Consider the following 60948-nt stretch of genomic DNA (forward strand, 5'->3'; position numbering starts at 1 on the left):
CGAACTGATGCTGATACAAAAGTGCAACTTCGGCAGGTGGAGTTGCAGGCTGCTCAAGATCTTTCTAAACAAACAATTCCTAAAACATCCAGTTTGAATGATGACTCTGTGGCAGCTGCTGGTCCATCAAATTTGAATATTGTCTCCAATAACTCTGTTCCGTCAGGTAATGTATCCGAGTCTGCAGTTGTATCGCCTCCTCATTTTGACGTGGCTAAAAATATCCACCTTTAGTAGATAGTTCCACCTTTTCGTGAGAAAGAAATGGAAGCTTACTTTCAAGCTTTTGAACGAATCGCGAGTGCTTTGAAGTGGCCAACTGAAGTTTGGCCATTGATGTTACAGTGTAAACTAACAGGTAAGGCACAAGATGTGTGTGCATCTCTTTTGTTAGAAGAGAGCGTTCAATACGAAGCCGTGAAAAATGCAATTCTGAGGGCGTATGAGTTGGTCCCCGAGCATTATCGACAACGTTTCCGTACCACGAAGAAATCCGCGTCTCAAACTTATGTTGAGTTTGCTCGTGAGAAAGGAATGTTGTTTGACCGCTGGATTAAAGCGTGTAAGGTTACGGATTACACTTCTCTGCGAGAGTTAATGTTGATCGAGGAATTTAAGAACTGCGTTCCAGAGCGCACTGCTTTGTATTTAAATGAACAAAAAGTCAGTACGGTGCAGGAGGCTGCTGTATTAGCAGACGAATGTGCTCTGATGCACAAAATTGTGTTTTTTAAGCGTTCAAGTGATTTTGGAGGTTCAGTACCAAAAGAGAATGAGACGGTCTCTGATGGTAAAAGTAAATGGGTTCCTAATAATCCGAAATTCCGTAAAGAGTGTAGTTATTGTCACAAACTGGGACATGTGATAGCCGAATGTCATAGCCTAAAACGAAAAAATGAGCGACAAGAGTCTGTTCAACCTCGAGGTACCGTTTTGGTCAAAACTGTCTCTTCATCCGGCACTACTTCACTTCTTGATCCCTGTTTCCAGCCTTTTGTGTTTGATGGATTTGTGTCTTTGAATGGCGTCGAAAGTCGTAAACCAGTGTGAATTTTGCGTGACACTGGAGGATCTCAGTCCTTTATACTGTCGAACGTTTTAGATTTTTCTGCGGATTCCGCGTGTGAAACCAGCACGATTGTGCAGGGTATTGAAATGGGGTTTGTAACCGTTCCTCTCCATCGTATATGGGTTACTTCTGAATTGGCATCTGGGTGTTTTGAAGTCGCAGTTCGCCCATCTTTACCTCTGAAAGGTATTGATTTTATAATGGGAAATGATATCGCTGGTGGTAGGGTTATGCCGGTCCTAAAAGTGACTGATGCTCCGTGCAGAGATACGAACTCTGATGTACTTGCTGAAACTTTGCCTGATGTGTTTTCCATAAGTGCTGTTACGACACGAGCACAAGCAAAACGTGACGTTCAAGATACTAACCTTGGTGACTCTTTTTTTCTCTGAAATTCTGGGGAATGATGCAGCTTTAGAATCTTTAGATGATGCTAAAGTGTCGCAGGGTTCACACGTGTACTTTGATTTGGTTGCTGATGCGTCAATTTCACGTGAAGCCTTGATTGATGCGCAGAAAAATGATCAGACCTTACAAAAATGTCGTGCGAGTGCTGAAAACAGTTCATTGTCGCCGCATAATCAACATTTTTATTGGGGTGACGCCGTGCTGATGCGTAAATGGAGCAGTACGTTGAGTGCTGAGCAGGCAGATGATTGGAATGTGGTGCATCAAATTGTGGTTCCCTCGCAATTTCGACAGCATGTATTGAGTTTAGCTCACGATCATCCTTGGTCTGGACATTTGGGAATTAATAAAACCTATAACCGAGTGCTCCAACTTTTCTTCTGGCCAGGATTAAAAACTGATGTCTCAAAGTACTGTAAAACATGCCATATTTGCCAGGTCGGGGGAAAACCTAACCAGGTGGTGCCACCCGCTGCTCTCTGTCCTATTCCTGCAGTGGGAGAGCAGTTTGAGCGCGTTTTGGTAGACTGTGTGGGTCCACTTCCCCGCGCCAAGTCTGGTTATCAATATCTATTAACGATGATGTGTGTGGCTACTCGGTTCCCAGAAGCGATTCCCTTAAGAAGCATAAATGCTAAATCTGTGACGAAAGCGTTAATGAAATTTTTCACGACTTTTGGGCTTCCAAAAACCATTCAAACGGATCAAGGGTCCAATTTTCTATCTCGCGTTTTCCGGAATGTGTTTTATGCTTGACTACGTACCGAAAACAATATCGACATGCCATTCTGATACAGTTCCTGCTGCTAATCCTCATTTACTGTTCAAAAATAGTGTTGGTTCAATGTAGGATTCAGACAGACTATTGTAAACGTGAATAAAGAGTTGAACATGCTGTCTGACCTTATATCTTCCGTATATTCTGTCAACAGATGCTGTTCTTCACGAGTTTCTGTGGTCACTGTCTCTGTGTAAGCGGCCATCAGACACAATGAGAAGCTCATCAGAAAATGGAATATAATGTGTAATGTGTAGGCCTATTTGTATACAGGGTCACCATGGTCCAGTATTTGTATTTTTTCTTTAATGAAAAACATGGTAAGTTTTGCTGAATCCAAGTTTAAATAAAAACTATTGGATTTGTCAATGAAATATGTCTCTTCCTTAGTGATGTTCTTACATTTTATTTATTTTAATGGCCTTGAAAACAAATGCATTCAACTTTGGGAAAATGTGTTAAACTGTATTTAAATAGTAGTACAACTGTATTGAGATTATGTTATTCAAAGTACAGTAGTCAGCATTTGAAGTGGATCAAAAAAGTTAGGACAACTTTGATTAAAGGTTTTGATCCGCTTCAAATGTTGACCGTATTATACAAAGTATAAGTAATAAGAAAGTGTATTGTTATTGACTGCAAAGTGTGTAATGTTTAGTATTTGGAATAAGCCAAAGGTACTGAGCATACAGTATATACTATTACCTGTAAAATAATATATTCAGTGTATATTGCTTGTGTTTTCTGAAGACACTTGTAATTATTTTGTAATGTACTTATATCACAAATAAAGTGTACTTATAACAGAAATAAAGTACTTTATATAAATAATATTTATTTATTTAATGTAAAGTATGACCAAATCAACTTGTAACTAACACATCACCTATGCTGTGATCCAGTTAACCGACTGAGGGAAGTACTTGAAGCACCGGAGTCCAAAATTTGACCATCCAGCGGGGCATTTCATGACTAAATGAACTGCATGCAGTACATAAATGTTAGGACTTTTTTTGTAATATTCACAGTGAAGAATGTTTTTATTTTTTCATTATTATTTTATCTAGCTTATATTATGTTTGTGTGATTATGTGTCTATATTATCTGTACTTTGACACTGTAAATCCCTCATTAATCATTAATATTAGTAAATTGAACACTACATTTCCAAAATGCTTTTAAAATGAAATAGCAAGAGTTTTTACAATTAAATATTTTGGTTACCTTCTGCATTCCCCATGGAGAAGATGATGAAAAGAAGCATTAGACTTGTCAGCATTGCCATGGTGAACCTGAAATGAATCTAGTGGTTCAAGTGGTTTGAGCTACCAGGGAAAGCAGTGATACAGATTAAAACTTGATACAGATTAAGATTCATTTATTATCATTTGTGCACAGACATAGTTTACAATTTACAAAGAAAAACATTCATAATATAACATGAGAAAATGGTATACAAAATGCAACTGTGACAGGCAGAGAGAAATCATGGTCACATGGGTTAACTCAAAATCTCTCAGCAACAGTAGAGAAGTCCATGACCTCCCAATCAAATATGAAAATACTCTTCTTATTTCTCTAACTATAGCCAAGAAAATAATTCTACTAAACTGGAAATCCAAAAATGTTATACATATTAAACACTGGATTAATATTCTTACAGAATACATCACATTATATACATACACCAATAAGAAAACTATGTCCATATTTACAAACATCTGGAACCCATTTCTACAATATATTTAATTCATGAGTTCATGTGCCCATATAATCTTAGTGTAAGTGGTAAACAGATTTGAGTCGCTGTCTTCTATAGAGGGGCTCGGAATGGATATTCTACTCGAGCTCCGATTGCCCCCTTATAACAGGCAAAACTGTACAAAAAAGAGGAGGAGGAGGGATGCCGAAAGAACTAACAACAGGAAGAGGGAAGATGCTGGTTTTATACCTTGGTATTAATTGGAAGATTTCACAGACAGGGCTAAGCTTAAGATAGGACTAGTCCTTACTTCTATTATGATATTTTTTATTTATTTATTTATTAAGATGTCTGTGAAAGTTATTTTAAGTAAAAGGGATAATTCAACTAAAAATGAAATTTACTCACCCTCGATTCTAAACCTGTAAACATTTCTTTGCTGAAGACAAAAGAAGATATTTTGAAGAATGTTTGTAACCAGTTTTCGAGCCCCACTGACTTCCACAGTGGCCTGGAAGTTTCTAGTATGCCACATAAGAAGCTGATTATCTGTTTCAGGTGAGCTAAACTCTGTAGGACAGTGCAGGCCTCCAGGAGCAGGATTGGACACCCCTGGACTCGGTTCTTAGTCACCAAAACTGGCAGAATTAATAATTAGCGAATTACACGCACTGTTTCCTCACACTTGAGTGATTCACAATGTATTTCCATATTTCGTGTTTCTGCAGAAGTCAGTCATGTGGGCAAAATCATGAGGGTGAGCAAATAAAGCTCATTCTTCATTGTTCATTTAAGCAACAGAGCAGAATACCATTAATCTTTAGATACTTAAGTTATGTTTTAACAGCGGGGGGCAAGCACTTTTTCACACAGGGCCATGGGATTTTATTTTCCCTTCATAATAAAAACCTTCATTTAAAAACTGCATGTTTACTTGTGTTATCTTTAATTCGTATTTAAATTAGTTTGATGATCTGAAACAATAAAGTGTGACAAACATGCAAAAAAAATAAAAAATCACTTTTTCACACCACTGTATATATTGACATGGTTTTAAAGCTATTTGATATCCTGTTTGTTGGCCTTAAAACGTCTTAAAAATGCACATATGTACACCAGGGAAATCTAAATTTTCTAGGGGAACATGCCCCCGTACCCCCAAACAAACAACATTTTCTGACCAGGGTAATTATGAAACCCTGTGTATGGCCCGGCTTATATTCTATCTAATGAAATCTGAGGTAAACGTACTATTGTGATCAAAAATCAATGTTGCCAAACGCGATTGAATGTAAAGGTTTGTGTCTCGTTATTCTATTAATAACTATCTAATACTTAAAATCTCAAGGTTAAATCAGAAGATTTTTTGTAAAAATGTTTCTGTAACAGCTGCCAAAAATAGTAAATAGCTCCACTGTAGTTTAAAAAAAAAACATCCCCCCTTCTGTTTTTTCGCAAATATTTTTTTAAACATTGTTTGTACCATATTTGTCACTGTTTTAATTTATTAAAAAAATTATCTGGTAAAATATTTGGATTTCTGTGCACTTCTGTCATTGTAGACAATGCATGACTTTTATTTTGGAGTGACGACATGACGTCATAAGACTGCGCCGTGCTCATGCATCTGCTGTGATTCTGCTGAATAAAGGTTTGTTTTAAGAATTTAAACTGTTTTAATCGACAGAAACAGTTTTAGTAGTTTTACAAGTGATGTGAAATTTTTTTTTTTTTTTTACTATTTAATGTAACATTGTGATTCATTATCTAACTGTAATGAAGGATATTTGTCTGAGTAAAGCTCATTCACTGATGAGAAACGGTAAACCTGCGTATAACCTCCCTATATATCATAAATGAGTTTATCATGAACACGAGTTCAGTCTCAGTGAACTTGAACGACAACAACAAACACTTACAAACTAACTAAACATGTTTTCATCAGTGTAATCATTTAAATATAATCTATAATTAATTAAAATACCAAATGTAGATAATAAATGACTAAATATGAAGTTAATTAATTTGCAGCATTAGTTTTGAGTGTTTGTTTTTGGTCATTGAAGATTTTTAACTCTGTTAATTATTCTCTTCTTACAGATGGCATTTATTAAAGAGGAGACTGAAGACATGAAGATTGAGTTTATTAAAGAGGAAACTGAAGACATGAAGATTGAGTTTAATGAAGAGGAGTCGGAAGAAATAAAGATTGAAGAAACATTCAGTGTGAGTCATGAAGATACTGAGGAACAAACAGGTTGGTTTTATTCTCACAGCTGAACTCAGTCATTTCATCATTATTAAAATGTCCAGCTCTACAGAAATAGAGAATATACAGAATCTTACAGATAATATTACTGAATCCATTCATTCCAGCATAATATCATTCAGGTATAAATTTATTTTTAATTGATCATGAAATGGTTAATTAAGATTTGCACCTGCTGAATGAATTTCCAGTTTCAAATGATTATTAAACAGCAGCACAAACTGTGAAATCAGCAGCTCTTCCGGCGCACTCAGTGTCTGAATTCACTCAGTCGTTTCATTCAAGTGGACTTACTATAGAGCAAGGGTTAGGGTTTGATTTAGGGCTGGTTACTTGTAATTAAAGGGTTAGTTCACCCAAAAATCAAAATTCTGTCATTTATCACTTACCCTCATGCCATTTTACACCCGTAAGACAACATCACTTTCAAATTCAGTGTTTCCATTAAATGTGACCCCAGACCACAAAACCAGTCGCATGGGTATATTTGTAACAATAGCCAACAATACACTGTATGAGTCAAAATGATGCAATATTTAAGGCCTTTGCACACTGAGTCCGAAATTTTCGCATGCGTTTTTTCGTATTCGCATTCCTAAAAATGTCACACACAGAGACCTTGCACACTGAGTCCGATGCATATTAATGAATGCGTTGCGAAAAAAATCGCAAAACAATACAAAATGAACTCTTCAAGCAGCAGTGAGCACGATTAGTTGTCTCCTCTCTTCTTAAAAAGAGAAAAAGAAAGAGGAAATATTGGGTCCTTTCAATCCTGAGATTGCATAGAGAGAAAGGAGAATTCACCTCATCAAGGAGCTGCGGGATTATCCAAGCGTTTCAAATATTACTTTAGTATGTCAGTGGCTCTGTTTGATGCTTTACTACTGGCACAATATGTCTTTATATTCTGTCTCTTTGTATTCCGCACGTTGTTAGTCATTCAGTGCTGCTGTTTTGTGCTTTAGAAGACGTGGATAAACTTGTCAGATGGCATTCTGGATTTTTGCGTTCGCGTACGGTGGCTCTGAATTGTCAAAACGTCTCTCAAAATGCGTGCCACGGATGTGAAAAACGCAGAAAATCGAACCTGATCCAAATATTTTTTTGACTGACGAAAGTTTCGGAGGCAGTGTGCAAACGCGATTGACATAACGTGAGGTTGAATTTATTTTTTAACGTGCTAAAGTTTTGAATGCGAATTTCGGACTCAGTGTGCAATGACCTTAAGTAAATATCATGTTCTATTAAGATATTTTGTCCATTATTTTAGTCCATTGTATTCAAACAAATCATGTATGAGCTCTCTCTCTCTCTCTCTCTCTCTCTCTCTCTCTCTCTCTCTCTCTCTCTCTCGACGCACTGATCATATGTTGTATTTCTGCAGAGACATTTCAGTACATTCAAGGGCGTAGATTTGGTTTCAACATTGGGGGGGTTGAGCGTTGGTATGCTGCCTGTTATTATTTTTTTTAATAAAAAAAAAATCTGCTTTATCTGTAGCGTTGGATAATTTATTTCTTATCTATCTATCTATCTATCTATCTATCTATCTATCTATCTATCATAACTTTATGGAATTTATCTATAACCATTCATCAAATTCTAACATAACGGAGTGATTCTAAAAAGAATGAAATTATGTTAAATATTGAAACCGCCAGTAGGTGGCAGTGATTCGACGTTTTAATGAGTGAGCTACTTAAATCGTTCATTCAGCCAATTCGTTCAAAAGTCAGATTAATTAAGGAAGAAAACAAACACCGATGTGAATACTTTTGTCACTGATAACTATTGAAAAATGAAGTAACAAAACAGACGGCTATTTTGGTACTGGTTACAGTTACACTGATAGTTATGGCTAAATTGCAATGGATTAGACAGATCAAATATATGTGGAGTGTACTTAGCTATTACAATGTTTTCATACCTCCTTCTCAGTACATGCTTTATTCTTTTTAACTTCCCTCTTTGAACAGAAGTTTAATATAGTTGGCTGGGCAATGGTTCTCTTCATTTTTTGGTGCTACCCGTGCTCTCCATTCAAACATTAGAGCTCCACTCGCGTTGTTTTGGTGAAAATGCGATGTGCATTGGTTGGGCATTACCAATCAGTTCAATGGAAGGGGGGTACTTTTTTGATAATTTATTATGACAAACTTATATTCAATTAGAAACAAAATTATTGTTACAAAATAAATGAATTATACATATGTTAGTATAGATCTACTGTGATTTTCATGTTGAAATATTGGGGGGGTTGTAACTGATGGATTTGAATATTGGGGGGGTTACCTCCCCCAATCCCCCCCACAAATTACGCCCCTGAGTACATCCACATTGTTTTCACATACAGGATAATGTTTGGATTTGTCCTGTAAATGTTTCTGTGTACTTCAGTATATATGCAGGTCAAGGTTGGTTTAGGGTTTTTTGCCTTCTTCATGTGGCCCTGTTCAGAATCGTAACACTACAGTATCTCTTTACTGTTGCCACACTGTACACTGTGGATTCTCAAACATTTTTTGCTGTGTTGTTTTGTGGGGGTGCTTTAGTGTATATAAATGTATGGATTATTTAGACTCATAGCATTTGGTTATTTGGTGTTCTTTTGGAGTCTGCAAGTGTCCTCTTGCAGACCTAAATTTACCTTGATAAAAGCTGAAAAATACAGTTTTTTGAGAATCACACTTCAATCTGATGTATGCTTAATTTCCTGATAAGTGTGAGATTAACTGTGATTAATTGCCATTAAAATTTAATCTATTGACAGCCCTAATTTTGATGTTAAATCCACTATTATAAATAATGGTTCTAAACACAGTATTTAGTTCAATTACATCAGAAGTAACTGTAATTAAATTACAGAAAAAATAGGAGTAATGGATAACTTGACATGGTTTAGGGTAAGATTATTGCCCTATCTTTTGGAAAATGCAGTTTTAAATGTAAAAAAAAAATCACTTTTACCAGTAAATGCTCTACTATTTGCTATTTGACTGACTGAAAGACATTTTCACAAGTATTGTTCAGTTGGATTTATATCTAAATATTATGAAATCACAATTATAACAATAAAAGCTACTCTTTGTCAAAGTTTAATACAGTGGGTACGGAAAGTATTCAGACCCGCTTAAATTTTTCACTCTTTGTTATATTGCAGCCATTTGCTAAAATCATTTAAGTTCATTTTTTTCCTCATTAATGTACACACAGCACCCCATATTGACAGAAAAACACGGAATTGTTGACATTTTTGCAGATTTTAAAAAAAAGAAAAACGTCTCGGTTACGTATGTAACCCTCGTTCCCTGAAGGAGGGAATGGAGACGTATGTCAGTAGTGACCGACGAATTGGGATATCGCTAGAGAGCCCCTATCAGCTTCTAGAGAACTAAAACAAGCCAATGAACATTGGCGTGCGATATTTGCATAATGCGCACCGCCCACATCCAGGGGATATAAATAGGAAGCAGATACAACCGCACTCTGTTTTTCGCTGAGGAGACATATGGTGTCCACACTGCAGCGAGGGTACAGAAGCTGTGGTGACGGGACGTACGTCTCCATTCTCTCCTTCAGGGAACGAGGGTTACATACGTAACCGAGACGTTCCCTTTCAGTCGGTCACGTTCAACGTATGTCAGTAGTGACCGATGAATTGGGATCCCAACTAAAACGCCACAGTTACAAAACCCCTTCCAGTGCCCGGCCACCCGTCGCACCCATGGGACGGTGAAGGGGGCGAGCTAACGCTGAGAGAGTCTATTGCTGTTCCGATCTACCCACCAAGTAAACTAGACTACACTGGGGAAGTGAACCCGTAGGGGACGCTGCGGAGGCCACTACCTACCCAGTGGGGAAGGAATTTACATGGAAAACACATATGGACTGGCCCGTGGGGCAGCACACATATGGAGTCCCTGGGATGGCTCCACCTGAGTAGGGAGAGACTCATCTGACAGGTGACAACAGAACTGGCTCTGCTAAGGGAAGACACGGGCTCACCTTAGGGAGTTAGACCGTGGAAAATACACATATGGGACCGCTCACGTAGAGGAGTCACAACATATGGAACTCAGCCATAAGACAACATCAGCGACGGATGTTGGCCTGGTATCAGACACTCCGCAATGTCCGAGCCGAAGGGGGAGGCGGAGGAACTCGACAGGGTTCGCCAAGCTGGGAACACTACTGGAGTCAAAGGATGCACGTATCCGGCCCAGGGGGCGGGAATGGCATTGCAAGCCGACACTTAGAGCGGGTTCAACGCGTCTACTGGCTAGTTGAAGCGAGTACAGAGGAAGAAACCGGCTCTACACGTAAGCTATAAAACCTAGCAAACGTGTTAGGTGTCGCCCAGCCCACAGCTCTACAGATATCTGCTAGCGAGGTGCCTTGAGCCAATGCCCAGGAAGAGGCCACTGCTCTCATGTAGTGAGCTCTCAACCCGAACGGGCACGGCACACCCTGGGAATCGTATGCCAGGGCAATGGCATCCAATATCCAGTGGGCCATCCTGTGCTTGGAGACAGCCTTCCCTTTCTGCTGGCCTCTGTAACAGACAAAGAGCTGATCTGAGGTCCTGAAGTTTTGAGTTCTATCCATGTAAACGCGCAGAGCACGAACTGGACAGAGCGAAGCTAGGGCTGGGTCTGCCTCCTCCAAAGGCAGCACTTGCAGGTTCACTACCTGATCTCTGAAAGGAACCTTGGGCACATATCCAGATCAGGGTCTCAGGATCACGTGAGAATCCCCAGGCCCGAATTACAGGCACGATTCGTTGACCGAAAATGCGTGCAGGTCCCCTACCCTCTAGAGCGAGGCCAATGCAACCGGGAGGATGGTCTTCAGCGACAGTTCTTTTAACTCAACTGATTTCAAAGGCTCGAAGGGATGGCGCCGAAGAGATATAAGAACTAAGGTGAGATCCCAAGAGGGTATGGAGGAAGGGCGAGGAGGATTCAGTCTCCTTGCTCCCCTCAGGAACCTGACGATCAGATCGTGCCTTCCCAGGGACTTCCCATCGACTGCATCGTGATGTGTGGCAATGGCAGCAACATACACCTTTAGGGTGGAGGGAGACAGCCTTCGCTCCAACCCCTCTTGCAGGAAGGAGAGCACGGATCTGACCGAGCAAGATCAGGGGTTCTCTCGGTGAGAAGAACACCATTCAACGAATAGGTTCCACTTCAACGCATAGAGGTTCCTAGTAGAAGGAGCTCTAGTGGAAGTGATAGTGTCTACAACCGCTTGCGGGAGATCACTCAGAACCTCCGCATCCCGTCCAGGGACCACACGTGGAGGTTCCACAGGTCGGGATGCGGGTGCCAAAGGGTGCCCCCTCTCTGAGTCAGAAGATCCTTCCTCAGAGGAATGGGCCAAGGAGGGACTGTCGCGAGGAGCATGAGGTCCGAAAACCAAGTCCGGGTGGGCCAATACGGGGCCACCACCAAGACCTGCTCCTCGTCCTCCCTGACTTTGCACAGAAGCCGTGCAAGAAGGCTCACTTGGGGAAATGCATATTTGCGAAGGCCCCGGGGCCAGCTGTGTGCCAGAGCATCCGTGCCCAGGGTACCTGCGGTCAGGGAATAAAACCACTGTCAATGGGCATTTTCCTGGGAGGCGAACAGATCTATCTGTTCCCCAGGTGGATGGAGTCTCCATTCACCCGCACGTGGAGGCTGCCGTGAGAGCTCGTCGGCTGCACAGTTGAGCACACCTGGGACATGAATGGCACGAAGCGACCTCAGATGCTTGTGACTCCATAACGAGATGGCGGGCGAGTTGCGACATGCGACGGGAGCGTAGACCACCATGCTGTCTGATCGGACTAGAACGTGCTTGCCTGTCAGCAGCTCCTTGAAGCGGCCCAGCGCAAGACGAACTTCCAGCAACTCGAGGCAATTGATATGCCAATGCAGCTGTGGTCCCATCCACAGTCCCGAAGCTGCATGCCCGTTGTAGGTGGCACCCCACCCCAAGGCAGAGGCATCTGTGTGAACCACAGCATGCCTGGACACCTGTTTGAGGAAAACACCAGCCAGCAGGAACAAGGGGTCTGACCATTGGGTGAGAGTGCGGCGGCAATTCTGTGTCACAGGGACACGGAATGTGCCGCGCCGCCACGCCCATCTCGGGACCTGGTCGTGGAGCCAGTGTTGAAGCAGTCTCATATGAAGCAATCCGAGTGGCTTAACTGCGGCTGCGGATGCCATATGCCCCAGGAGCCTCTGAAAAACTTTCAGAGGGACCGCTGTCCTGCGCTTGAGCGAACTCAGGCAGTTCAACACTGACTGGAAGCTATACGGTGTCCGCCAAGCCCTAGTCACCTCATCGTGCGCCTCCGGGAAGAAAGGCATCAGGGCGGGTCGCTGAGGACCAGCGCGACCCGTCCCAAGGTACCAATCATCAAGCCGAGAAGGACCAGGACACGGCGGAGGATTCCACGCGAGCCCGACCTTCTCGGCCGCCCGGGAAAGCACAGCCGTCAACTCAGGATCCGACTCAACAAAGGCTGAAGCCCCGTGGGGCAGCAGCGCAGCCGAGTCGTCCTCTCCCGAGGACTCCTGCTCACCTTCCGATGCCGTGATCGACATCTGATCCTCCGCAGGTGCACCAAAGGACAGCACCGGTCGCTCCGAAGAAGGCCCGGCACGGTGGTAACACCATGGGCTGCGGTGCTGAAGAGGCGGCCGGGGCCCGCGGAGCAGCGCTCGGCGGGGAAGCCCAAACCGTGATCCTCAAGTCACCCTGCCTACACACCGGCGGACCGTCATTCCGACCGGAGCCAGAAAAAACGGCCGCACGGGGTATAGGGGAGGAGACCCCCGCTCCCTGAGAACCAAGGAACGAAAGTCTTGACCTCAGCCCCACAATGTGAACATGATCCATTTACAAATGCTGTTTCAGCGTGCTGAACGCCCAAACACGTGATGCAACAATTGTGCCCATCAGCAGGGACCAGGGAACGACTACATCCAGTAGCGCACAGACGAAATGACATCTTAGATGTTTTTATTAGGCTAACATTATAATATAATATAATATAATATAATATAATATAATATAATATGTAAGTATTTAAACTGATATACAGTATTATATCAGTTTAAATGCTTCCATTTGTTTTAATATATTATATAGTGAAAACAAACTAAAGAACTAAAACGGATCTGATAGCTAAATATTTTTAGTGAACGTTAACCTTTTATAGTTATCTAAACATCCCTGAAACCCACACCACCACACACAAAAATCTATTTAAACTGAGGTATATCACTGATGTATTTTGAGTTTGCAAACTATACCTGTGATGGGTGTGTGATTGTAAATGTCTCAGAGTTTTGTTAGCATTCTGTGCTCATCATCCGTTATTTCCACCACTTTTCATTAAAACATGACGTTTTATTTCACATTTCTTTTCGTTTCGCATTGCCTCCCGTATTGATGTATTTAGTCCGCAAACATGACAGTATTCTTAGCGCGACTGATTTGGCTCAGGGCCAGCCAGCTCACACGCGCTCAATCGTTCTCTTTCTATGGAACCTGAAAACCGCATTCACCGGTTCCAACTCTATAGCGACAATAACTCTATAGCGGTTGTCCAGAGCACTGCAATTATTTCTCATTTTAACTATTACAATCATTTTCTGTTCTCTGCGCAGCAATTATTTTTTCTGCTATATTTTCTTCTACTAAATATTGAGCAAAGGGTCTGAATACTTAGGACCAATGTTCCCTCTAAGCTGCATGCGTGTATTTAGTAGAAGCACCCTTTTGAGCCATGAGTCTTTTTGGGGAAAAATGCAACAAGTTTTTCACACCTGGATTTGGGGATCCTCTGCCATTCCTCCTTGCAGATCCTCTCCAGTTCTGTCAGGTTGGATGGTAAACGTTGGTGGACAGCCATTTTTAGGTCTCTCCAGAGATGCTCAATTGGGTTTAAGTCAGGGCTCTGGCTGGGCCATTCAAGAACAGTCACGGAGTTGGTTGTGAAGCCACTCCTTCGTTATTTTGGCTGTGTGCTTAGGGTCATTGTCTTGTTGGAAGGTAAACCTTCGGCCCAGTCTGAGGTCCTGAGCACTCTGGAGAAGGTTTTCATCCAGGATATCCCTGTACTTGGCTGCATTCATCTTTCCCTCGATTGCAACCAGTCGTCCTGCCTTGCAGCTGAAAAACACCCCCACAGCATGATGCTGCCACCACCGTGCTTCACTGTTGGGACTGTATTGGACAGGTGATGAGCAGTGCCTGGTTTTCTCCACACATACCGCTTAGAATTAAGGCCAAAAAGTTCTATCTTGGTCTCATCAGACCAGAGAATCTTATTTCACAACATCTTGGAGTCCTTCAGGCGGGCTTTCATGTGTCTTTCACTGAGGAGAGGCTTCCGTCGGGCCACTCTGCCATAAAGCCCTGACTGATGGAGGGCTGCAGTTATGGTTGACTTTCTACAACTTTCTCCCATTTGATGGTTACAGATATGTTTATTTCTGTCTTCATGGCATAAATGTTTTACAGTTCTTTACTACTTCTCTAGATATTAGCCATTATTTTTATGAAGAAATAAAATAAAGTTAGAATGAGAAACTAAATTAACTGATTAACTAAATTAACTAAACTGAATTAGCGTCATTTGCTCTAAAATAGATGGATATAAATGATTAATGCAATTAGTTTAAGGGTGAAATACAAAAGAGGTTAATATAGCAACAAAAAAAATTGGGTTTTCTATTTAAATTTGCTTACGTACATTTAATTTGATGCGGATACTAAAATTTCTGGTCTCTATAAAAACAAACACAGTAACTGATATTTTTGATTTGGGCAGATCAGCTCCTCCAACCAATCTGTGGTTCAGTCAGTGAAGCTCCGCCCACTACAGGGAACGACCAGTGAAGCTCCACCCACAGCACTCACATCATCAGTGATTTGCAGTTAATTTGCAGTTAAACTATGAAATGATACATAATGTTCTTTTCTAACAAGCTCAGTAAAGGGAATTTTGAGAAACTTCATACTGATTTTGAACATCAGATCAAACTAAATATTTACATATTTTATATTTGTTTCATATCTGCTTCAAAATTTCCAGGAGTGTTACCAGAATTTAAGCATTTTCAATACAGTTTTCAACATTGCTAATTTTAGGAATAAACTGTAAACATCAAAATGTATGAAGTAAATGAACTTTCCAGAATGGCTGACAGGGTTGTGAGTGTAACTTGAGCAAAATCTCTTCTTACAGTAACTTTGGTAACAGGGTTGATGAATGCAGTCATTCATGTGTGTAAAAACTGAGACAATGGATTGAGATTGTTTTCTTGTCCTCACATGATGCTGTTGAAAGAGCCCAGATGATGTCACTTCCTGTGTGTTTTTGAAAGGAGGAAAATCATGTCAGAAGTAACAGGGTTGAGTGAATCATGTAGGACACTGATAATAACACATTTAAAGATTCAGTCAGTCTAAACTTTGAGCATGAGAACTTTCTACAGACACGGCAACGGTCGAGATATGATGTGATATATTTTTGAAAACACAAATAACAAATAATAATCACTCAAATTTTAAAATATACAATCTACTCCACTTTACTGCACACTTCACTTGATCTTGTGTTTCTGGTGTCCCACATTCACATGTGTATGAAAGGAAGTCAGTGGAAGGAGAAATTTGCTGTGAACGGCCCTTAATAATTACACAGTTTTTAGGAAAATGAATTAAATATCAACCTAAAAGTTGATGTCAAAATATAGCTGTTAATATCACATTAGATAATTTTGTCATTGATCAAATATATTACTCAAAATATTTCTGAGCAATGTTTTCTTTATTTTCTTGATATCATTTATAAATGATTAAGAATTATTTAAGGGAAGGTGGCAGAGCAGCTATTTGGGAAATTCTGTAGCCAGAAGACGTCCATTCAGTGCTGATTGTCTTAATTAAAATCAGTAAATCTTGATGTAAAAACATTAGCTGCTCGTTTAATCTGACTCCAACTTCAAAAGTAAAATTGAGACTAAATTCAAAAATTAAGTGAACTTCACAGGAGCGCTGAAAAGACGTACGCACATTATACCTTCACCAGACCACTGGATTCTGTCGTTGGAACGACAGCTGGTCCTTTATGATTGGAAGATTAATGTTAAAGTTTCAGGGACATATGCAACTAATTTATGCAAATGCATCAAAATGATCGTAATGTTTTGTAGCAGTTGTCTATCACAACAAGTCTCAATTTTATGACCTTTAACTTAATATTTCTCTCTTTATTTTGATTTACTGAAAATGAAATTACTTTTTACTCTTTCATTTCAGAGCTGATAGAAGTGAAGGAGGAGAGTGAAGAACTGAGTGAACTGGAGGAGAAACATCATGACAAACCTGGAGAAAAACCTTTGAGTCGCTCAAAGACTAAAAATACTTTTTTAAAGAAAGGAAGAGCCAAGAAATCTTTCACCTGTACTCAGTGTGAAAAGAGTTTCACTACCAAACATAGTTTTGAACGTCACATGAGGATCCAAACTGGAGAGAAGCCGTTCACATGTGATCAGTGTGGAAAGAGTTTCTCAACCAAACAACATCTTGAGCGTCACATGAGAGTTCACACAGGAGAGAAGCCGTTCACATGTGATCAGTGTGGAAAGAGTTTCTCAAATAAACAACATCTTGAGCTTCACATGAGAGTTCATACAGGAGAGAAGTCATTCACATGTGATCAATGTGGGAAGAGTTTCACACAAAGAGGAAATCTTAAGAGTCATATGAGAGTTCACACTGGAGAGAAGCCACACACATGTGATCAATGTGACAAAACATTTCTCTGGGGATCAAACCTGAAGAGACACCAGCAAGTTCATACAAAGGAGAAGCCACATTCATGTTCTGTGTGTGGAAAGAGTTTTTCACTGCTGTGTAGTTTACAAAGACATGAGAAAATACACACTGGTGTGAGAGAGTATGTGTGCTTTGAGTGTGAGAAGACTTTTACTACAGTAAACCATTTAAAACAGCACCAGAGAATTCACACTGGAGAAAAACCTTACAAGTGTTCACAGTGTGACAATAGATTCAGTCTGTCGTCACATCTGAAAACACATGAGAGGATTCACACTGGAGAAAAACCTTACAAATGTTCATACTGTGACAAGAGATTCAGTCGGTCAACAGATCTGAAAACACACAAGATGATCCACACTGGAGAAAAACCTTACAAGTGTTCACACTGTGACGAGATTCAGTCAGTCAGGAACACTGAAAAGACACAAGAGGATCCACAGCAGAGAGAAGCCGCACACGTGTGATTAGTGTGGAAAGAGTTTCTCTTTTAAAAGTCACCTGAAGATACACATGAAGATCCACGCAGTGAAGAAACCACATCACCACAGTCTGAAATGAAGTTCATTTTTATGTGCTGAACAAAAAAATCTCTTCTGTGTAAGTTAGCCACAGCCAAATCTCTCCTCTCCAGCTATAGTTGGCACCATGGGCGACAAGTTTTATTTATTTATTTATTGCAGTTACAAAATGTCTTTTTGTACCTGCATCAGCAAATTATTCACAAAATAATTCACAAACAAGTTTAGCCCTTTAACGACCCAGTGGTCCGCTGGCGGGACGATAGAGTTTTATAAGGTTAAACAAGTTGTTTTTTTAAATGAGGTGTATGCAATCTAACTAATCGTTTATTATGCTCGCAGTGCATCAGTTAAATGAATTGCAATATTAATTTAATAATAAAAGTGGCATAATAATAACAATAATTTAACAGCCCTGTGTGCCCATCTGCTATACGCCACTGTGAAGGGATAAACGTCGTTCAGGCACGGCATCAAAGCGATTACCTGTTTAATCCAAATCCACATGCGTGGACTGTTCAATAGTCAGTACTGCAATGTCTGAGTCTCTCCAGTCACATGATGTTTCTCATGTGTTTTCAGTCGGCGCTACTACAAAGAAACGTTTACTAGACTGTGGACTAGCTTTGCTCTCTGAGGAGTGGCAGCCTGCAGCTGAATTTTTGTGATCACTGAAGCCCTGGGTATACTTCGGCTGTCCTCGTTTGTGAATTTGACGTTCGTAATTTTCATCATGTGGCAGGCTCGTGGCCAGCCGCACACCCCGTCCGCGTGCAGCCCAAATTTCGTGACCGCGCAGATGGTGCACATGCAACAGTGTAAATGTAAATGTACCTTTTGCTTAGATTTTTAGAATGGCTGTTATTGATCATTAAAACTGACATTTAACAAAATGAAACAGAGTTGTGTTTTATGATTGCAAACTATATGCACATATTGCCTGAACCACATATGTTTAATATTTTTAAAATGTAAATGAAAAGTGGAAGATTTATAGTTCTGTTTATATTTTCTGGTGTTTTCTAGTTTGTTTGGTTGTAAATATACATGCAGTGAAGATAATCATTGACTGCGTTGCCTGAACAACATGCATGGGTATTAATATGTTCATTTTATTGTTGCCTAAAATATACATACAGAGATAACTGGAGTGGCCAGAATATCAAATGTCAAGTGTCCCCAACTAAGCAAGCCAAAGGCGACAGCGGCAAGGAACTCCAACAGGTGACAAACAGGTGGCAAACGTGTTAAAATTGAGAAAAATCCTTGGGAGAAACCAGGCTTAGTCAGGGGGCCAGTTCTCCTCTGGCGAACAGTGCTTTGTTACGATTCAGGTAACTATCATAAGTCCGATAGGATTGCAACATTTAAAGTATTTAATCCAGTTCCATCCAGTTGAGGATCGTATTCATCACACCGGTAGGGACGGTCTGTTGAGGAACTGTGCTACTGGCTGTCGTGTCGATGAGGCCTTCACAATGGATGATCTGGGTCATTCCTGTTATGCAGTGACTTTTACTGTCTCGATTTATTTACTCATAATATTTATAAAATAAGTCACATATTTTTAAGAAATGGCTTAAATTGTATATTTAGGTCTTCTTTATCACTTAAACAGAGATAATAGATTTTTTAAAAACTATTTTGTATTTTACACACCTTTTTATTGATGTATGCATTCAATTTTATCATGTCCTCAGTGCAAAGTAATCAAATTTCACAAGAAATATAAACCATGAAATGATAAAAACCTCAAAATATTTTTAAAATATGTTATAGACTAGGCTAAACTTCCTCTAATCATACATATAAATCATGTGAAAATATATTTTTTCCAATAATTTTCCTCAATTACCGTGTCCCTGAAGTCATCTTCCACCCTGTTAGTATGTACTTTCTCGTCTTCCAAAACTGACTGCAGTAACTTTTTTTTTGTTTTTGAAATGTTATCCTACTTGTCCTACCCTTAAAGTTCCACCCTGTTAGGCTACATTATTTAGAATTTTTGTCCTATCAAAAAATGTAAAAACAAATCTGTCATAGTTATAAAAGTTCTGTTTATCTGTACAAGGTTAGCTAGCTAAATGCTGATCACTCAAAGAGCTATGGCTAACTTAGCTCAAAATTTTGTGAAACTAACAGGGTGGAAATTCTAATAAAATAAATAGTATTATATATATCAAATTCTATACATATGTATATATTATACAAATGATTAATTTCTTAAAATTTTAACATTCAAATTGTAATAATAATATAAAGATACTGAATAATGAAAATAAACTGCACAGTTCTTTATTAAGAACCTTATAAAAGTGGGCTCTATTCAGCACCAAAAAGGATTCTACTATTGTTACAAGCCAAAGACCCTAATTTGGTACTGTTTAGAACAATTTTTCTTAACTTAAAAGTTCTTTTTCAAGTCTAATAAATATTTAAATTGATCACAGTTATACTGTAATGTGAATGTATATAATGTAAAAAATCTAAATTTCATTATTTCCATAGAAACATCAGTACCAGTATTAGTATAATTGATACTGGCCTTCATTTATAAAAAAAGATGCAATTAAACAAATATTTAAAATATACTGTTGTTATTCACAAAAGGGCATTCTCTAGCCATCTGAGCAGAGAATTGTTTTGCCACCATGATTGATTGTGATAAGAAACCACAAAGCTATTTTTTTTGTCCTTCTCCCAAAGGAAATCTGGATTTTTTTATTTTATTTTTTTATTGTTTTGAAACAATATTATATAGGTGCAGTTCCACACATTAAAGATGGCTAACCATGCAGGACAATGACGGAAAGCTCATCCACTGTTAGAACCTGTTAACACTGCTGTTCCACCCTGTTATGCTCCTTTCCACCCTGTTAGACAAGTAATTTTAAATAATAATTTGACAGCAACGTTAAATATTTGGCATACTTTTGTCTTATTTTGTGAGGTGAGGAGCACTAACAGCATATGTTTTTGAGTAAAAAAAATTATTATTTACCATCCTATTGGCAAAAATGGGCACAAAAAAGTACCTGTTCTTAATAATCAAGACCTATTCTATTCATCAATAATTGCTTTGTTATTGTTTCAAGAATAAAAAATACTAAGATGGCAAAAGGAACATATACTATCTAAGAAAAGCTCATTATTGTTTAACATTTACATTATTAACATGTTGTGATGACTATGTATATGTCCCTAACAGGGTGGAATATTTTCATGGCCAGTGTCTGAACAATCTACCTATTATTATTTTTTTGAGTCCCTGAGCTTGACCAATAAGTATTCCTAATAAATAAACATGTCACTGTTTTGGCAGAATGCTAAAAACATGAAAATCATGTACCTTTTTTTCCAACACTTATGAAGCCAAAATGTTACCGCATACCAGGAATGACCCATCTAGGCCCTGTCCCAAATGGTGCACTTCATGTGGACTTTCGGTGTTGTGGACTTAAATTGCGTGTGCTCGCCGAGTCTACGAGTCCGTAGGCCGTCCCATTCAGCATTTTATCGCTCTGAAGTGTGCTCAGCAGCGCCCCCTTTGTACCCTTGAAGCGGTCTTCCGCGAAGCCCACATAGATGCAGGCTCCACACACTTTAACTACCCAGGAATCCTTGCAAAATGCCAATCAGACAACGGATGGGAGGAGATATCTCAAGAGCAAATGATGACATGAGAAGAAAATATTTAAGTGTAGGTATCATTACGATTTTTTTGACCTAGGTGTACATTTTACCAGTTGTTACCTACAGTTTATACAAACATTATGATCATCGACCAGTGGTTGATATCTCAAACATAATAATAGTGCATTGAATAATATGATTGCATTATGATTAATTAAATAAATAGAACTGAAGGTCAGGGCTTTATTGAGTCATATGTAAACCTAGTATTTATATTTCATCTGAAACTCACGCACATGTTTATTATTATGTGTTAAAATTGTAATCTTAGTTCAAATGGAACATTATGTATTATGCATTATTTAAATAAGCATGTATATATTGTCTAATACCCCATAAGCAAAAGCAGGCTGTGTAGTTGACATGGAGATAATATTTTGCAAAACAAAAGAAACCTGTTCTCTATGCTAAATATTATAATATTTGTGTAAGATATTTGTGATATTTATCTAATATAGATGACCCTTCAGTTTATTCGGCTCCGTATGGAGAGGGATTATGCTTTCACAGGCATGAGGAACGCATCTGCTCAAGGGTTTGAGTAAGTGTGAATTGTGTTCATCACTTTTGGAATTGTATTATATTGAACACTGTTTACACATATTTATTTTATATTTAGGGCGATTATTAATGATATGGGACTGCAAGGCCAACTCAATTCCCAGCAAGCAAAAAAAAAAAAAAGGGAAAACCTTAAAAGAAAATATAAGGTATTTTCAATACATAACCTACAAACACAACTATGTAATTGTTACTGATTTGAGGCCAAAATATACAAGTTTAAGCTGTAATATTTACAGAAATTTGTTTTTTCTAGAAACATATTTATTAATATTAATATTATTACTGCTGTAGGATTTGTGCCTGCCCAAGACGGGATCTGGAACAGATGAAGGGGAGGTGACAGCAGCATCATGGCCTTTTTTGAGGCCATGCATTCAGCCATTGACCAAAGACCAAGCGTGCGGCCTGTGGCCACCTTTTCTTCTGGTCCCAGTGCACAACTTTCCCCATCAGATATGGCAGGTCCCTCAAGTGCTGTAGTTGCAGACTGCCTGCAGCCTCCCTCTACCCCATTTTATTCAGAACCAGCAGTGCAGGATGCAGTAAAACCAGGATCATCAGGGGCTGAAGAAAGTGTAGGTCCAGTAGCAGAAGAGATTCCCAGACCATCTGCCAGGCCAAGTGGAGGAAAGGGTAAAAGCCCCACAGAAGGAAAGAGGCGGAGTGAGCTTACTTCACTTGAAATTATAAAGGAAATTGCTGAGAAACAGGACCACCGTCAGGTGGAGTCAGACGCAAGAGAGGAAGAGTGGTTTGCGAGGGCAGAGAATCAGATGGACCAGATGCTGACCATCTTAACCCAATTAGTTCGCCTGGATTCCAGCTGAACTTAGCCCCGCCCACAACATTTCTAGGTCGGGGAGTTCGGTCTGGACTCGATCCGTAGAGGAGTAATTATGCCCGAACAAAAACTGTTTGGACCAATCACATTGTCAGGGCGATGATTGACAGATTATCACCAGAAACGTAATCAGCCACATCATCAAAGAGCGCTTGGGGAGTTTGATTGACAAGCGATCTAACCAATCAGAACGCCGCATCCGCTATTTTGTCCGACAAAGCAGTCATGAGTTAGAAGATTAACATCGGTGGAGTTAAACTTGAAAAATTTTGCATATTGACGTCTTTCCGCGTTTGAAACAACATTCATTCTCATGTTCATTCATGTTTATTTGATGCTATAAATGAACTAGTAGGAAGAGATGATCGGTTCATGAGCCTCTTGAGCTGAGGCGCTACAGCAATCTGTCACGACCATGGTCACAACACATTAAAGAGCCACAAAACGTTTTTTATTGTTTGAATTTTTTTAATAACTACACAGTTTGAAAGCTGGGACTTTGTTTAATATCATAAGTAACCTGCTCTGTCTCGTCTGTCGACGTGTCAGTTTCCACTTTGCTCCGCGATGTATTTTCCACTCTGTGTGGCGTGACAGTGCCACGGCTTGTCGGACAAAGCAACAGTAACTAAGGGAGGGCGGGTCTTTGCGAAAGGTCAATTAGTTTACAACAATGATGGCTGTTGAAGAACTGAGATGTGTAGATTCCGCCATCGCGTCCGTTATAGAAGATATCGACAGCGCATTCATTTTAAAAGAGGAACAGAGGACCGCGATTAAGGCATTTGTCGATGGGAAAGATGTCTGCCGTCCTTCCTAGGGGATTCGGCAAAAGTTTCATTTATCAGCTGGCCCCGATGGTCGCTAAGAAGAGTTCTGTTGACAACTATGAGTAGAATTGAGTATGACCACGTCAGGCTACCAATTAGTAGCTCATGTAGCAAAAAAGTAAATAGGTTTAGCAACGATTTTTGTTGTCACTGTTCTTACGTTTTTTGGTTATAGTATCATTTGAGTCTTATATTGTTTATGCTTTAGAGTGTACTACAGTAAAAGATAAAGATAAAGTACAGATACTTGAACATTTTTTATTTAAGCGCAGTAACAAGAAAAAAATACTGTCTAAAAAAACTTCTAAGTTATTGTTCATGTTACTGTTGTACTGTTTTGTTTTATATTAAATAAACGTTCTTGAGAATTATAATTTGCTTTTATTGTGTCAACTTAATTTTAAAAAAGCAGAACAATATTTATATATATCCTTGGTGAGGTTAGAAACTATTCTACATGTAATGGTACAGACACATTTGTTAACAAAGTAAATGTCCTATTTTCACATTGCAAATGTACAAGAAAACTGCCCGTCTTTTAGCACATTTTGCGGTAAGTTTGGTTTAAAGGTTTGATAGTCCCCTGTTCTATAATCAGTTGTTTGGATGATGATCATTCACAAATAAAAACAGCTATAACTGCATTAGATGCGTAATAACACTGACTGTGTCTCTGAATTGTGTAATTTATTTAGGTTACTTAAAATCAAGGAGTAAAGGGAACTGTATAAAAATTTATTGAAAATTCTTTACAAATATAAGAAACTGTATAAACAACTGCCACCAAGTAAAGGAAAATAAAATTATACAATTTTATACAGTGCATTATATTAAATGTTCTTCAACATGTACAATACAAACTGAGGTAGATGTACACAAAATGTTTTCTTTTTCAACTATTCAAAGTCAATAATCAAAAGACACTTCAAGATAACACAATAATTACAGTAAGTGTAAAACAATTCTTTTTTTCTCAGTCACTGAGTGTCATCAGTTAAAATAAAGTTCTTCAGTTTTGTAAGTTCATTAAAAATAAAAATAAATACTATAAAGAAATTACTTACATGTATACAAAATATTTTCTTTCTCTACAGTACTATTCAAAGGATTTAACGCCATATAAAAATTACAGCTAAAATTAAATAAACTCTCCAACAAGAACATCAAAGAATAGCATCTGTTCTGCTTAATCACAGAGTGTAATCATGCTCCATCAGTGGACGTTGGAACTCCGTGAAGTTGGCACCCCATAAAGCGAAATAATCCCCAAAAATATGTCATTCGTTTGTGCTACGTTTGTGCTGATTTGTGCCGCAAAAACGAACGTTTGTGCTGGTTTGGTGTTTGAGATATTAAGCATTATTTTTTTGGTCGTGTGACGTCATTCTCCACCCCATGTCGTTCAAATCGCTTCAAACCGGTGCCATTCGTTTGTGCTCGATTTGTGCTGGTTTGTGCCGTTAAAACAAACACTGTATCTGTTCTCCTTCCACAGATATAACTAATTTAATTCGGGAGCTGTGACGTCATTCTCCACCCCACTTCGTCTAAATCGCACGAAACTGGTGTCGTTCGTTTGTGCTCGATTTGTGCTGGTTTGTGCCGTTAAAACAAACACTGTAACTGTTTTCCTTCCACAGATATAACGGATATAATTCGCGAGCTGTGACGTCATTCTCCACCCCACTTCGTCTAAATCGCACGAAACTGGTGTCGTTCGTTTGTGCTCGATTTGTGCTGGTTTGTGCCGTTAAAACAAACACTATCTGTTCTCCTTCCACAGATATAACAAATTTAATTCGGGAGCAGTGACGTCATTCTCCACCCCACTTCGTCTAAATCGCACAAAACTGGTGACGTTCGTTTGTGCTCGATTTGTTCTGGTTTGTGCCGTTAAAACAAACACCGTATCTAAGACCTCTTCTTAAATATAACGAAAAAATGTTTTATGAACAGTTAGGCTATGTAGCCTAACTCTCCACACCCCATGCCATCCAAATTGCTCCAACCCGGTATTGTTCGTTTGTGCTCGATTTGTGCCGTTAAAAGAATCCCTAAATGATGACTTTTTGACTTAAAAATAAAAAATAAAATAAAAACCAAATCATTTCCACCCCATGTCTTCTTAAATCTTTACAAAATGGTGCTGTTCGTTTGTGCTCAGTTTGTGCCGTTAAAAAAAAAAAAAGCAACAATGACAATCTTAAATATAAAGTTGGCCTAACGAAAAATGTTTTTTACATTCAGTTTGCTTAAAACCGGTGCCCCCACATGCTCCAAATTTGCTCGAAATCGTTTGTGTCGGTAACAGGTTTCGTTTGTGCTGCTTTGGTTTTTAAAATATAAAAAAAAAAATGTATAGGTCATTTTCAGGTCACTCAGCCCCCCACATGCTCCAAATTTGGCCAAAACTGTCTCATTTGTTTGTGCTGGTTTGTGCCGGCGAAATTTTCGTTTGTGCTGCTTCGGTTTTTAAAATGTAAGACATTGAATTACAGGCATTAACTCACTAGCCTGAATGAAGAATCAGAAAAGCTTAATAGCCTAAATAATCTATTTTAAGTCTTCAAGTAAAAGGTTAAATAAATGTTTACTTTTAGCCTAACTTTACACTTGTAAAATATTTAGCCAAAAACGAAAAAAGATTGAATAAAAAACATCGGACTCTTTTCTCTCATAATATGTAAAAACAAACAAAGAAACAAACAAAAACAAGAATAACAGTTTCATATTTCAAAGAAATATGGAATCATCATAGAAAATACTACTCCCGGTACACAAATCATCATACACAAATCAAACTCAGCATGTCTTGCATGTCCCATCACGCAGTTCATCTGATGTAGGCTACAGCTCTGTATATTAGTTACAATTTTTCTATTTGGTTGTTTCATATATTTCTTGCTACTGTAGCTGTCTCGTGCAGAGCACAACAACACACTTCTCTGTCCGCGGAGGCGCCGGCGCGATCCCTTCCATTGTTTTCTGATATTTTGGGTTTTTCCAATGAAACACAAATTGTTATTTATAAAAAATAAAAAATCTTCTTGTAATAGTGAGTGAAACATGTTGCATCATGGAGGTTTTAAAACCAATTATTTTAAATAAAAATTTCCTCAATGTTGTTTTAGACCACATATAGCCAAAATGAGTATTTTATGGGCCGCCCACACATTCGAAACAAATTTAAATAAAGCATTTTTTTTTTCGACGTAGGCTAATTAATTGAACGAATTACACGTACAGATGCTGCACAACTTTCCGTTTCTGACACGCGCTTGTCACTGAAAAGGAGGAAAGCAGAGACTTAATTTGAAATCACATTGCTCCTAAGTGATTTCAGTGTCATTCAATTCAATCAATGTCTAATATTTATAAACCGAAGCAGCAAATAAAACTTTTATCGGCACAAACAATTGCGACTGTTTGGTGAATGAGCTATAAATGACATACAATTTGATTTGCAGCCTGATTATTATCGAAATATAGTCTAACAGTCAATCTAAACATAAAGTAGTCTAATCTAAACACCTTGGCCTAATTAACTGGTTCCAGCCAAGAAGGGAAAAACAAGGACTCAAAATCATATGAATTAATTTATAAACAACACTAATTTTATCCGTTAACTCGTTCTATTTAATGTAACAATTGCAATTCACTTTATACAGTGTATTTGTTTTTTTTTTCTTCATTATTATTGTTTTATTTAAAGAAAATTGCCTTCGCCTATAGGCTACTTTACATGGACAGTGATTAAAGTCTGTGTTTGTTTGAAAGGTGAATTGCAGTTAGATGATGAAATAATCTGAGCATAAGCAGTTCCACAAGAGGCCTGTTAGTTGCAGCGTTTTATCTTTGTCCGCGGAAGATGCGAATCGATGTGTTCAAATGTTATACACGCGTTCCTCTGGGTTTCTTGATTGCACAATAATTAATAAAAGAATTCCCTTCTCTGACGTGCCAAACAAATTTTAAATTAACCTGTAAATTACCCTGCACACATGACTTTTTTAGTCTCAGTGCATACATCTTTTCCGTATGCAGACCTTTATGCATTGTTTAATGTTTTTGAAGAGCGAAGAAAGACGTTAAACATGTATTTGAAAATTTACCATGCAATGGTATTGTATTTTATTATAATTATTTATTCAAATATCTGTCCCAGTGCTATAGCACAGCATAGAACACGCCTGGTTCCAGAAGTAGTCAGGTAACATGTAGGCCTAAGTGGTTGTGACAATATCTGGCACAAATTTAGTCCATTTAAGAAGGGGTCTTCGTACTTTTCAACGGCACAAACCTGGACAAACGAACAGCACCATTTTGGAACGATTTAAGATGACGGGGAGGAGATTTTTTTTTATTATTAGGCCTATATATATATATATATATATATATATATATATAATATATATATATAATAAAAAAAAAAAAAAAAAAAAGGGGTAATCAATTACAGGGATTCTTTTAACGGCACAAACCGGCACAAACGAACAATACCGTGTTGGAGCAATATGGATGGCATGGGGTGTGGAGAGTTAGGCTACATAACTGTTAATAAAACATTTTTTCGTTATATTTAAGAAGAGGTCTTTGATACGGTGTTTGTTTTAACGGGCAATAAACCAGCACAAATCGAACGAATGGTACCAGTTTGAAGCGATTTGACCGACATGGGGTGGACGTCACAGCTCCCAAATTATATTTGTTATATCTGTGGAAGGAAAACAGATACAGTGTTTGTTTTAACGGCACAAACCAGCACAAATCGAGCACAAACGAACGACACCAGTTTCGTGCGATTTAGACGAAGTGGGGTGGAGAATGACGTCACAGCTCCCGAATTATATTTGTTATATCTGTGGAAGGAAAACAGTTACAGTGTTTGTTTTAACGGCACAAACCAGCACAAATCGAGCACAAACGAACGACACCAGTTTCGTGCGATTTAGACGAAGTGGGGTGGAGAATGACGTCACAGCTCCCGAATTATATTTGTTATATCTGTGGAAGGAAAACAGTTACAGTGTTTGTTTTAGCGGCACAAACCAGCACAAATCGAGAACAAACGAATGGCACCGGTTTGAAGCGATTTGAACGACATGGGGTGGAGAATGACGTCACACGACCAAAAAAATAATGCTTAATATCTCAAACACCAAACCAGCACAAACGTTCGTTTTTGCGGCACAAATCAGCACAAACGTAGCACAAACGAATGACATATTTTTGGGGATTATTTCGCTTTATGGGGTGCCAACTTCACGGAGGTGGACGTTGGACACCAACAGGAGCAGAAACCCGTGCAGCCAGCCTGTCCCTGAACTGGACTCCAGACCTATCCACAAAAACTGCTGCATCAGGAGAAGGTGGGGATGTGGCGTCAGCATCCTCAGGTTCAAGCACATCAGCATGCGTTAAACAGACATTATGTAGGAATGCACATGCAGTCACTACTTCAGTGCAGAAGCCCACTTTCACCTCCAAAGCTGAGAACAATGTTCTCCTCCATCTTGCTTTCATCATTCCAAAAGCTCGCTCAACAATTGTGTGGCCTCGTGAATGGCACCGGTTGAACCTCTCCTGCACTGGTCCTTGTAAGGGCATCTTAAATGGTGTGATGACGCAAATGTGCGTATCAATACATGGATACCCACCATCACCAAAAAGCAAATAACCAGGTGGAGGATACTCAGCATTGTAGTAAAGTGGACTGTTTTTAAAAACACGTGTATCATGAACAGATCCTGGGTAGCCAACAAAAATATTCAGAAAACAACCCGTTGAATCACAAACAGCCTGCATTTGTATGCTATAAAACTGTTTGTAATTAAAATAGTCCTCTTTATTGCATCCTGGCGGCTTGATCCTGATGTGGCAGCCATCAATTGCTCCAGCAGCCTTTTGGAAAGCAGCATGCTGTGCCAGTTGTGCAAATCCATGGTCAACTCCATAAAGTTGGCCTGGGAGAGGATAGCAAATGACCCTGCCTGCTGCCACTACATTCTTTATTTGACGGGCAAATTTATGCACAATTCTGCACACAGTAGATTTTGGAAAAGAAAATGTCCGTGATGTAACTCTGTAGGACAATGCGTGTGCAAGCCAGTACACAAAAACAAGCACTATATTGTCCACAAGGTGGACAGTGAAAATGCAAATTAGATGATGAAAAATCAAATTGCGCATGATAGAAAATAGAAAGTCATGTGTTCATGCCCCTCTCATTGTATTGATGGCAATGAAAGTATGAAAGCTCAAAGAAAAAGAGAAGAGCCGGGACAGCCTTCAACCCACAGGAAATTTCCACAGGTCACACCAAAAAAGGACGACCGGCCAGATAAACAGACGAATTAATCCATGTTGTCACTAACAAAAATACTTAAGGTTTGCATTCAAAGGTGACAACGACCAGGAAATGGTTCACTTCACCAATAAGGACCAGTGGGTGTGTGATCTCAGCGAAAATCTAGCAATGATCAGCGAAATGGTTGTAGAGTGTGACAACTGGGTCCGAGCACCAACCAGCCTCAACATTACACAGCATAAAGTGAGGGATCAAAGGTGCGTGCTGGTAACGCCCTCCCTCACCAACGAGGGAAAGCCCATTGCAACGGCTCACAAAGAGTCACCCTGGTGAAGATGGGATGTCCATGGGGTGAACGAGATGACCCACACACCTGGAAGAAGATGTAGACCAACTAATAGTTTAGGTTTAACAGAAGAATCCATTTGTGTGATGATTTTATTTGATTCAATCAAACTAAAGGGCTGAGTATTGATATAAATCTCATGATTTGATCAGTTACTGATTCATTTAAGATACATGTAAATCGGAAAGAGGAAATTCTTTTAATTAATGCTGTACACTATAGGGAATATTATTGAAGAAATTTGAGAGTTTGAAAAAAAATTCAAATGCAGACATTAGATCTAATGAACTACAGGGAGTGCAGAATTATTAGGCAAGTTGATTTTCTGATCATATTTTTTTTCCAAGCACATTTGACCAATTCCAATCCACATCAATCTTAATAACTACTAATATTGTTTTTAATCATTTATAAGTGATATATAATTGTTCATGAAGGCTGGAAATGAAAAATGCCTTATATTCAGGTGTGCAGAATTATTAGGCAGGTTTTCTTTTGCAGATAAAATGAGCCAAAAAAGAGATTTAACTCAGACTGAAAAGTCAAAAATTATTAAATACTCATGAGAAGGACGCAATACTAATGTAATACTAGAAATTGCAAAGTTAAAGCATGACCATTGGACAGTGAAATGCTCATTGGGTCAGCGGGGTCATACAAAAACAGCTGGAGAAGAAAAGAATCATGTTAACTGCAAAAGAATTAAGAATTAAGGTGAAGAATTAAGTGTGAAACCATCAGGAACCCTTTAGTCTCCAGCGCCACCATTTCCCAGTACTGAAACCTACCTGGAGTCTTCAGAAGTGTGAGGTGTCAGGATCTCAGAGACTTAGGTTAGGTGAAGAATCCTAAAAAATGACCCGCTCTTAATAAGAATCACAAGCTGAAGTGTTATAAAATAAATGAAGACTGGGTTTTTATAGGCCTTATAGACAGACAGCTTGAGAGTGACTCCTGAAGGACCAGCACCACATCCTCTTGAATTTATTTGAAGAATTTATCTTCCAGAATCTGGCAGGAAGGTGTGGGAGTTCACTTTTAGTCCATCTCTTATCCTGAAATGTCCATCTTGCAGAGATGGACTAAATGATCTTCCAAAACTTACTGCCAGATTCTGGAAGATAAATTCTTCCAGAGTTAAATCTCTTTTTTGGCTCATTTTATCTGTAAAAGAAAACCTGCCTAATAATTCTGCACACCTGAATATAGGGCATTCTTCATTTCCAGCATTCATGAACAATTATATATCACTTATAAATGATTAAAAACAATATTAATAGTAGTTATTAAGATTGATGTGGATTGGAATTGGTAAAATGTGCTTGGAAAAAAAATATGATCAGAAAATCAACTTGCCTAATAATTCTGCACTCCCTGTATGTAACATATGTTCCTTCATAAAAAATGTTCATGATCTTTAGCATTAAGTGATACTATTTCAAAGTGATTTCCATAATTTTTTACAGATAATAAATTGTATTATCGTAAATTACATCGGGAGAACAGACCACAAATGTGCATTATATGTTGTCCTTTTTCATACTATTACAGTGGTATGCAAAGAGACAAAATAAAATAATCACAAGGATAGAAAGCAGCAGCTGAAAAGAGCTTTAGCCATAGATATTCTTGTTATAACATGTTACGTTAAAATACCAAGCGTTACGTAATTCTCATGATATCTGAAAATAAAACATGAAAGTAAAATTGACCACTCATTCAGTCATACTGACGGATTTGTAGGGCAACCTTATGATTTGAAACGATTCCTTTGTCTTTTTAAATGGAAGTTCCCCAAACCGGAAGTGCAACCCATAATTCAAAACGCAGTGACTAGTCATCCTGTCGATATGGCGGATAAATGATGTCAGATTCATATTCTCTATAACGTCATAAACTGAGAATATATATGCATGGAGATAGAACAGGTATAGTTTAGAATTTTGCATAATAGGTCCCCTTTAAAGACTTGCAAGATAACTTTTTACACATTTTATACCCATTTTTAGACTCAAATTAACTAATGTTCACATTTTTTATATGAGAACTTTGACCTTTAATGTGTTTCAGTTCTGACACATGAACTCTGCTTTATGTCACTGTTTTGATTTTAATACAAATATTATCTTCTAAAACAGTCTTTGCACTTCTGTGATTGTAGATAATGCAGTGTCGGAACAGGACTTTTATTTTGGAGTGACGACATGACGTCATAAGACTGCGCCACACTCCTGCATCTGCTGTGATTCTGCTGAAGAAAGGTTTGTTTTAAGAATTTAAGCTGTTTTAATCGACAGAAAGTTTTGTAGTTTTAATAATTTTACCAGCGATGTTAAAATAGTTCATTTAGTATTTAATGTAACATTGTGATTATTTATCTAACTGTAATGAATGTTATTTGTGTGAGTAAAACTCATCTACTGATGAGAAACGGTAAACATGCGTCTCATTTCTCTCTATATATCATAAAATGAGTTCATCGTGAACACGAGTTCAGTCTCTGGAGAGTAATGATGGAGAAACTGAACTTTTCAACTCCGAGTCAATTGAATCAAACACTTTGAGAAATGATTCAGTGAATCACGACACGTGCTGAACAAACATTGAAAATGAACGAAAACAACAAACACTAACAAGCTAACTAATCATGTTTTTATAAAAAGAGTAATCATTTAAATATAATCTATTGTTATTTAAATGCCAAATGTAGATCATAAATGTCTAAATATGAGGTTTATTAATACTCAGCGTTATTTTTGAGTGTTTTTGTGTCCAACCAGGTCATTGAAGACCGTTTATTAAAGAGGAGGAGAGACATGAAGATGGAGTTTAATAAAGAGGAGACAGAGGACATAACGATGGTGTTTATTAAAGAGGAGACTGAAGACATAAAGACTGAGTTTATTAAAGAGGAGTCTGAAGAAATAAAGATTGAAGAAACATTCAGTGTGAAACATGAAGATACTGAGGAACAAACAGGTTGGTTTTATTCTCACAGCTGAACTCAGTCATTTGATCATTATTAAAATGTCCAGCTCTACAGAAATAGAGAATATACAGAAGGATAATCTTACAGATAATATTACAGAATCCATTCATTCCAGCATAATATCATTCTGGTATAAATTCCTTTTTAAATGATTATGAAATGGTTTAATTAAGGTTTGCACCTGCTGAATGAATTTCCAGTTTTAAATGATTATTAAACAGCAGCACAAACTCTGAAATCAGCAGCTCTTCCTTCACACGCACTCAGTGTCTGAATTCACTCAGTCGTTTCATTCAAGTGGACTTACAGTAGAGCAAGAGTTGGGTCTGGTTTAGGGCTGGTTTCTTGTAATTAAAGGGTCAGTTCACCCAAAAATCAAAATTCTGTCATTTATTTCTTACCCTCATTCCGTTCCACACCCGTAAGACAGCATCACTTTAAAATTTAGTGTTTCCATTAAATGTGACCCCAGATCACAAAACCAGTCATAAGTCGCACGGGTATATTTGTAACAATAGCCAACAATACATTATTTGGGTCAAAATAATGCAATATAAAGTAAAGCTCATGTTCTATTAAGATTGTGTCCATTATTTTAGCCTGTTATATTCAAACAAATCATTGATGAGCTAGATAGTTAGTATAGATATTTTCACTCCCATTTAGAGTTTCGCTCTCTCTCTCAACAAATCATTCTGTACTATTTCAGTTCAGCTCAATCGATGCATACTTGTATTTAAAGTACCACAAACTCTAGTGTGACTCACGACTCGCCGTAGTTTTGCTGAGAGTGAAGTGTTTCTCACACACATGCAGAGAGATTGAGAGAGTGAGAGTCTTGCATTCCATGCTGAATCGACGCGCTACTTGTAAACAACATTCTTTGTTGTATTTTCCTGTCAAAAGTTAATTTGGAATTATTCAGGTTTTAAAGGCCACTGTCAAAGCAACCTGGGCTTCATTACACCTGAGCAGTGCCACAGGCTGATCGCCTCCATGCCACGCCGCATTGATGCAGTAATTCATGCAAAAGGAGCCCAACCAAGTATTGAGTGCATAGAAATGAATACTTTTCAGAAGCCTGACATTTCTGTTTCTGTTTTATTGATCTTTAGGAATATTTTAATTTAGATTGTGAATTGGTGGGTTTTTGTTAAAAGATCTCTATGTAGGAATGACACCCAGTGTAAAATATTGTTTGCCCCGCCCCCTCGTTCAGAGATGCGGATTGCCAGCTTTTACAGCATATGGTTGCTGATGAGTTGATTTATCTGTTGTTCATAGAGATTTTTTGATGGATGCAGAGGCTTTTTAGGTCAGGAAGAATCTGCGATTCTCTGACCCAGTTTGTTTGCTGGTTTCCATGGCTGCAGTACGCAGTGTTTTGTGATGTCGAAATACTATTGGATACACTGGCAGCACACGGTTTCTCAGACCTTAAAAAAAGCAGACATTCCGACACGGAACACACATTTCAAAGTAGAATATCTGGCTGTAGCATTGTTTTTCTGAGGAACAAGGAGGTGAACTTAGCATGTTTCCTAAATATCTGTAAACATGTATTTTTATGCTTTTAAAGTAAAAATCTTACATAGAGCCCCTTTAAATGTGAGCCAAAATCATCACAATTAAAAGAACCAAAGACTTAAAGTACTTCAGTCTGACTAAAGTACTTCTGAGTCCCACAATTTGAGTTGAATTAGGCAAGGCAATTTGTATGGGACATTTAAAACACAATGCTAATTCAAAGTGTTTTACATAAAGAAGAGTCAAATACATAATAAAAATGTAACGCATAAGAAACAGAAATAACAGTAAAAACGGAATAGCTAGGAAGTTTGAGGGAGTTTTGTGTTGTCCATTAGAGTGGATCTAAATGGATCTCCTTCACACATCAGGACCGGTGTCTAGCTCTACCTGTAAAGGCACTTCAAACTGATACACAAAGTTTCAATTTCCCCTTTTGCCAAGACACCTCAAACTGCACCACACAGCCCCAGTCCCCCTTCTGGAGATATCTTAACTATGCAACGTATACAAATCCATTTCCAAAGGAGAAATTTCAACGGCATCACATTTTATGTTGGGGTTGTATGTTTGGTCATGGGAGCTGATCAATTGTTGTTCATCAGTTGTTATCATGCCACCAGCTAGCAGCAGTAAGTGTGACCACATATTCAAGTATTTTAAAATAGCCCTTTTATAGATACAGTATTTTCTGGAACATAAGAAAACATTGGGGCCATTACTCTTTAATTTGTACATGCTTCTGCTTGGCAACATAATTAGAAAATACAATTTCTTTTCATTTCTATGTTCATGATTCTCAGTTGTACCTTCCATTGAACACTAGAGATTCTCTGCAGCCCCTCATGGACTGTCTTGAGGGTATTAAATGCTGGAGGGCAAATAATTTCCTCCAGCTTAACAATGAAAAAACTGAGGTGATTATTTTTGGACCCTCCAAAAACAGACATTCTATAGCAAATTACTTATACAATCTTACTCCATATATTATGTCACATGCAAAAAATGTAGGTGTTATCTTTGACTCTGAGCTTTGTCTTGAAAAATAAATTATCTTAGTTGTTAAAAACAGCTTCTATCAACTGAGAATTTGTATTGTATTATATTGTATATCTTTATTGTCCACCAAGGTGAAAAATTGTATTTGGCTCACCAGCACAAGTAACTTTTTTTACCTTCATAAATAGTTTTCTAAGTCCTTACGATGGTTAATTGACTTGTAGTGGTGTTTGAGGCGTGTACTAACCCCCTCTGGCACGTCTAGGCCAGAAAACAGTACTTGCAAGTTGAGCTGTGCTGACCTCGCCTCATGTTCACGGTCACGCGAGAGTGAAAAAATGCGTTACGGTAATTCAATATACACATAGCGACCTCACACAATATGATCTCACTTCGATCATACCAAAACGACATTTATTTCATTATCAGTCATGGCGGAGCCACTAAAAAAACGGAGGAAACCATTGTCCGAAGATTCTAGGAAGAGAAAACGTGAACTAGACCGAGAGAGAGCTCATTCTCGAGTCAACCTTGGACCAGCTTTTATGGAATGGCGTCAACTGAAACAGAGCGAAGGACTTCAAACCGATTCCGACGTGGCTTTTATGTTGTTGAACTTGTAAGTAACCTTGCCAAACAACTATTTTCTTACTGTTTCCATTAGATCTATTGTTATTTCATTTCCTTCAAGATGTAGCCACTGTTATGTGGCATGTATTTAGCTTATCAGCTCGCAGAGAAGCAAGCATGCTAATTCGCCTGCTATGTTACTATGTGGTGGGATTGATGAGCGTTTCTCTATTTGTCATGTACGGGCTTTATGTGAGACAACTGCAGTTCAACCGGTAGTTTCAATAGTATAGTAAATTCCCAGAATATTGTTTACATTGCATCAGCGACTGGCTTCACTTTAGACCAATGCAAGATTTCAAAGCTAATGCCAAGGCATGCGTTGCTCCTGACTGTTGTCCAAATTGAGTATTCATATCCTTTTGAAAGATTTACATACTATTGACAATGTGCTGTAATAAGACTGCATTACTTTTTTTTTAGTTACAAATGTTGGAAAACAACTTATACGCCAAGCAAGGGACAGCAAAGACAACCCCAGATACCAGTGTCTAGCATCACAGAAGAGTCGGATCGTGAGCAGTATGTTTCCCAACTACATTTACAAATTATGACTTTAGGAATTAATTTTATTAGATATGGTTCAAATGAAGGTCTTGGTGTTCAGCCACTGAGAGAAGTAGTAGCAGCTTTGGAATCAAGGTAGTTAGTTATTTATTGCGTTGTAGTCGTTGTAGTCCAGAGCCGTGCTTGGAGTATTTACGACAATGTGATTCACTGAAGGAACCTTCATCTTACAGAGTTCCGCTTTAAAAAAACAGCAAAAACAGAACAAGAACACAGACAAATTCACATTTCATAAAATTACAATTCATGCCATGTCAATTCATTTGTCAAACACTTTCGGAATTAAGAATGTTAATAGCATTTGGATAGCATAAATGATCGCTTGAACACATTTTTATTCACGAGGTATTCTGTAGCACCTACCTGATCTCAGGGGCTCGAATTGGCTAAAGAGAGGCTGAGAACTATCTGCAAGGATACCTCTCGCCTTCATTCCTTGCCCTTTCAACATAAAGTTGTCCTAGGGGCTTCTGTGGTCTGCCAACTATTTTGCTTGCCTTTGACACAATTCTGGTGAGCTTATTCCTAGATCTGCAGTTTAAATCTTCATACCAGGCAGGGATATGATAAGACGGTACACTCTCCACAATAGATTTGTAAACAAGTTCTAAAATATGCTGACTAACTCCAAGGCCACTAAGTTGTCTTAGAAGAAATAATCGCTGTGAACATCTTTTAAAGATATACTCAGAGTTATCGACAAAGCTCACCTGTGAGTCCAGGATTGAGCAGAGATATTTAAAATTCTCCACAATTTCAGCTTGTTGACCAACAAGTGAAATTGGCTGGATTGTCATATCTCTTTTTTTACACATAATTAATCATTTTGTCTTCACAACATTAATTTCTAATTGGCTAAAATGACACCAAGTTTCAAGGGCCTTAGTGTGAGACAAATAAGCAACATCATACAGAGAGTTAGTTGTCCAGTAGGCCAACTAAGGCCATATCATCGGCATATTTTAATCATCTGAAATGTTCCTCCTGAACCAAAAACTCGTTTGTAAATAAAGAAAAGAGCACAGGAGAAAGAACACAGCTAGGGCTGTCGCGGTTAAGGAATTTCCCTTGTGGTATTTTTGTGTGGCTCAATAGCGCGATATGCGGTATTACCGCCATAGGGATATGATATATATATATATATATATATATATATATATATATATATATATATATATATATATATATATATATATATATATATATATATATATATATATATATATATATATAGAGAGAGAGAGAGAGAGAGAGAGAGAGAGAGGTCATATTCAATAACGAAAATAGAGCATTGAAGTAAAGAGAATGTCAAAATAAGGGTCTACAAAACAGAACATAAATCTGACAATAAGATGGTAGAGCTATTGTATAATAGTTAGTTTCGATCCTCGAATCTGACTAAACAAGACTTTCTGCTGATATTTCACGAGTATAAGCAGAAATAACGTTACTCATCTCTGCGCGTTCTAGACAGGCTGTCAGTCAGTGCAGTTACATTGTTGTGACACAAGGTGGCGGCAAGGGACTGTCTTTGAGTCTTTAAAGTTTAACCGTTCATTCATCTGCACATTCAAAAACACAGATTCATTCAAAGAGAGATGAAATGAAACAAGCTGTTGAAATCCTTTTAACGTTGAGCGCCACTTTATAAGGCTCAGCTGACCAGTAATGCTTCGATGCTAAGGCAGAGATTTCGCTATCCTTGGACACAACAACTTTTTTTTCACAAATATATGTCTGCCTGAAGGACAGACGCAGGTAATCGCACGGGCCCAGTCGATCTCTCTCACATTCACTGTCTGTTTAGGCTTGTTTAGTGCAAATCTACGGAGCCTCTGTACAAATAACCATGGTACACATTATGCTATCATTATTACCTTATTTAATATTTAGTACATTTTGGCACTGTACAAGAATCTAAAATAAACTGAAATAGTCTTGTAAAAACTCCTTTTAATTGAGGAGCACAATCTTTAAGAAGTCTGGCTTTTAAACCATCTGGGCCAGTGGCTTTCAGTAACATCAGCCTCATTGATAACTATTGATGTTTCTACAGGGAGATTATTGCATATCACATCACATTCTTTAAGCTGTTTCGATACCCAGGATTTGTTATTTGGGAAAATTTTCACAGTTTTAGTTTCGGACACAGCATCTTCACAAAATTTAATATATGAAGTAGTAGTGTCTGTAAGTTGACCAGCATCCTTTTTTTTTTTTTTTGTGATCAAATATTTTTTTATTTTTATACATTTTAAAGAGAACAATACATGAAGGTATATACACGCCAAAAAAATAAATGAATAAATAAATAAATAACAGTATATAATATATACATGCATGTACACACATATACACATACATACAGATACATATACACATCTACGTATACATTCGCATATATACCTACATATAAGCATAAATAACAATGCGTATGATTAACAAAGAGAAAAAAAAAAAAAAAAAAAATATATATATATATATATATATATATATATAAATAAAAAAAAAATAAATAATTAAAAATAAACAAACAAAACAAAAAACAAAACAAACAAAAAAACACCCTATGTAATACCCACCCACCCTCTGGATCCAGATCTCCAAATCTCAGTTACAAATTACATCTGAAACCCACGGAGGGTAGTCAGCAGTGAAAGCCAAGCTTCTTTTGCACCGTGGGCTCCAGCTATCGACAACTCCAAGTAAACGAAATCCAAATACGTTAAAACCCAAGCTCGAAGAGAGAGTAAATGTGGAGGTTTCCAGCGTGTGGCAATTAGTTTTTTTGCAGCCGTTAATCCGGCCAGCAAAGCTCTTCTCTTATCCAGTGTCAAACCCAACCTTGACAATTCATTCAAAATGAGTGTAGCAGGCGTACAGGGCAATCTAATCTTAAACAACCTAGAGAGGTTAAAGGCAATCATCTTCCAGAAGTCAGCCACTGGGGTACATTCCCAAAACATGAAAGTAACTACCAATCACTTTGGAGGAACAGAAAGTACACATAGGATTGTTGATAACCTTCATTAAATGAAGCTTCCTGGGAGTTAAATATACCCTGTGTACATAATTATAATGTATTTGCTGGTGATCTGGGTTTCTGGCTCGTTTAACCGCACACATCACGAATTCAAACCGATAGCTCCCGAACTTTTTTGACATGATTAATAATAAGCAGGAGGTCAAGAAGCGCTCGTAAGGCACTCTGCTCGGCTCGTAATTCCTCGAACATGATACGAGCCGCGACCATGCGAGCAAACACGATTTACACACGATTAAAAAAAATTGCATGCGAATTCGTACGACAGCAAAAATCGCAAGAGAGAAGTCTGGATCCAAAGAAGAAAAACACCCCAAGAACAGGAAAAGGCAAAAAACATCCAAAACACCCAAAAAAGGAAAAGGAAGGTGAAGAAAAAAAAAAATCCTGTCAAACCTTCCTGATAAATCCACAACTGGATAACTTACTCAAGAAACTAAGAGATGCTGCTGCCGCTCACAGAACACAGCGCTGCCGCTCCACCTCTTCTAGCATATCGAGACGAGCCTCCGCGCTAGTTATCCGAGTTAGCATATCGGCTAGCTTACCCTCAATCACATCGACAGCTCTTCTCGTTTCTGAAACGTCCTTGCGGATATCTGCGAAGTGTTTGGCTTGGTCATCTGAAAGTTTCTGAAGTAACTTGTGTATTTTAGCAGTGGAGATGGACTCATCCGCATCTTCACGTGCAACAATCGTTTTTCCGGGGATTAGGCATATCGGTAGTGGTTGACGCTTATTATAGGCAAACTTATGAAAAAAAAAACAGTGTAATAAACTGGGAATGCCTACATATTCACACAAAATGTAAACTATGGTGCCGCCGCCCTCAACCTAAGCAGCCATCTTGCTCAGCGTCATCACGTGACCACCCAAGTTGACCAGCATCCTGACATGATTGAAAGAAAATGTCTCGATTCGTTTTCTCAAAGCAGTGCCTTATACATGCTTCTTTACATTTATCAGACCACACCTGTATTTGCTTAACAACAGGCTTTGCCCTCTTCACTACAGTCTTATATTTGGGCAAAAAATTAATTACATTATGGTCAGATTTCCCAAGGGGCAGTCTGCATACCTGTTTATAAGCATTTAATATGCATTTAATCATTTCCAGACTTAAATGAACAATTTCCTTTCAATATTTGGAGAAAGTTATTCACACATTTATCACTGGCACGTTTGCAGATGGTCCAGAATGCAGCAGATAGACTGTTAACTAGTGCAAAAAAACATGATCATATCACTCCAGTTTAGGTTCTCCTCACTGGCTTCCTGTACTTCAGAATTCAATTTAAAATGTTGCTGATTGTTTTTAAAGCTCTTAATGGACAAGCACCATCCTATATCTCTGATCTTATTTATTTGAATCTTATTTGAGCTCCTAGGTCCCTCAGATCTGCCAATAACTTATTTACTATAAGTGCATCTACAAATCAGCTCCATTGCATATTCCAAGCAATCAAGAGCTCAGAGAGGTACATTTAAAGTAGCTAGACAGATTCAGCCAGTGTTGGTTCAGTGTAAACAATGATGTACTTCTGAGTCCTTAAGATGGAGGGAAGTTAGCAAGGGAAGGGCATAAAAATTGGAACTTAAGCACAGCCCTGAAGTACCTCAACAGGACACTTTGTAGATGTATTTGAAATATCCATCAGTCTCAGATCAGAGTATCAGAGCTGATGAGTTAAACCTAGAGCAGGAATGACCAAAGTGAGCCGATAAGATAACTTATCTAATAGCAAAATGATTTTGAGACATATGCTTCCTTTAAGTTTCATTGAGGGAGACATATTTACGAACAGAAAATACAAAGTGCTTCTGTTAGAAACTTAGCTTAGTACAACGTTATGTATTATCGTTATCTTTGTGTCTCTGCAACGTCTGTCAGTGCAGCTCGTTTTCTCACCCGAGCATGTGGATATTATAGTTTTTTTCTCAACATGAATATGTGAAAAAATATAAACACGATAATCATATACTGACTTGAGTGTATTATGTACATTACGTTTTGTACGATAACTGCCGCTGTTTGCTTTATTAGTGTTTTCCCGTTTGCGCTGCTTGAGCTTAAATGCTTTTGTCCTTTATGTGTGTAATGTATGGGATGGGACAACAGAGTTGGAGATCCACATTCAGGCTTTATAAATAGGATGAGTGTAGTCATACAGGCAGAGGGTCAAACACCAGCAAACAGATACAAGAAAAATAATCCAATCACAGGCAAAGGTCTAGGCAGGCAGCAAATGATCATAAACAAGGAAACAGTCCAGGGTCAAAAACGCAGGATCAAGGAACACAGAAACAAGGTCGGATACAAGGCTAAACAATAGCTGTGTCTCATTTTGAAGGCTGCGTCCTCCAGAGGTTGCAGAGGTGAAAGGTTGCAGAGATGAACATTGTAGTCGATCACAGACATGTTGTTGAGTGCATGAAAGCTGTGATCTCATCATTGCAACTAAATTTCTGTACACTAACAAATGCTTTCATCTTCATTAACTGCAAACGCGATATAACTAAGAGATTCGCTGAATAAAACGGGAGTTTGCGTGCCAGTCACTGATAAACTCTCGCTGTTTGATTGACAGCTTCAACGTGCTGCTCCAACGATTGCAAAGGGGCTTTCTTTATATAATTCAATCACCATTAAATAACAGATTATTTTCATCCTACTAAGAGAAACAACACAAAGTGAAGTTTAGTCACTGGTTTGATTAACTGACACACAGACAAAGATCATCTGACTGTACATGAATCATCACATATCAGATCAAGCATTAGATTTAACACAGTTACTCACATGTTGTTGCATTACTGTCGAGTCCAGGCGCTGCACAATATTTTATAATCCTCAACGACATGTTTATTGCTTGGTAGCTCGATCTGGTTTAGCACCACATAGGCCTATCTTACTCAGGCTACCTATTCTATTGTATGTCATGTGTGAATCAGTGGGCGGGGCTAAACAGGCAGTGATGAAGTAGACAGTCTTCTTCTGCAGAGGCGGTGATTGCTGCCCTTTGACGTCATAGATCCCCACTTTGTAAATCCTGTCATTTTCTGGGTCTGGTGTCAATTAAAGCTTTTATTGGACTAACAATATCAGCTCTAAAACGTACAGGATATGCTTATAGTATGATGACCTTTCAATGTAAGTAGTTTCAAGCTTATTTTTGTTTTAAACTTTGTTCTGCCTAATATCCTCCTCCTTTGTCTCTGTAACAGATATCTGTTGTACATTGCCAGCTCCTTAAGTATAACCCAAAATAAAACAAGTAAATACATTTTCTTTTCAAATTACATACAAATTTATTAATAATTTTCATTAATTGGCTGAGAGCGCAACAAGGCTGCCGTGAACGCGTTAGCATAGCAACGATATATTTCATGTTTCCTTTCCTGCCTGTGTGTCCTACAAAAGTCGTCTCATTTAATTCTGGCTAAGGATACTCCATATACCGCATCCTTCATAGAATTCGTCCTCTTGAGGATGTAGCTTTCGAAATGAAATGAAATGAAATGAAACACAGGTATAATTTAGCAATGTGTGTGTGTGTGTCACTGATGGGAAACAGGTGTGAGTGCATGATTGGTTCCTAGGTGGGGGAGTCCATATGATGATAATAGAACATGGACCCAGGGCACATGTAACAATATGTTTTGTTTGCACATATTATTTAATCCTTTGAACTAAAAGATACCCTTAAGATATAATGTAAGCTTGTTTTGTATATTGCCTAATCGTAAGCTTGTCCAAAATGATTACAAAATCTTGATGAATATAAAAAAATAATGTCTTTCTCGTTCTACGTGTGGTACTCACAGCCTACACCGTACCTACAGGGTACATACAACGCAGAAGTAAAAATCAGCCTTAAGTCTTCAAGAATGCTTGAAAATTACAGGCAGGTGTATTTGATTAGGGATGAAACCTAACTGCAAAAGAGTGGCCCTCCAGTACCAAGGTTGCCCATCCCTGATCCATAGGATACAAACATGTTGTTGGTTTTGATGCTTTAAATGTCTAAATTGTTTTATGTCTATTTTTGCCCTAGACCTAATGGAACTGAAAGAGATGAGTCATGAACTTATTGAAAAGCAAGAAGAGGAAGAACATTATTATAAACATCATGATTTCATAACTGGGGAAAGATCAACACAGGCTTCCTCACAAAAAAGAGCTCAAAAGACTGGAACTAAAAGTTTTTTCCCCTGTCAACAATGTGGAAAGAGTTTCAGTCAAAAGGGACACCTTAATGTCCACATGAGAATTCACACTGGAGAAAAACCTTATACCTGCCAACAATGTGGACAGAGTTTCAGTCAAAAGGGAAACCTTATAGGCCACATGAGGATTCACACTGGAGAAAAGCCGTTTACCTGCCAACAGTGTGGACAGAGTTTCAGTCAAAAGGGTAACCTTATAGGCCACATGAGGATTCACACTGGAGAAAAGTTTTACACCTGTCAAGAGTGTGAAAAGAGTTTCAGTAGAAAAGGAAAACTTGAAAACCACATGAGAATTCACACTGGAGATAAACCTTTCACCTGCCAACAATGTGGACAGAGTTTCAGACATAAAGAAAGCCTTAAAGTCCACATGAGAATTCACACTGGAGAGGAGCCTTACACCTGTCTACAGTGTGGAAAGAGTTTCACACGTGAAGACAACCTTATAGTCCACATCAGAGTTCACACTGGAGAGAAACCTTTCACCTGCCAACAATGTGGACAGAGTTTCAGACATAAAGGTAGCCTTATAGACCACATGGAAATTCACACTGGAGAAAAGCCTTACACCTGCCAACAGTGTGGAAAGAGTTTCACACGTGAAAAAACCCTTAAAGTCCACATGAGAATTCACACTGGAGAGAAACCTTTCTCCTGCCAACAATGTGGACAGAGTTTCACACATAAAGGAAGCCTTAAAGTTCACATGAGAATTCACACTGGAGAGATACCTTTCACCTGCCAACAATGTGGAAAGAGTTTCACACGTAAAGAAAGCCTTAAAGACCATGTGAGAATTCACACTGGAGAAAAGCCTTTCACCTGCCAACAATGTGGACAGAGTTTCAGACATAAAAGAAGCCTTAAAGACCACATGGAAATTCACACTGGAGAAAATCTTTACACCTGTCAACAGTGTGGAAAAAGTTTCAATAGAAAAAGAAGACTTGAAAACCACATGAGAATTCATACTGGAGAGAAACCTTTCACCTGCCAACAATGTGGAAAGAGTTTCGGACATAAAAAACACCTTAAAGTTCACATGAGAATTCATACTGGAGAGAAGCCTTACACCTGTCAAGAGTGTGGAAAGAGTTTCAGACATAAAGAAACCCTTAAAGTCCACATGAGAACTCACACTGGAGAAAATCTTTACATCTGTCAAGAGTGTGGAAAGAGTTTCAATAGAAAAGGAACACTTGAAATCCACATGAGAATTCACACTGGAGAAAAACATTAAGCCTGTCAATAGTGTGGAAAGAGCTTCAGTCGAAAAGTAAGCCTTAAAGTCCATATGAGAACTCGCACTGGAGAAAAGCCTTAAGGCAGGAACACACCAAGCTGACAGTCAGTTGTCGGGTAGTTTTTTTCGGCCACACAAAGCCGAAGCTTATCCTATCCAATCTTTTTTTTTCTTGTCTCAAGAAATATCTGCGTCCACATGAATCAAAATAATGTAGTATACATGCCAGACCAGTATGTGGCGCTGTACATCTGCCACAGTGATACAGCAGCGAATAAGACTTGGAGCATGTGCATAAACCTTGCACGCTGTATACAAACAATAGTAAAGCTTAGAAATAACACTTTATTTTGGCTCAGTAGCTTCTGCAACATTAACATATAGAGTCTGCTATTGCTGTTGCTGCTGTTTTATGCTGTTAGCGGCGTCTAGGGTCGACACGTGGGGTGATGACATCATCATTTCTAAAAATATACGGATAGATTGTACACACCAAAACTCAAAGACAGCGTTTTCAGATTTATCCACTCTGGGGGCCGGTTTAAAAAATGGCGGTTTTACCTTCCAAAAACGCCGGATCCATGTGGACAAAATGCTTATCCAATACAAAATTTGTGCATATTCACAAAAACGTGTCTCCATGTGCACGGGGCCCAATTTTTCTTAGTGTGTTCCGCACCATCGGCTGAAGTTGGTCCTCGTTGGCTGTTTTGTTTTTCCTGGCTGATTCGACATGTTGAATCGGCATCGCAGCTCCTCGGTCCATCTGATCATTCTGATTGGCTGCCACCTGCTGGTTCGGAAAGGCATTTTACCTTATGCAGGCGCAGAAGGGATGTGCTACTTGTCCGTCGGCTGTCAGGCGTCGGTTTGGTGTGTCAGGGTAACTTTAGACACAGACACTGCCGATGGGAGCCAAACCCGCAGAGGAACGAAACCTCGGGGAACACATGAATATTCACACTGAAGAGAAGTCATTTACATGTGGTCAGTGTGGAAACAGTTTCATATTTAAAGGGGACCTTAAGGGATATAAGGATTCCCTCAAAAGAGAACTGTTTTAGAAGTCATACCTGTGTAAAGAGTACCTGAAAACAATTCTTGAATAAAAGTACACATACTTTACAACGAAAATGACTCTGTTACAAGTTAAAAGTGACCAATTTAAGTAAAAGTCTTGGAGTATCAGATTTTAACTGTAATTAAGTATTTTTCTCATGCTGAATTTAGGCTTGAAGATGCACTAGTCCTCGACACTAGTCCAGAAATGCCAGTGAAAATAAGAAAAAGTTGGCAAAGTGCCTGATATTCTAGGGTAGTCCCTCTATGTAAGCATTATGTTTAATGTACCTGGAACACTTTAATAAGGTTGTTTAGAAATTAACACTATCCTGCAGATTGTAGTTAACAAGCCTTTTCAATTTTTGTCTTATGTAACCTTCAACAAATGCCAATTTTTATGCTATTAAAATAAAGTAAATGGCATCATTAAGAATTAACATGAACTAACATTAAAGGGTCATGAAACCCCAGAACACATTTTTTGCGCTGTGAACAGATATGTATAGGCTGCACATCATTGAAAACACTAAAGGTACTCATTAATTTTATTTAAAAGTTGAAATGAATTATTTTGCCTTTTTTTTTTTTTTAGAGTGATTTTTATCTACTGGTTTGAAAAGCAAAGTAGGAGCAACGTCACAAAATCTGACGTCATGGTATTCAGCATGAGGAAGCATCACTTCTCTCGCCTCGGTCTCTTGTCATTCAGAGACATATCGTTGGAGCTCCTTTCCTCAGTGCTGCAACACAAAATATGTTTTCCTGCGACACGACCAGAGCAAAAGCTTGGGTGCATGAGGATTGTTTTGCTGTAATGTACCAGCACAAATGGAAAATATGTTCGCATGAGACCGCATTACAATGGAGAATTCAAATGTCACAAAAGTGTTGTTCATTCACCTCTGCGTTAAAACACTCGAGCCGTGTGTATGTTTCCCCCAGCACAGCAGCACATGAGTGTTGTTTGTATTTTGCTCGTGATGCGGTCAGAACTGGAGTTTGAATACGAACACATCAAAAAAACAATTGTTATTATGATATACAGGCGGAGCGTGTATTTGATCGGTTTCGGCGTGGAGCTCCGCTTTGTGTTTAACAACACTAGCCACGTGGATACAAGCTCATAAAGAATAAAGTATCTGTGTTTTTATAGACATATTTCACATATTCTCCTTCACCAAACATGAACCAGCACAGTGTATGCACACTAGGGGTGTCGCAATATAACAGTATTGACGATAACTGTGATATTCAAAGCATGAAATATCGATATCGTGTTAATTTAGGGTGTGATGATTATACAGGTATTGGCGATAACCACAATATTTAAAATGAATAGGACGCTTATGATATCATGACATGTAAATACTCCAGCACCAGTACCTGGTTGAGCTCTCAGGTGGCAGTATTGTACCTTAAAGCTGACACTTGTCAAACAAGAAGAAGACGCAGCACGGAGCCAAACGGGGGAGAGAGAGGCTCTGTCCACACCCGAAAAAAGTAAGCTCGACAGTATGGGAGTTTATCGGCTCCTTCTCAAGGAGTCATCCCGGAGTTTGTTTGCAACAATGTGGATCAGCCGACTTCTCTTGTGGATTATACTTTATTTCATATACCATACAGTGACATCGATATTTCAGTATACAGCGGCAGAACTTTTCTCACTGCGATTTTGTGTCAACGAACGGGTCACGACAGAATTATATATATGATGATACTGGTCCAATATGATCGTTCTGGTCATCTACCTCGCATCCACCAAAGAAATCAAAACGGACTGTTGATCACAGTGTGTTAGCCAACGTAACCAGGACAACTAGTACCAAATCAGTTAAGAACGATCTAACTTTTGGTTTATTCAACATTCGCTCGTTAACAAATAAAGGACCTCTTATATACGATCTCCTGAATGATAACCAGTTTGATTTCCTCTGCTTGACTGAAACATGGCAACAACCTCATGATTTCTCTCAGCTTAATCAAACTGTTCCTCCCGGCTTTGCTTACACCTGTCAACCCCGTGCTTCTGGCCAAGGAGGAGGGATTGCGATACTTTATAATGAGAAGTGGAAAGTCTCTCCCATAACTGTGCCTCTGTATGAATCATTTGAATCCACTGTCTTACAAATTAATGGACTTGTTCCTACTGTTATAGCTACTATCACCCGCCCAGGAGCAATTCTAATTTTTTTTATGACTTTTCTGTATTTTTAACTATACTGTGTTCTGTGTCTCACAATGTTATTATATTGGGCGATTTTAATATACACATGGATAATGTCAATAACACTCTCACCAGAGATTTTATATCATGTCTTGACAGTTTTGGAATACAACAATTTGTTGATTTTCCGACCCACTGTAAAGGTCATACTCTTGACCTTATTTGATGCTCTGGTGTAACCCCTTCTAACTCTCTAGCATCGGACTTGCCCGCATCAGATCACAAGTTAATATCATTCAGTGTTAACTTAATGGTAGAAAAAACCGACATGGGGCGTTCCATCTCCTTTCGGAATGTTAAGAACATTGATTTATCTGCTCTCTCTGATGGGCTTGATAATTTCCTCATGAGAGATGTATTTTCCACTCCAGATGACTTAGTTTCCCACTATAATGAGGGACTGCATTGTGTGTTCGATAAGCTTGCACTTCTAAAAACTCGGACTGTATATTTTTCTCATTCTGCACCTTGGTTTACATCAGGACTGAGGCAACTTAAAACTAAGGCACATCGCTTGGAACGTCTATGCATTAAAACTGGACTTACTATTCATAAACAGATTTACGCAGATCAAATGCTCTCCTACAAGAATGCTCTTTTGACTGCTAAATCCAATTATTATTCCGCTATAATTAGGTCAGATGAAGGGAACACCAGATCCTTGTTTACCACAGTAAATAACATCTTACGGCCTCCTGATACCCTTCCTTCCCACCTATACTCTAGTGACTTGTGTAACAAATTTATGACCTTTTTTACAACTAAAATTGACAATATACATCAATAATTGACGCCTCAAAATAGCATGGCATGTGATCTGCCTTTTCTGCTTTACCATGACTCACCTCTCTCTTCATTTAATAGTTTTGAACTTCCAACTGTTTATGAAATATTATGTGTCATACGACAATCTTAAGTCTTCCACCTGTCAGTTAGATCCTCTCCCTACTCACTTGGTTAAAGCCTGCTCATCCACTTTATCTGGTATAGTAACCGATATTATACATTCTTTTCTAACTTCTGGGATTGTTCCTTCTTCTTTTAAAGTTGCTGTTATAACTCCAAGACTCAAGAAACCGGGAGCCAATCCTAACAATTTTTCCATCTTTCGCCCAATTTCCAATTTACCTTTTCTTTCAAAAATCTTGGAAAAAGTTGTTGCATCTCAGATTCATGCTCACCTTTTAAAAAATAGCCTGTTTGAAAAATTTCAGTCTGGTTTTCGGCCAATGCATAGTACTGAGACTGCCATGGTAAAAGTCGTCAATGATCTGCTGATGGCAGCTGATTCTGGACTATTAACTATACTTATCTTACTTGATTTAAGTGCAGCCTTCAACACAATTTCCCATCAAGTTCTCTTAAATAGATTACTCTCTATAGGTATCACTGGTGTTCCTCTCTCCTGGTTCAGATCTTTCCGGACGCACTCAATTTGTTCAGCTCAAAAATTTCAGGTCATACTCTTCATCTGTTACCACTGGTGTTCCTCAAGGGTCTGTTCTGGGCCCTCTTTTATTTATCATTTATTTATTAGCCCTTGGTTACATCTTCAGGAAATATGGCATTAGTTTTCATTGCTATGCGGACGACACCCAGCTCTACTTATCATCCAAGCCAAATTCTACTCTTCTGTCTTCTTCTCTCTCAGATTGTTCAAAAGAGATTAAATCCTGGTTTTCACACAATTTTCTCAAGTTGAATACTGATAAAACAGAGGTTCTTCTTGTTGGCACTAAATCTAATTTGTCCAAATCCAATAGCTTTTCAATTTCAATTGATAATTCTATAATCTCTCCATCTTCTCAGGTTAAGAGTCTGGGCGTCGTCCTCGATAGTACTTTGTCTTTTGAAACACATGTCAATAATATGACTCTGTCTGCATATTTTCACCTACGGAACATCAGCTGACTTCGTCCATTTCTCACATCCAATTCCACAGCCATTCTTGTACACGCTCTAGTCACTTCACGCATTGATTACTGTAATTCTCTTCTATTTGGGTTACCCCACAAACTCCTTCATAAACTTCAGTTGGTCCAGAACTCAGCTGCCCGCATAGAACCTCTTCCATTGAGCATATCTTTTCTGTTCTCTATCATTTACATTGGCTTCCTGTTAAATATCGGGTAGAGTACAAGATTCTATTTCTCACTTTCAAAGCTCTTCACAATCTTGCACCCTCATATCTCTCCGAACTGCTCCACATCTACACTCCGATGCGTACACTTCGATCTTCCTCTTCTGTCTCTCTTGCTGTACCTTCTGTTCGTTTAGACACTATGGGGTCCAGGGCGTTCAGCTGTGCTGCTCCACGTCTCTGGAATTCTCTACCACTATCCCTAAAACAAAGTGATTGTCTTGTTACTTTTAAATCACATCTTAAAACCTACTTATTTAAATTAGCTTTCTCTGACCAGTTTTAAATATTGTATGTTAGCTGTTGCTTTGTTTGTATTGTGTCTCGATTTGTTTATAACTACCTTTTACTGTACGGTGTCCTTGAGTGTTTTGAAAGGCGCCTTTAAATAAAATGTATTATTATTATTAGACAGCCCAATCCACAGGATTTGCCTAGCTACAGTCAGCACGAAGGGTGGCAACCACCAACCTTTTTACCCACCTATTTTACTAGTCATGGAATGGGAAATGTTACATTAACCTGTGTTCTGTGTTCATATATTTAAATAAAGGGCGACAATTTTTTGTCATTATATCATATTATAAGATGCAGTTGTATTACAATATGACATGAGAGAGAGTGCCATTTTCCCCAAATCAGCACAAATGCAATGTTCTTTCAATTTGTTGTTAAATGAACAATATGAGTTACATTTTAGACACAGTAATATTGTTTTTTTCCCTTTATTTCAAAAATATTTCAAAAATTTCAAAGTTATGAACAGCAGAACAGAGCCCCGTGCAACAGAAATGTTTTTATTATTCTGACCAAATCCGCATTTAGAACGAATGAATCTGAGCTTTGTTTCTGAATGAATCAGTCATTTGAACAAATCGGTTGACTCACTCATTCATTAAGACAGCGACTTGCTGCCACCTACTGGCAGTTTAGTTTAGTTTAGTTTCATATTTAGGGGACATTTTAATTAAAAAGTTAAAATTAGAAAAAAAAAATTAAATATTGAATTAAATTTATGTAGACAAATTGTAAATGCTGTGTAAATATAGTAATAATTAAAATAAAATAATAAATTTTCTCAATGCTCATATATATTAATATTCATTATTCTGTATAATGAGTGTGTTGTAGGTCTGTGCTGCATTGGTTGTTCTCTCCCCTCTTCCTCCCCTCTACACTCCCACTTTTCCAGAGCTTTACACGCCCATTTTAACAGAGTTTTTAAGTTTTGAGGTGTGAACGACCTAGGGAAAATGGGGGTTTCATGAACCTTTAACTATATATATATATATATATATATATATATATATATATATATATATATATATATATACACATTTCTTCCTCCCCACTCTCTGACCTCTTGAAGGCCGCTATGTAATTTGCACCCTGACTAAGGTACATTGAGGGAAGCATTTCAATAACAATATATACAATATCTGCATATAAAAATGCAGCATCGAATTTTAATGTAAATTGTCTTAAATAAAATCATTCTGAATTTGCAAAAATCGTTTGTGAACAAATTGAACACCTATGAATTGTGAATTGAATTTATTCGCTGTCTACCCCAAGATTCACAGCTCTAATATTCACCCTTTAAGACATTTTTAATAATATTTAAAGAAAGATTTTGTAGGCATATTGCATAGTTGTGCTTGGAGTCAACTGTTCTATTTGTGTTTAATTGTGTAACATAATTTTAGGCCAGGCTCTCATACAAAGAAATTATGAGCACATGCAAAAACGAGAGAGGACCAATGAAATATTAATAACTGATTAACTTTTGCAATTCAATGTATGCTTGTTCATTGTGTACTATGTCGCAGTAGAATCGAAATTGACCTTATTTATGTTGTTACCTCAAATTGCTAGTTTTGTTGTGAACAAGTCAATCCACACACAAAAAAATTGTTTGGCTTCGTAATATTTAATCAATCTGAAAATGCTCCTCCCCTCTGAAACAGATGACGTCAGTTTGACGGCTTGGGTTTAAATCACTTAAATCACTCCCCTCCATCCGTAAGTCTGCTATGAGCGAGAGATGGAGAGGAGGAGCGCTAAAATAAAACCCTGCCCTCTATTCAATATTCCGTTTCACTTGGAAATACGTCACAACACTGGAGAAAAGTCGTTTGCAACTTCCGGTTCATAGGGATTTTAATACTGTATTTTTTTTTTGTACAATATATTCACTGTATTTTCAGTTTGTATTTGTTTTTATTTTTATTTGTATTTATGTTATTTTTTCCATTTGACATGCTTGACACCATTTCTTTAATCCACATCCCAATTCTTTGGCTTGATATTTTTCCAATTGAGAGCAATTATATGTTTAACTTGTAAAATACACGTGAGCTTTTGACATATAAGAGGTCATCATACTTTAAGAATATCCTGTAAGTTTTAGAGCTGAAAACATTCTTGTTAGTCCAATAAAAGCTTTAATTGACACCAGACCCAGTGAACGACAGGATTTACAAAGTGGGGATCTATGACGTCAAAGGGCAGCAAGCATCGCCTCTGCAGAAGAAGATCAACGCCTACTTCATCCCTGCATTTAGCCCCGCCCACCGATTTGTGCATGACATGCAATAGAATAGGTAGCCTAAGTAACAGGCCTACGTGGTGCTAAACCAGATCGAGCTACCAAGCAATAAACACGCTGTTGAGGATTACAAAATATTGTGCAGTGCCTATGTGAGTAACTGTGTTCATTCTAATGCTTTGTACTGAATTAATATTTCCCCTTTGAGTTAATAATTATTCATAACTCATGATTATTAATTATGATTAATTATGAATATGTAAATCAGTTAATCAGATTAACTGGATGTAGCTACATTAAGATTACAATCAATTAACCTGTATGTCCAGTGAACACTCAGTGTTGATTGTTTATTAATTCTATGAAATGTTCATTTCCAGGTTATGGAAAAACAACAGTTCTTATTGTACCATACTGCTCAGAGCATGTAGTCAGGAACTAAATCACTTAAAAGGCAATTTATTAGCAGACGGAGTCAGAACCAAACATGTCCTGTGCACAATCTTTATTAACTAACTCACAAACATATAACTAAACTAACAAACACATAACATACGTAGGTAAGAATGAGCAATGGAAGAGTTGAACCAGAAGTGGAACCGGGAATGGAGCTATGGGAAAAAGACAATCTGGAAAAGAATCATCAGTTATAAAACACCTTTGCTGACAAAGGTAAGTTTTACAAGTCAATACTAAATCGTTGTTTAGTGTTCAAATGTACGATACTTGCAAGATGCCTTTAGACTGAGGAGCGTCGGATCTGCAGGCTGAGGAGAAATCTTGATGATTCGGTCGGAAGTTGTTGCCAGTATCTTCTGCGTTGGATGATGAGCACATGGCTGGGTTGCAGCAAGAAGGGGGTCTCTTCAGTCGTCCAATAAGTAAGGAAAGAGAGAGGGAGTGGCATTGTGCACTGGCTTTTAACCTCTGGTCAAAGTCACACCTCTTAGGGTTGACCTGACCAATGAAGATGTTGTATTTTCGGGCGACAACACGCCTCCTGTCAGGGCTTTTACAATTGAGCATGAGTTTTTCAACTGGCTGAGTTTTTGAAGAAGAACTATTACAGATTCTTGCAATACTGATGTGTTGCTCAGGTATGGACATACCGCATTACACAAGCATTTAAATCTTCTCAATACGAACCCATAGACACTAAACATGGCATGATTGAAGTTACCTTAAATGTATCATAAATCATGTGAATACACTGAGTGCAATACAACAACAGTAATAATAGATACCATTTCCTGGGGATGTGCATGTTCATTTATAGAACAGTCTGTCTATAAATTAATGCAGGAAAGTCTGTGTTATGTGGGGATAATGCAGGAAAGATGCACATTTCCTGTGTCTCTTCTCTCAATGTGGCAACCACATTCTTTAGTGCAATAAACTTGAAACAGAGAACTTCTCGAGGGATGGGGGACAGAGTGCTTTAAACAATTATTGGTTAACTATAACAAATAATTGTGTATGATTTGTCTCAGTCGTTACAATCACCAATCAAGCATGTAATTAGTCCCTCCACAGGCATATACTTAAAGTATACTTGAAGTTGTTCCAATTTAGCACACAAAAGTACACTAAATATACTTAAAGTTGTGTTTTAATACCACTTAATTACAACTAAAATATACTTAGTACAAAATTAGTTGTTTCAAAATATCACACTTTAAGTTGACTAATCATTAACACACTTGAAATATACTAATAATTAGTCTGGCTGCAAGTATACTTGGCATACTTTTTTCACTAGGGTAAACTTTTTACTTTAGCATTTTGGAGATATGCCACATTATTTGACTTCAGAGGCCTATAAACACCTCATTTCATATAAGTAGAAAAAAAAACAATGGTCTTTTTTTTTATAGGGGATGTCCGTTACAGTATTCATACCTCATGAGTCAATTTTACTGCAGCATTTTGGAGTTTTGCCACATTATCCAACCTTACATGCCTTTAAGTAGCCCATTATTTTTATATAAGTCATACAATAAATCACATAAAATCATTTTACTCTGGCATTTTGGTGCAATACAAAATGTGTACAGTGATAAAAGATGCAAACATAGCAATGCTGCTCGTTAATGAACATTTTCAGTTTTTCTTTGTCTTTTTTACATTTTATGTTCATCATTTGCAATCTTTCAGTCCAAATAATCATTGGTGGTTGAGTAGTTATGCTTTATTACAATTTTGGCACTGCCAGTCATCTTCACCAGAAATGGCAATTGAGGGTATGCTTAAACAGGTGGGATGATACCAGCCATGGCACAATGAACACTGCAGCATGATTTCTTTATTGTGTGCCGTCCGACACACACAATAGACACCGACAGTGATTTGTCTCAACTGAGGTTTACACAGTTTTGCCTCTATGTTGAATTGTATCTTCCCTGTTCTGAAACTCTTGATAAATTTTGCCCTCAGCTCTGCCCTGAGTTCTCAGGTCTAATGTTGCAGCATATGCAAATCCAATTGCAAGCAAGCCACAGTTGCTGGAATTGGTTTGCTGCTGAACAGAAGGAAACATGACCAAAAATCGGTCTTCCTTTGGCCTCAACATCCACAATAATGCCTGTTCAGTATTGTTATCCAACATTGAGAGGCTGTCATAAATGCTAACCTCATTATTTCCAGCGAAGAGGTTTCCCGCTGCCACCCAGTGATTTCCCCATGTGTAAAATTTGTACAAACTGCCTGGTTGGAGTACCCAAAATCCCTCCTTTTTCTAAAGTACTAAATAAAAGAGATGACTGAAACCCATCAATATCATTGTACTCCCTTGCAAGAAGGTGAGATGCTAAATCGATCATATCACTGCTGAGCCAATGTTGGGGAGCAGAACTGAAGTAATGGCACTGCCTTTGGGGGCTTGCTTTGCTCCATAGTCTACATGATGAAGAGACTCCGGCAGAAGAAACACAATTGAGAACGGAGCAGGACGTCTCTGAATGGTTATTTGATACATTTATGTACTTATAGAGTTTTAATCGCGTCCCCTTTGCAATTATGGATGTGGAACACACACACACACACACACACTGTGATAACGTTCACGCAATTTTTTGAAACTACAAACACAAATACTGTGATAACATTTGCTAAGCACAAACGAAATTATATTTTTGCGAGGGAACGGTTGCGTCATGTTGACATTACTTGTCATAAAGGTGCTTATGTGGCAAATGTGAGAAGATGGCTACAGAACCAGAAAATATATGCTGCAGGGAGATAGAACAGGTATTAATTTATTTACATTTGTAATTGTTGCTGCACGCCAATATCCATCATTCTACAGCTTCGTGTCGATGTGCTGGCCTTTGTATAAACATAGCAATTTTGATGTCTTGTCTTTACAGAAAACATACACAGTTTTTAATACAATATCTTTAATATATATATATATATATATATATATATATATATATGTATATATACGTGTGGATACACACTATACAAACAAGGTTTAAATTATATACACAGACATTCTACGACGACGACAACAACTTTAGACGCATTTGTTATTGAATTGGCTGACATTGACTGAAATGACTATTTGCTCAAAAAACATTAAATACACTTACTTCTTCTGGAGGTGACATTGGATCACGAACAGTAGGCAACGATCCACACTTGATTAACTTTGAAGCAAGACCTGCTTTGAATTGACCCTCGTTCTCAAAACAGTCAGTAAAATCCATCCACTGCGTTTTCAGTGGCTCTGATGTCGGAAGTAAGTGAGAACTACTATGTTCATTATTACATCCCACAACAGAACACTTATGTTTCTTAGGAGACATTACCGGCTGTCGTTGAAACAATGGAGGATGGTTGACAGATCACCGAGGGCGGGGTCTGTGCCAAAACCAGATTGTCAATCAAACCACGTGGGTGGGGCTTAGCGCAATTCTACGTCACAGTGAGAGCAATCTTAGAACAGGGCGTTCTGAGACAGTGCTTATGAATTATTGAGATTGTAAAAAAAACACTGGGTGGATTTTTCTCATTCTAGGGTGGCTTTGCTCACACACTGCCAACACATATTTATGGTCAAACACCATGTAAAAGTGAATTTTGCATAATAGGTGCCCTTTAAGACAAATGATATTGGACCCACTCACTTTTACTATTTCTAATTAAGCATTTGTCTGTTCATTTTTCAGAGCGCGTCATATGTCAATGCCCTCTCAAAGCACAGAGCCCGATGATGAAATAATTTTATTAAACTGACTTGTTTCCAAAATTTCTAGTGCTTTCCCTGTTCAATGAATATTTTCCTTGTTTCTATTTTAATGCACTTTTAAAGACAGGATCACCATTTGTACAAAACGGACTTGCTTCTTGTGTCTGCTGCAAGTTTTGCGCATGAGCCACGCACCTATAATATATATATATATATATATATATATATATATAATATCCGGTGATACTACTCCACACACCACCAACAGAGCATAAAAAATACCAAAAATAAAAATATTTTTTAAAACATTGACAAATAAAACGCTGCGTTTAAAAAGAAATGTCTCTTTACGACCATAGCAAAAGGGACACTTTTCAGACGCGCATTCCAACTTCACCTCAGACACAGGCAGTTGAACAACAGTGAACTGTGGTCAGATGAAATGTTGTCAGGCTATGTCAGTAAAACTCCAACCCGCCGTTAGGCTATAGCCTACTGTGCTCGAGGCGCGAACTCAAGAATTGCTCGCACAAATGTGCCGGCGCGCTGCATAGATTATTATAGCTTAAAAGCGCAAAAGAAATTACGAGCATGCACCGTCATTATTCTGTTGTAAATTAAGTAATGAAATGACCAAACATACGATTAAAGCTGCCTCAAAACTGTGCATGAATGTATGTATTTGTTGACATGGTTTTAAAGTTATTGTTATCCAATTTGTTGTCCTTAAAACGTCTTAAAATGCACATTTGTACACCAAGGAAATCAAAATTTTGGGGCGAAAGACCTGCCCACATTTTTTTGCTTCCGACGCCGATAATTTATTAGTTTTTGATAGAAACGTAGAAGAAGCCAGCTGCTGTCTTCTTCTACACACTGCTCTTCTTTTATGCACTGCAGGCTATGCTCTTTGTTACTTAATTATGGTGTGGATCGTGTGTAGGCAAATTTTATTGTCGTACTTAAAAAGTTTCAGACTGATCCTCGTTTTTATTTATTTGATCTATTTTGGAGTTTATTCTCTTTAATGTTGTGTATCGTTTGTAACTTCATTGCAATTTAATTCAATGTACTGTCGTTCTAATTTCCATAACCGTTGTGTTATGATGATGATAATGCTAGCTTCACGGTCATTTAATAGGCCTAGCCTTTTGCTGCAATGTTTCTTTTACGCGGCTGAAAATAACCGTGGTTTCTGTTACTGAGCCTGTGTCTGTCACTCGTCCTCTTAAAAGTGGAAGCTTGTGCATAGCGTTGTTGCATTATATTGAAACTTTGTTGATGTTGTTATTGTCATGCGTGTTCTGGTTATTTGCGCATGATTAAATATGAGTCTTTATATGGCAATAAAACAAAGCTTTGTTGCGTTTTATTTTTTTTATTTAGTGGGGTTTGGGGGTGCGCAGGAAAAAAAGTTTGGGAACCGCTGGTCTACATGGATGCAGTTTCTTCCCATGCCAGGCATGGACCTGTCTCATAGCATTTGCAGGTGATGTTTAAACTCTGTGTGATGTAATCTATATATACAACACTAACATTTTGAACAATTGTGCTTATAGGCTGTGTAAAGTTTAAGGTATGAATAAGTATTAATTAAGTTTAATTAGTGTATACAATTATATATGCATGTACAGTCCAATAATTTTATGTCATGACTGCATTAATACCTTTTCACTTTTTTAATTTTCACCAGACTGGGTGTCTGTATGTACATTTTCTTCCATCAGGGATGTGTCACATCCTTCCACTGCAGTCTAAACAAGTCACACAACACACATTTTTTAATAATGTCTCTCTCTCTCTTTTTTTCTGTGTGGTTAATATAGAAAGTGTAGATGTACACATTTAAATAATTAAGAACTTTTGTATTTCAGTAAAACTTAATCAAAACACAAAAAATGTGCTCATTTGTTGCCACCCACTGTAGTAAATTTGTACAACGGACAAATGGTAACTGCTAGTATTGGAGCTAATCATTTGGATGAACAGATTCAAAGCACTTTTACTGACAATAATTTTTACTTATACAAGTTACTGGGACGAATCAAAATTCTACAACTAAAAAGGCTTGGATAGTCTTTCATCAAAAAACCAAAATAACGACTTATTTAGTGATGGCTGATTTCAAAACACTGCTTCAGGAAGCTTCGGAGCATTATGAATCTTTTGTGTTGAATCATGATTCGGATAACGTGTCAAATTGCCAAACTGCTGAAATCACGTGACTTTGGCGCTCTGAACCACTGATTCAACAAAAGATTCATAACACTCCGAAGCTTCAGTACATTAATGGATCTTGAGAGAGGAAATGTCATTGCTGGCTATGCAGGCCTCACTGATCCATCGGATTTCAACTAAAATATGTTCATTTGCATTCCGAAGATTAATGAAGGTCTTTACGGGTGTGGAACGACATGAGGGTGAGTAATTAATGACAGAATTTTTAAGAATTAAGGTGAAGAATTAAGTGTGCCGTTTTCCAGAACTGAAACCTACCTGGAGTCTCCAGAAGTGCAAGCTGTCAGGATCTCAGAGACTTAGTGTAACGACTGGAGACTCAGGCAGGGATCCATATGCAGCATTTATTAGAGTAGAGAGTGGTCGTACAGGCAAGGTCAAACAGGAGCAAACAGGAACAGCAAGGGACAGGCAGAATCGTAGTCAGGAACAAGTAGAGGGTCAGGGCTGGCAGATATCAATCACAGAACAGTATACAAAGCAATGGTCAGGACAGGCGGCACAGGATCATAAACGAAAGACAAGAGGTACGGTGATAGACAATGAGACAGGGTATAATCGCTCGGAATTGCATCACAGGGAAAACAATACTTCGCAGTGAGGTGGTGTGTGTGGAAGTCCTTTATAGTCCAGGTAATGAGCTGCAGCTGGGTGTGGTGATCAGTGATTAGTGTGAAGTGTGTGCAGGTGAGTGACAGAGAGGATGATGGGAGATGTAGTCCAGGAACAGTGACAGGAACAGACGGTGATCATGACACTTAGGTTAGGTAAAGAATCCTAAAAAATGACCACCACTTAAGAATCACATACTGAATTATAGTGAAATACAAGAAGACTGTTTTTGTTGTTGTTTGTTTTTAATAGGTTTTATAGACAGACAGATTGAGAGTGACTCCTGAAGGACCAGCACAACATCCTCTTGTACCACTGTTTGAAGAATTTATCTTCCAGAATCTGGCAGAAAGTTTTAGGAGTTCATTTCTAGTCAATTTCTTTTCCTGAAAAGTCTGTCTTGCAAAGATAATGATCTTCCAAAACTTACTGGCAGAAAATAGATGTCACCTGCCACATATTTTATTACCTGTTATGGATTTCTTTGTTGTTTATTGACTTTGTCTTTGACTAATATTTTTATTTTCAAATAGT

At 38.2% G+C, this 60948-nt stretch overlaps 3 protein-coding genes across 3 annotated transcripts; 2 read left to right on the top strand and 1 right to left on the bottom strand.

Annotated features, from left to right (window-relative positions):
* The first annotated feature begins 5577 nt into the window (after positions 1–5577).
* Positions 5578–18354, top strand: LOC137006922 (gastrula zinc finger protein XlCGF57.1-like). Its single transcript, XM_067368078.1, has 3 exons — positions 5578–5608; positions 6058–6214; positions 16553–18354. Exons 2-3 carry the CDS (start codon positions 6058–6060, stop codon positions 17536–17538), a joined length of 1143 nt encoding a protein of 380 aa, XP_067224179.1. The 5' UTR covers positions 5578–5608; the 3' UTR covers positions 17539–18354.
* A 10428-nt stretch (positions 18355–28782) lies between these two features.
* LOC137005423 (putative nuclease HARBI1) lies at positions 28783–29709 on the bottom strand. The gene has a single exon (XM_067366317.1). It carries the CDS (start codon positions 29707–29709, stop codon positions 28783–28785), a length of 927 nt encoding a protein of 308 aa, XP_067222418.1.
* Positions 29710–32409: 2700 nt separating this feature from the next.
* Positions 32410–46739, top strand: LOC137006572 (zinc finger protein 568-like). Its single transcript, XM_067367442.1, has 2 exons — positions 32410–33152; positions 43984–46739. Exons 1-2 carry the CDS (start codon positions 32990–32992, stop codon positions 45396–45398), a joined length of 1578 nt encoding a protein of 525 aa, XP_067223543.1. The 5' UTR covers positions 32410–32989; the 3' UTR covers positions 45399–46739.
* The last annotated feature ends 14209 nt before the right edge of the window (positions 46740–60948 follow it).

This window comes from Chanodichthys erythropterus, chromosome 3, assembly GCF_024489055.1.
Source record: "Chanodichthys erythropterus isolate Z2021 chromosome 3, ASM2448905v1, whole genome shotgun sequence".
Classification (NCBI taxonomy): domain Eukaryota; kingdom Metazoa; phylum Chordata; class Actinopteri; order Cypriniformes; family Xenocyprididae; genus Chanodichthys; species Chanodichthys erythropterus.

Bases quoted from the DNA above. Each gene is read 5' to 3' on its own strand.
- LOC137006922 (XM_067368078.1), top strand. From the start codon at position 6,058: ATGGCATTTATTAAAGAGGAGACTGAAGACATGAAGATTGAGTTTATT. The intron at 6,215-16,552 runs GTTGGTTTTATT...CTTTCATTTCAG, and splicing joins AGATACTGAGGAACAAACAG to AGCTGATAGAAGTGAAGGAG.
- LOC137005423 (XM_067366317.1), bottom strand. From the start codon at position 29,709: ATGCGCAATTTGATTTTTCATCATCTAATTTGCATTTTCACTGTCCAC.
- LOC137006572 (XM_067367442.1), top strand. From the start codon at position 32,990: ATGAAGATGGAGTTTAATAAAGAGGAGACAGAGGACATAACGATGGTG. The intron at 33,153-43,983 runs GTTGGTTTTATT...TTTTTGCCCTAG, and splicing joins AGATACTGAGGAACAAACAG to ACCTAATGGAACTGAAAGAG.